This window comes from Peromyscus californicus, unplaced genomic scaffold (assembly GCF_007827085.1).
Source record: "Peromyscus californicus insignis strain IS unplaced genomic scaffold, ASM782708v3 Scaffold_19__1_contigs__length_69161282, whole genome shotgun sequence".
Classification (NCBI taxonomy): Eukaryota; Metazoa; Chordata; class Mammalia; order Rodentia; family Cricetidae; genus Peromyscus; species Peromyscus californicus.
Genome location: NW_026294491.1, coordinates 121,490 through 193,578, shown reverse-complemented (window position 1 = coordinate 193,578; position 72,089 = coordinate 121,490). Strand labels below are relative to the sequence as shown.

At 37.5% G+C, this 72,089-nt stretch overlaps 2 protein-coding genes across 2 annotated transcripts; one reads left to right on the top strand and one right to left on the bottom strand.

Moving 5' to 3' along the window:
• Positions 1–34,929: 34,929 nt before the first annotated feature.
• LOC128113967 (olfactory receptor 2H2-like) lies at positions 34,930–35,871 on the bottom strand. Its single transcript, XM_052743809.1, has one exon. It carries the CDS (start codon positions 35,869–35,871, stop codon positions 34,930–34,932), a length of 942 nt encoding a protein of 313 aa, XP_052599769.1.
• A 25,021-nt stretch (positions 35,872–60,892) lies between these two features.
• LOC128113966 (olfactory receptor 2B11-like) lies at positions 60,893–61,831 on the top strand. Its single transcript, XM_052743808.1, has one exon. It carries the CDS (start codon positions 60,893–60,895, stop codon positions 61,829–61,831), a length of 939 nt encoding a protein of 312 aa, XP_052599768.1.
• The last annotated feature ends 10,258 nt before the right edge of the window (positions 61,832–72,089 follow it).

Sequence of the window (72,089 nt, the reverse complement as noted above, 5' to 3'; positions counted from 1 at the left end):
TATCATATTCTTTTAAACACTATTTGGGTTATTTTCTTAATTTCTATTTTGAGTATTTTGTTATTAGTGTACATAAATTAAACTATATTTGTATGTTTATTTTGTAGTCTGTAATTTAACTGTATTCAATGATTAGAGTTAATAGTATTTTCATAGTATTTCCAGGTTTCTTAATAATAAGATCATGTCATTTGCAAACAGGAACAATTTTTTGGTTTTCTTCCCAATTTGGAACTTTTTATTTCTTCCTCTTACCTAATTATTCTGGATAAGACTTGTAGTTTTCCTCTTGCCCCTGCCACATGTGGTGGGCAAGAACTCCGACCTTCCACCTTACCAGCTGTAGCACTCAGGAAAGCACGTTCCTCTCCTGGGCAGCACAGTAGAGCTGACCCTGTTGGCAGAGGCAGCAGTGAGCTGGCTCTGAGGGTGTAAGAGTGAGATAGCTGGCCACAACCCCCATGTCTGCCATGTAGTAGTGAGGGTGAGGGAAAGATGCCTATCCTTCCAAGACCCTGCCACCTGTGAGGGCTGAGGGAACTGACCCTCCCCCATACAAGCTGCAGCACTCAGGAAAGTTGGCCCTGCACCTGTCTTGGGCACAGTAGAGCCAGCCCTGGTGGTCTAAGTGTGGAAGAGCCTACCCAGAGGACATGAAAGCAGGAGAACTGGCCCCACCCCTTGCTCATGGATGCAAGGGGTGAACTAGCCAGGGCAATAATTGAGAGCTCACCCTGGTGGTGAGGACAGGGGAGAGCTAGAGGGCTGACCAACCCTGCTACTACCCAGACCCAGAACTAGTGTGACAAGTTGGCCCACCCCAACATCCACCCCATCCAATATCTGCTGGAGCACATGAAGGGGCTGGTCCTGAAGACCCAAAGCTACAAAATTTCCATGACACAGGGCAACAACAGATAGCCAAGAGGAGTCCCAGTGAACGCACAGCATCAATAGTGTAGCAGAAACCAGAGGCCTTGAACTAGACCAGTGACTCTTTGCAATGAATATGTGCAAGTAAAGATAATTGGACAAAAGGATTTACTGCATGACTCACTGTGTCACATTATAGATTCCACAGTGAGATTTTTCCATTTTTTTTCTTTTCTTTTTTTCTCTTAAATTTTATTTTGTTTTGGGCTAGGGTTGCAAAGGCAGAGGGTGGATAAAATGGGATGGGAAAATGTATGGGATCAAGATGCATGATGTGAAAGACACAAAGATAAATAAAAAGAAAGTTAAAAAAGACTTTTAATTTTATATTGAGTATGTACAATGAAAGAAAACATCTTTCTGTTGGCCCACATTCTAAAAGAAAATAACTGAAAATTCTTTTCTTCAGTATGGTGTTAATTCTGGGTGTGCCATATGGTCTTTATGTCAGCACACACACACAAACACACACACAAACACACACACACACACACACACACACACACACACACACACACACACACACACACATATATATATATATATATTTGTTGGTAGTTTTTAGCATGAAGAATTTTATCAAGTAGTTTTTATTTACTATTATTTTGATAATACATTTTGTGTTTCACAGCCTGCTGACCTAATGAGACACAGGTATTGAGTCACACATGCTGAAATCAATAAAATAAAAACAAAGAGAACAATAAAAAGAATCAATGAAACAAAAAGTTGGTTCTTTGAGAAAATCAACAAGATAGGCAAGCCCTTATCCAAACTAACCAAAAGGCAGAGAGAGAAAATACAAATTAACAAAATCAGAAATGAAAAGGGAGAAATAACAACAGGCAATGGGGAAATCCAGAGAATCATCAGGTCATACTTCAAAAACCTGTACTCCACAAAACTGGAAAATCTAAAAGAAATGGACAATTTACCACATACCAAAATTAAATCAAGACCAGATAAACAATTTAAATAGACCAATAACCCCCAAGGAAATAGAAATAGTCATTAAAATTCTCACAACCAAAAAAAGCCCAGGACCAGATGGTTTCAGTACAGAATTCTACCAGAATTTCAAAGAGGAGCTAATACCAATACTCTTCAAATTGTTTCACAAATAGAAACAGAAGAAACGTTAGCAAACTCTTTTTCTGAGGCTATAGTTACCCTGATACCCAAACCACACCAAGATGCACCAAAGACAGAGAGTTACAGACTGATCTTCCTCATAAACATTAATGCAAAAATACTCAACAAAATATTGGCAAACAGAATCCAGGAACACATCAAAAAATTATCCACCATGACCAAATAGGCTTCATCCCAGAGATGCAAGGGTGGTTCAACATATGAAAATCTGTCAATGTAATACATCATATAAACAAACTGAAAGAAAAAACCAAGTGATCATCTCATTAGATGCTGAAAAAGCATTTGACAAAATTCAACACCCCTTCATGATAAAAGTCTTGGAGAGATCAGGAATACAAGGAACATACTTAAACATAATAAAGGCAATTTACAACAAGCCAACAGCCAACATCAAATTAAAAGGAGAGAAATTCAAAGTGATTCCACTAAAATCAGGAACAAGACAAGGCTGTCCACTCTCCCCATGTTTATTCAATATAGTACTTGAAGTTCTAGCTAGGGAAATAAGACAACAAAAGGAGATCAAGGGGATAAAATTGGAAAGGAGTAAATCAAACTTTCCCTATTTGCAGACAATATAGTATACGTAAGTGACCACAAAAACTCTACCAGGGAACTCCTACAGCTGATAAACACCTTCAGTAATGTGGCAGGATACAAGATTAACTCAAAAAAATCAGTAGCTCTCCTACATACAAACAATAAACAGGCTAAGAAAGAAATCAGAGAAACATCACCCTTTACAATAGCCACAAATAATATTAAATACCTTGAGGTAGTGCTAACTAAGCAAGTGAAAGACCTGTATGACAAGAACTTTAAGTCTCTGAAGAAAGAAAGTGAAAAAGATATCAGAAAATAGAAGGATCTCCCATGCTCATGGATAGTAAGGATTAACATAGTAAAGATGACAATCTTACCAAAAGCAATCTACAGATTCAATGCAATCCACGTCAAAATTCCAACACAATTCTTCACAGTCCTGGAAAGAACAATACTCAACTTCATATGTAAAAGCAAAACACCCAGGATAGCTAAAACAATTCTGTACAATAAAGCAACCTCTGGAGGCATCACCATCCTAGACCTCAAGCTTTACTATAGATCTATAGTAATAAAAACAGCTTGGTATTGGCATAAAAACCAACATGTGGACCAATGGAATTGAATTGAAGACTCTGACATTAATCCACACACTTATAAACACCTGATTTTTGACAAAGAAACCAACACTGTACAATGGAAAAAAGAAAGCAACTTCAACAAATGGTGCTGGCATAACTGGATGTCAACATGTAGAAGATTGCCAATAGATCTTTATCTATCTTCATGCACAAAACTCAAGTCCAAGTGGATCAAAGACCTCAACATAAATCCAGTTACACTGAACTTGATAGAAGAGAAAGTAGGAAGTAGTCTTGAACACATTTGTGCAGGAGACTGTTTCCTAAATATAACACCAATAGCACAGACAACTTCATATTATATATAACATATAATATAATATAATTTTATTTCTTCCAACTCTTTCTAATCATTCTCCCATCCCAATCAACAGCTCCCCTCCATCCTAAACAGGCTCTTTCCCACTAGACTCATGACTTTTCATTTTGTTTTGTGGCCCATTTAGTTCAATCAAGACAGTCTGTGTGACATTGGCATGTAAGTGGTTACTGGAGGCTGGTGGGATCATCAGTGACTACACAAACGAAGACAATGATTTTCCCACTTCCTGAATCTATTTTCCTTTTTATGCCTTGCTTCTAATATGAAAGAATTTCTATTATTTTACCATTTCTGTATAATAAATAAGATAGGTTTTATGTTGTCACATTTTTATTAGCTGTGCATTCCTCATGATCCTTATGTTCCAAATTTTTTTTCTCATGATCCTTATGTTCCAAATTCTTTTTCTTCTGAAAATTTTACTTATTCATTTCTCTTTTTATATATTTAAATTTTTTATTTTACATACCAACCACAGTCCCCTCTCCCTGCCTTTCTCCTACTTCCTCTCCATCTCCTCCCCTCCTCACCCTTCATCCATTCCTCATAGAGGGTAAGGCCTCCCTTGGGGAGTCAACACTGACTGGCATACCAAGTTGGGGCAGGACAAAGTAAGTCCCTTCTCTCTCTCTCTCTCTCTCTCTCTCTCTCTCTCTCTCTCTCTCTCTCGTTTCAAGACAGTTTCTCTGTGTAGTTTTGTGCCTTTGCTTTTCCTGGAACTCGCTTTAGAGACCAGGCTGGCCTCAAACTCACAGAGATCTGCTTCCCGAGTGCTGGGATTAAAGGTGTGTGCCACCACCGCCTGGCCCCTTTTTTCTCTTACAATAAATCCCAACTGCAGCCCACCTCCCTCCCCTTCACCCAGTACACCCAATCCCACATTCTCTTTTCCCAGACCCACTGTTCCTCTGTTTCCTTTCAGAAAAAAAGCATCCTCCAGGTAATATTAACTGAACATGACATAACAAGATGCAATAAGACTAGGCATATACCATCATATCAAAGCTGGACAAGGCAACCTAGTAAGAGGAAATAGGTCCCACAAGCAGGCAAAAGAGTCAGAGACACCCTCTTTCCTATTATTGTTAGGAGTTCAATAAAAACCCCAAGCTAAAGAACCATAGCATGTATGTAAGGACCTAGCATAGACCCATGAAGACTCTATGATTGCCACTTAAGTCTCTGTGAGCCCCTATGAGTCTTACTTAGTTGATTCTGTGGGTCTTGTTCTTCTGGTGTCCTTGACCCCTCTGGCTCCTACAATCCTTCCTCTGAGCTGTCTTTTGCAGAGTTCCTGGAGCTCTGCCTAATGTTTGGCTGTGTATCTGTGTATTTTCTCTAATCAAGTGCTGGAGGAAGCCTCTCTGATGATGATTGGGCTAGGTACCAATCCTATGAGTATAGCAGAATATCATTAGAAATAATTTCATTTATTTATTTTTATTTTTTGCCATTCATAATTGGTTCAAACTTAGGTCTCTGAGCAACCCAGCTTCCTGATCCTGGCCATCTAAGCAGTGTTGGGCATAGGCTCCTTCTCATGGTGTGGGTCTCAGGCTAGACCAGCCATTAGTTGGGCACTCTGACAAGCTCTGAGCCACAATTGCCCCAGCACATCTTGCAGGCAGAACAAATTGTGGGTCATAGATCTTGTGAATGGGTTGGTGTCCCAGTCTCACCACTGGGAGCCTATCCTGGTTACAGAAAATGACTGGTTCAAGCTCCATATTCTCTACTTCTAGGAGTCTTCTCTAGGGTCAACCTCATAGGTTCTGGAAGTTTCCACTGCATTAGGTTTCCATATCACCCCTTGAAATTATTGTTTTTCATAAGAAGTTTAACTTGTCCTGAACGTTTTTCTTTAACTGTTGAGAAGACCATGTGACTATTCTCCATTTTGCTTTACTATGTTGCAATTTATATTTATAGTTAAAATTATACAAACTTTGCCTTCATTTTGTAGGTTTGGCTTGATTCTGAATTATTTTATTTATGCATTTCTGGATTTGCCTATATTTTCACCTAAACTTATTAATAATGTTAGATTATAATTGTACATTCCAGAAATATCCTTTTCAGATTTTAGTATATAGATTATTTGGGGCTTATAAATTTAATGAATTTTACTCTCCATAATCTAAAAGAATTTAATATTGACAAAGCTATCTTTTCAATATCAGGCTTTCTGAGTCAGAAAAGTGCTATTTCCCTTCATTTTTGTTTGCATTTTAATGTTTGAATTTTCTCAAAGAAGTCCCTCTCTATATACAGTTACAAAGGTTTATATTCAGATATTTAATGCTTTCAACACTAGCATAAAAGATTTTTTTCCAATTTTTTTAGATTTAGTTTTTACTAATATGCAAACTATTTTGAATATTGCCATGATATCAAATGACCTTGCCAAATAAATTTATTAATTCTATTGATTTATCTGGAGATTATTTCTCATATTTACCTGCACACAGTGCTAGTTTATTTCTCCATCAAATACTTTCCAGTTAGCTTCATTTTCTTTTCTCACATCACTGGCTATGTTCACTAGGGAAAACTAGATAAAAATGAAAGTTATTATCCTTTTTTCACACACTCAGAAGGAAAAACATTATTTGCCTTTGAGTTTGATGATCTGTTGAAGATACGTAAAAGCAAACAAACAAACAAACAAAAAAGCAAAAATTGCCTTTTTATTCAAGTGCTTTTTTATAATTTTCTGGGTTTTAGCAAATGCTTCGTATTCCTTTGAGGAGAGCTCCCAGGATATGTTTATTCATCTGATGTAATGAACCATATTATATAAGTGTTAGGGCTCCTCTTGTTTTCCTGAAAAAAAAATAATACTTTAAGATGTATATTATCTTTTTACATACCATAGGATTCCTTTTCTATATAACTGATAATTTCACCTGATTACTAGTTCATCGAAATAGTTTAATTTCAAAATGTTTTTTTCCAGTTTATAGACACTTTTCTTTCAGTTTATATTTCATTGTTTGAATTAAATGTGCATGTGAATTGCAATTATACTTTCACTGAAAATCCTTCATAAACTCTAATAACAATATTTTTACATTTAGTACTTTATTTATATCATTTTTATTCAACATCTCAGTCCTGTATTTCTTTATTGTTTACTCAGCTGTGTTTGTTTTCCTTTATTTTAAAAATGTATCTCATTTGATTTATTTTCCTCATTGATTTCCACTCCTAAATTATAATACTTTAGCCTTAATTTTCTTCTTTTACCACATATTCTATGAATTTCATATTTTTGTGTTTTGAGTTCATAGAATTAGTGTCTTCCTTACTTTTTTTTTAATGCTTTGTGGTTCTCATCTCTTCCACAACATTTTAATTCAGAAGCAAATGTCACTTTTTTCTTTCTTATACCTTCATCCTTTCTTATTTAGTTATTATTATTACTAAATGCATAGAAATAATATATTCCTTAACATTATACTTAAATGAATTTATTTTTTCCAGATTATGGTTTTTCAAATACTTTTACTAGTGATAAACTAAATGTACGTTTTATAGCATAACTAAGTTTCTTGACACTGGGTGTATAGCACACCTATAATCCCTTGTAATCAGAAGGTTGGGGCAGAAGGATTGCAATATAGAAGCGAGCTTGGGTAAAACAGTGAGTTTAAATCTAGTCAAGACATCTTAGTGAGATTCTGTCTCAAAAATAAAAATATAAGCAATACTCTAGAAGTATCTCAGTGATAGAGTACTTACCTAGCCTGAATAATGCCCTGATGTTTCTTCAGAGTCTACATCATTTATACAAATAAGATCTTTTTGGCTTAGGTTCCTATGCAGTTAATTGAGATTTTGCAGGTAGGTCTATTCACAATGTAGTCTTACATCTTTGCAATAATCTAACTATAGACTAATTATTTCAAATATAGCACTTCTCTGTAGTTTCTTGTTTACTTAAAAATGAACAAACACAAAATCAAGTATAAGAACCTCTCTGTAAATATGATGCATCATTATTCCTAAAGAGAATCAGTTACTTTACTCCCAGGTTGTATTCAGGGAGCAAAGGCATGGGCTATTCCAGCTATTTGCAGCAATGAACTCCCCTGTGGTGTCCAACGTGGTGGCAAGAATTTCCACCTAAAACCTGAGAAAAGATTCTAAAACGGAGCTAAAAACAGCTTCCTAATTGTCTCTCTCAAATGAGTGGCAGCCTACCAGTTTGAGCTACTGATGGGTTCCTAGCGTGCACTCAACCTGCCGTATGGCGGGAATGAGGCCTCTGCAAGTAGCACATTAAGCTGCGTGGTGGATTTAGCCTTTGCTAGTACAAAACAAAAAAAAGAGTTTTTTGGGCTACACGCTCCTTGGATAAAAGCACAGAGACCCACGATAGCTCCCAGAGCTGGCAGTAAATGTAGCCATGTTGGGAAGCTGAGGTGGGCGGAGCCAGCAGCCACAGCTGCTGCAGTTTAAAGCAATAGATTCACAATAAGACAGATTCAGATGTAATAGTTTACAATGTGTGTAAAATATATGTAGGCTTGAAAGAGACAAAAAAGGTGATATATACAGTTATAGAAACAAATACATAGTTTTAAAAAATAAAGTCTTTAAAGAGACAGTAAAATTAATATAAAAAATAAGCCACGTGAAGATGAATATAACACAGAGAATCTGGATTGTGTTGTTTTGGGGATTTTAAACTGCAGAAAAACATTTGATTGTAAAAGATATTGAGTTAAAACAATATGTATATTTTAAAGATATCTTGACTTCAAAATTTGGATATAAGGATATGTTGCTTTGGAAAAGAGACTCTGCTTTTGTTCCCACAGAAAGCCAGAGGCTATGGATTTGTTCTAGATTAAGATACATCAGGTTTGACCAGTCAAGACCCCCTGAAAGGTCTCCGATGACACCATGGCCCAGATGATCCAACATCCAGAATGGTTTCAAGGCAACTGGCTCAGACAATATAGCCTCATGGACTATTCCATAATCCTAAAATTTTCTTTGTGTCCCCATAAGATACAGCGCCCCCCTCCAGTAGGAAGTAGTAAGAGAAGCTACGCCCAAATTCCCAAATTATCTGTAATTTTACTTTATTAAGGTTAAAACCTTCCTTTTTGAAAAAAAAAGAAAAGGGGAAGTGCTGTGGGATGGTCTGTATGTCAAGTGTGTTGCTGATTGGTCAATAAATAAAACATTGATTGGCCATTGGCTAGGCAGGAAGTATAGGTGGGACAAGGAGGAGAATAAAGCTGGGAAGTGGAAGGCTGAGTCAGAGAGACACTGCTAGCCACCACGATGAGAAACAGCATGTGAAGATGCTGGTAAGCCACGAGCCAAGTGGCAAGGTATAGATTAATGGAAATGAATTAATTTAAGCTGTAAGAACAGTTAGCAAAAAGCCTGCCACAGCCATACAGTTTGTAAGCAATATAAGTCTCTGTGTTTATTTGGTCGGGTCTGAGCGGCTGTGGGACTGGCGGATGACAGAGATTTGTCCTGACTGTGGGCCAGGCAGGAAAACTCTAGCTACACCCCTGCCTTACATTTCTTTTGGGGAAAGGTCTCACTGTGTAGTCCTGGCTTGTCTGGAACTTGCTCTGTAGACTAGGTTGCCCTCAAACCACAGAGATCCATTTGCTTTGTCTCCCAAGTGCTGGAATTAAAAGTATCCAGTATGACACACAAATTAATATCCATTTTGTCCAATATTCTATGTCTATTTGACTTTCATTAATTGGAACATTTTTTCCTGTATTAAGATCCATTTTAGAGATCAGCTTTCTAAGTGAATTTTGAATATGAATTTTATTATTCTTTGGGTGCTTTGATTTCTTACATAAAGAAGTCATTTTTTAGCATATTAATATTAAATTTGAACTCCTCTTTAGGGTCATTAACAATTACTAATAGAAGTAGTATGTATTTATGGAATGAAAATTTCTAGGAAGCATAGGATTGCATTCTTAATGAAAGTAATGTGATTAAGTTTAAGTAATATATTGTGGTATTTTTGATGTAAATATGCCAAATAATCACAATTCTCACTTTTCAAATCTGTGAGAAGTATCCTAATATCCTTCTATGGAGGATAGATACAAGAATCAGGAATTTGATGCTTAATGAGGTAGACTAAAAAGAAGCATAAGTTTATGTAATATTTGTAATGTCTTTCTATCTGAATCGGGACTTCCTCAAAATTATGACATTAAAACAAATGTAAAAGTAAAGTGAATACCAAAATCTATAACATTACATGCTATTAAACCATCCTTGAATTGAACATTGTTAAACTTATCAAAAAGTTTCACCCATGAGTTATGTAAGTAGCATTACATTCATAAAGAGCCTTGATATTGAACTTCTCAGAAGCTAGAATTCCCACACTTTATAAACTACTCTGTTTGTGCTTTGTCATAGCAGCCCAAATTGATTATGGTTAGTAGTTCATGCAGGAAAATTATGTCTCTAGAAAAAAATACTATTTGAACCAACATTGAGGAGATTCATGACTTCTAAACACATTTCCAGAATGAGCAGTTTACAGACCCAGATCCTTTCAACTGAGAAGGAAATGATGCCTTTGAAACAGGACTCTGTTATTTAGGAAAAACCCTGATTCTTCCCTAATCTTTCCCCAGAAGGACATTTTAGCTACTTCATTAGCAGGCCATACATGAAGAAATGGGTTATTAAATACTGGCTCTAAAAATATGCCAGCTCTTGGTGCCTGGAATCTTAAATACTGATCTATGACTCCCAGACAAATGGAAATAAAGATTTGTCTGGTGAGATGACTTATTCCTTTTAATTTTAAGAATGCAATTATTGTATTATATCTTGCCCACAAAGAAAAATAACGATTTTTCATAAAGCTAATATATTTTAAGTGTAGCATGTATTATTAGTACCTTCCAGTTTACCCTATAAAAATAATAACTATTGGTTCTCTTATGAAAGAATGTCTGATGGTATAAGGGGAGAAATTCAGTTTGTAAACCTCAAATCAATAAATAATCAAATGAGAATTACCAAAAAGAAAAGAAAAAAGTCTAAAAAATTTTACTGATGGAAAATTTCATGCTTGTATATAACATGATTTTTAATTTTAATTAAAATATAATTACATCATTTCTCCCCCCCCCCTTTCTTCCCTCCAGCCAATTCCATCCCAGGTAATTTCTCTCAGACCACTCTCATAGCCCCCATTTTCAAGTTGATAGCCTTTTTTATTATTATTGTTATGTACATATATATAGGTATTATATATGCATATGCATGTACAAATATATAAAAATATAACCTGCTGAGTCTTATTTTGTTGGTGACATGTATACGGTTTAAAGGCTGACAATTACTCATTGGACAACCTGTAAGGACACTAATTCTCCATGCTATCATTAGCTGACTGTAGTTCTTTGTTTAGGGGTGTAATCCTATGAAATTTTCTGACTTTCATGTTGACATATCTATTGATATTATTATTGTTTTGGTCTTGTTTATGCAGCCATTGCTAGGAGAGACTATTTCACAGAAGAATTCCTGGTATTCTGGCTCTTACAATCTTTCTGTTTCCTATGCCAATGCATTACTTGAGCCATAGATACAGGAGTTGTGATGTAGAGGAATCTGTTGGGACTGTTCATCATGTCAATTGTGGTTTTCTGTAATGGTCTCCATTTAAAGTCACTATTCTTTAATAAGGTGTGGTAGCTACACTTACCTGTGGTTATAAGGCTAAGATTTAAGATGTTGTCAGAAATTAATTATGCTGATCTAGCAAGAGGCCATAGTAGTTTCTTTTTAAAGCCGATCATCTCACTGCCCCAGGAAATTGGCTTGTTTTCCAGTAACCAGGCATGATTTTTCTCCTGTTAGTTGCGTCTTAATTCTAATTAGAGAACTGTTGGTTGTTACCAGCATGTGAATGTGACTTATTGTATCTTTTGTTTATCTTGCTATGTTATCATTCATAGGTGTTGCATCTGGGTAAAATAATTCAATTGCTTCCCTCCCTTGGCAGCTTCCCTAGTACTTTCTGGAACCATGGAAGCTTGACTTCAGGAAAGAGGTTTGCAGGTATGATTCAGCTTGAATCATTCCATTCCTGTGTTTTGATTCTAGTGTGTTCAGCAATAGGGGCCAATCCTCAATCCTTGATAGGCAACCAAGGACTACAACGATAACCTATATCGTTTTGGGAGTCAAATGGACTGCTCTGACAAGCCATTTTAGTAGATTCCTCATGCCTGGTACTGGGGTTTTTGTTAGTCTATGACTTTCATGGGGAGCATTGTCAGATTAAAATGGCTCCAAACTGGAATATAAGCAGTTCCAAGATCATTCCCCATGATCAAAATGGCTTTATCATGAAAATACAGGATTTTCAACATATGTAGGTTAATAAATCATATAGATAGATTTAAAGGCAAAAATCAAATGATCATTTCAATAGACACAGAAAATGCACTTGGTAAAATCAAACAACATGTTTTCATGATAAAAGTCCTAGTGAGATTAAGACTGGAGGGAACATAACTCAACATAATAAAGGCTATGTATGATGACCCAGAGACATTATCCAAAATGGAGAAATACTTGGAAGCAATGCCATTAAAATCAAGCTTGCCCTGGAGGAGATGGGAATGGGGGGTAGGCTGAGGGGAGGGCAGGGGAAGAGCTGGAGGAGGGAGGACAGGGGAATCTGTGGCTGATATGTAAAATTAAATTAAATTATAGAATAAATTTTTAAAAATTAAAAAAAAATTAAAAAATTTAAAAAAAAGAATGAGATAGAGTTGCTCACTGTCCCCACTCTTTTTCAATATAGTACTAGAAGCACTAGATGGAGAAATAAGCTAAAGGAAGGAAATTAAAAGAGGTGCAACCAGGAAAAGAAGAAGCCAAATTGTGTCTATTTGCAGATACTATTACATTATCCATAAGAGATTCCAAAAATTCTATGAGAAAATGTTTAGAAACAATTTCAGCTAAGTGGCAGGGCACAGAAATCAGTGGCATTTCAACATATCAGCAACAACCTCTGAGAAAGAGATCATGGCTGTACTAGCATTTACAATAGCATGAAAGGCATTAACATATTCAAAGAGGTGAAATACCTTTACATGAAAACTTCAAATTTCTGAATGAAGAGATTGAGAAAGACACTAGTAAATGAAAAAATACCTCATGGTCATGCATTGGTTGGTTGCATTAATATTTTGAAAATGGCAATCCTAAAAAGCAATTTACAAATTCAATGCAATCCTAATTAAAATACCAGCAATGTCCTTTAAAAAAACTACTGAGTCCACTTAGTGCAACTTCAATATGAATAGGGGTAGGATCATCTACTGGAATATAGACAGTGATTAATATAGAGATCCCCAACTGGTCAATGTGCAGGGAATAAAAAATGCCTTTTAAGGTATTTTTGCTCTATCCATTGGAAGTTTTTTTTTAAGCTACAAATAACACTGGAAAAATATAAAGCCCAAGTTGACAGAATCTTTTGGGATATGAAGTCATAAAAATCAGTAACTCCAGATTTATAATGAGTCCTCTTGGGTCATATGCTTCCCTTTTGCGAATAATAGCTTTAGTGAAAATCTCTCCTGGTATTTCCTTAACTTTAAACATCACATTCCTTGAGAATCCTTGAGTGTTTTCCCAGTTACACAGACTAACAGAAAAACAAACATAATTTATTGTTTCTAAGAAAGCAAGAATGAACCCAAAAGACAAACAGCAATAAACAGAAGCACATTCTGATGCATTAATATTCACAATGTGAATGTCTACTTTCCGTTTTGCATAACTTCAGAATATAAATGTCATCAAGCAAAGGAAACAAGCAATGGGATAAAAGTTACATCAAATGTGTCCTACTTTTAATTTTTTTGTGTTTTTTTTCATTATTTTTTAAAATTGAATTTATTCATTTATTTTGCATCCTGACCTCAGTTTCCCCTCCCTGCTCTCCTCTCATTTCCCCCCATACACCTCCTGTCCTGAAACTCCTTTGTAGGCCAAGCTGGTCTTGAACTCACAGAGATCCACCTGTTTCTGTCTCTTGAGTGCTGGGATTAAAGGCGTGCACCACCACTGCCTGGCTGGTTACTCTGTTTTTTAAAGCACATCTATTTTTAACTTATCAAGTTCTCTGAAATATTGTGAAAGAATAGTAAAATAGTCATTTAAATTTGGCAGTTGTGATATTGCATGATCAGAAACTTAGATATTGGTAGTTTTAGAATGCACAGATTCTTAGCCAAATGTAGAATCTATGACTTTCTACATATTACATGAAATATTTGAAGTTTTATTCAATGATATCTTTTTATATAAAACTTATTTCATGATCAAGACTAAGTAAGAGTAAAAATAAATTGTGTTTAATTATTTTCAAGTTTTAAATTATTTTGAGTAATACAAATTCTGCTACTTTTATATAAATGGTACATTTTTTATAATCATAAAAAAACCCAATATATACTATCCTAACATGAAGCATATCTCCCCAAAACACACCAATAATACACAGAGTTATTAAAAATGTGATGCTCTTAATATGACTTACCATACTATATATAGCATGTGTGTCTACATATGGTTCAAGTAATATTTTGTCTTTCCATTGCTTCTGTTTGAGTATGCTCATATTTGTGGGATTATGTTAAATATATGTCATATTTAATTAACTAATTTCTTCTTAGTTGCTATTTTTATTATATCTAATTTTTCACATTAAAATAATATTGTACAAAATTAGAAAGTCATATAAGTGTGTAATCTATGTATTCTTTTATATATAAGGTATAACTTACTTCAAAATGATAAAATTATCTGAAGAAACATCAATAAAGAAATACATATGGCTAATAAATGTAAAAAAAATATTTTTACCTCATCAGCCATCAAAGGAGCACAAATTGAACAAATACAATCTCTGATGATATCATTAAAGATGCTAATAAAGCTGAATAAGAAAATGTTGGTGAATATGTAGAAAAAAAACCCAGAACATACATAGTTGGTAGGAAAGTAAATTAATATATGTAACATAGTTGGAGTGTAGTATGCAAATTCTAAGAAAGACTAAAAACAACTTTTTCACATGATCCAGAAATCTCACTTCTAGATATATACCCCAAATAAATAAAATCAGCATATCAAAGACATGCTTGAGTGCTAGATTTTTGCTGTACTGCTCACCATATGATGTAGACTCTGCCCAGATGTCCAGGAACAGATGAATGGATAAACACAACATATGAAGACACAATATAACAAACCAGGTTCTGGGGCCAGTAGGCTGGCCAAATACAGATTAGAAAAAAGAAACAAGAAATGATAAAAGGCAAAGGAGCATTTGTGAGGGACAGCTGGGACCAGATATCTGAAACCAGAGGGAGAATGTAGCATAAGGTGATATTGACCAGGGATTTCCTTTACTACTATGATGATTTGCTCCTTTATGAACCAAAAATTCAAGCCTTATTGGGATACATTTTGGACTCCATGATTTGCAAAGATTTTCTCAACTGTTTTTACTGAGAAACCAGGGTAATCCCTTTCCTTACTGCCCCTACCAACCTACTTCACTACAAAATTCTTATATTTCATGGATGACATTTCACCACAGCTCCTCCCCTTGACAAATCCCATTATGTAGTTGAAAACTATAACAATGTTATTATTATCCTAAAAGATCTCATGTCCCTCCATAATCCAAACATATTAGAGACTTTCACAGTGACAATTCTGTTTTGTATCTTTGCTTTTATATACTAAAATTTTATTTATAACTAAAAATATGTTCATTTGTAAATGACTGGTTTGGGTTTGATATTTTATATGATTTAGGAGAGGTAGCTCACAGATTCATAATATAGAACCTGTAATCCAACACTGAAAAGCTACTATCCAGGGTCGATACATATATAGAAATTATTATTTAGAAAGATATTATTTATCAAATCAGAAGCCAGGAGTTGGTAGATAATGAGATAATGAGGGAAGAAGGAAGAGAAGGAGAGAGGGAAGAAAAGGAGAGAGGAAAGAAATGGGCAAAGAAAGGTGTGGCATGGAGACAGGGAGAGAGCAAGGCAGAAAGGAAGAAAGAAGCAAAGGAAAGGAGGAAAGGAAATGCTGTGGGATGTCTTTCTGTATGCTATGAATGTGTGTTGCTATGATTGGTTAATAAAGAAGCTGCTCTGGCCTATGGTGATTCAGGTTATAGCCAGGCAGGAAATCCAAGACAGAGATAGAAAGAAGAGAGGCAGAGGCAGAGGAGATGCCAGCCTGCCACCCAAGGAGCAACATGCCAGAAGACTGGTAATGCCACAGACATGAGGTAAAATATAAATTAATAGAAATGGGTTAAGATAAAAGAGCTAGCTAGCAAGAATTCTTAGTCATGGGCCATACAGTTTGTAATTAATATTAAGCCTCTGAGTGATTATTTTATAAGCAGCTGCAGGACTGCACGTAAGAGAGATTTGTCTGGACCACAGGCTGGATGAGACACAGGAAATCTTTCAACTACAAGGAAAGAAGGCAGGGAGGAAGGAAGGAAGAAAGAAAGGGAGAAAGGGAGGAAGAGAGAGAGAAGATGCTAAGGCAGAAAACAGGGAGAAACATTTTTTTAATGGAGTTTACTTGCTCTCAGTAATGGTCATATATTTCCCTGACATAAATGTTCCTTTTGATCCCAGAAGGTCTTACATTTCAAAAGTTTTTCCCCATGGAACATTTCTCTTTTTCTATTTAGTCATATTTCAAAGTGTATGGTAGCAGAGTAGAAGGTCTCATGCATATCACCTTCAATTTCTCACCTTAAATATCAAATTCAACAATTATTAAAGAATTGGAGGAAATCTCTTTGACTGTCAAGTGTTGCATGAATCTTAGAGAGTCTTATTAATAAAATCAAACCCGGGGTCAGTTGTTGGGGTGAAATTCTGGATGGTCAGAGAGACAGAACAAGCCACAGCTATCTCACCTTGCCAATTCCTCAGCTGGTCCTGTTTCCTCAGACTGGAAGCCTCTGAGTCCTCATCCAGAATGAATCTCAGCTGAACTGTGTTGCTCCAAAGCCTGAATGCTTAACCAGGCCAAATGCTTAACCAGCCAAATGCTTCTAGTTTCTGGTCCTCACGCCTTATAAACCTTTCTGCTTTCTACCACCACTCCCTGAGATTAAAGGCTCACTTTCTGGGATTAAAGGCATGTGTCACCATGCCTGGCCTTTCCAATGTGGCCTTGAACTCACAGAGATCCAGAAGGATTTCTGTCTCTGGAATGCTAGGATTAAAGGTGTGAGAGCCACCATTTTCTAGCCTTTGTATCTAGTGGCTGTCTGTTCTCTGACCCCAGATAAGTTTATTAAGGTACACAATATTTTGGGGAACACAATACCACCACAGTCAAGGATTTGTAATTAAGCAATAATGACTCCACAGTTAGTCACTCTATTTCATGCTTCCCAGTCTGAAAACAAATCATAAAGTTTGCTGCACACTGCAGTGAAGGATGGAGGCTAGAATTAGCTTCTTGGGTCACAGTGAGTTATGATACCAGTATTTTATGTCTCCTGCTGTCTTTACCTATGATATGTGTTGAGATTGTTACCACCCATTCTGTGTTGCTCTGGTGTGTTCTTGGTTGGGGAACTGATAGGAAAGTGACTATATGATTTTTATTCTGGACTAAACTCATTTTCTTGAGCCTAGATTTCGATCTTTAGCTTTAGTCACTCCCCAAAAGAAATACTGTCTGGAATAGGGACATTGCCAGAACTCTAGCCACTAAGAAGATAGTGAGCATGAGGGGATGTAAGACCAAGTAACACAGAGCCTAGGGTTAGGTTGTAGGAGTTACTTTATTCTTTAGTCATCAGTGTTTGAATACTTAATTCCTATTAATTCATAAATTCCAGGATTACTAACTAGCGTTTGTTATAAAAGTAACTAATGTAGGGGTGTTGTCTGCTTTTAAATAATACGAAATGGAAGCAAACATTTGAGTTGTTTCAGTACTCAAACTATTGAGCAATTAGATAATTAAATATGTTCTGGACACAAAACAGATGATTCTCCTAGGAGCAGCCTGCCTGGTAGACAAGATATAACTTCTCTAAAGCCCATTTTCCTAGAAAGCAACTGTCTTTTCCTTGCTACAAATGCTGTATTGAGCACTCCAGATGAATCAGCATATATATATATATATATATATATATATATATATATATATATATATATATATGTGTGTGTGTATCATGTGGAACTGGATTTAGGATAAGTATTCATGACATATTCATGTGAATGGCAATGCTGTGTTTGAAGGGACCTCATTTTTCATGGATACCACACACAATCTTCCTCCTGAAAACTAAGCAACATTATAAGAAAGAAACTTTATTGAATTTGCTGTCTCAGTTTTCCTCTAGGGATAGGTCTTATAGATACTAATAAAAGCATTATTTCAATAAAATTAGAATGAGAGAGGTAATGGAAAGAGCTAAGGGACTCTACAGGAAAACATAAATGTTTAAATAATTGAAATACTCTGAATAAATAAAGCTAAAATTGACAAAGTTGAAACAGGGTAATAAATGAGAGAGTAATTGTATTCATCTAATCCAGGTGAAAGTTTTTAGATGATTATTAACAAATTGCATGAATTAAATAGAGATTGATAGATAATGTCATGATTACTTCTTAAAAGCTGGAAAAGAGTATTTTAAGTGTTTCATCATAAAGAAATAGTGATGAATGCATTAACAGGTGTGTTTATCTTGATTTATAGAACCTAAAATAAATTTTAACATGTCAAGTTGTATAAACAGATACTGGTGCAACAAAAATAAATGAGCACTGTCAAAGGTTTATGGACAAAGGAACCTCCTCCATTACCCAACTGAAATGTTCCAGTAGAATTGCTTTTGCTTTGTGTTTCCAAGTTTTGGGAATTTGGGAGACCATAGTTATGAATTTAAATAATAATAGCATTAAGATGAAGTTTTGAAGGACCAGTTATGTAGGGATAGTGTTTGAGACTCTTTCAACTGATTCTGATATAGAGATAAGTATTGCATCTAACTGGGATATTTATCACCTATTTAATATTGTAAAAAAACACACATGTAAAATTTCCTTCAGGCAGTGTTAGATGGAATCCAGTTGTATTTTCTGAATCATAATCACATAGAGTAGAAGTCAAAGAGCTGGTATAGGTACGTTGTCTATATGGTGTTCCTACATAAGGCAAGGACAGGCATTTATGACAAATCACTGTGGAAGCCTCCTCACTCATGAATTCTAAGACTTTTTATTAAAAGATTTACTTCTGAAAGGAAATAACTAATATTGTTGTAGATTTATTGAAAGTGGTTATGACTGAAGGACAGAATTATCAAAAACATAAAATGCTCATGCTATTTTAACAGATTGTGGATCCTACGGAAGGCAATGCTTGGAGGAGTTCTATTGTAACGTGAAAAAATGGTTTCTATAGGAGTATGTTTTCAGAAGAGTGTAAAAATATCACTGTACCTATGAACAACAAGCTTCTTTTCCCTTAAGACTGATTTCAGTTTGGAGTGCTTCCAGAACCTATTTCCTCTTCCACAGTAGACTGGGAACCATTTACAATTGGCCAATAAGTTCCTGTTTGGTTGCTCCAAGCAAATAGGAAAACAGTAAAAAGACAGTGTCTTGTTTGTTAAGCTGTTACATTGAGACTAGAGTATGGAAAGACTTCCTCTTATTGAGGAAGACAAGAATAAATTTAATCAATGAAATTCTAACCTGGACCATCAGTGACAAGGTTCTAAGAGGGGTGACTAAGAGATAAAAAGACAAAGAAATGGGAAATCTGGTGTCAGGATGAGTTGCACAAAATAGACCTTATGCCTAGCAAGTTTATTCAGAAGTATAGCATCCTAAATGCTATATGCAGGGGTAGAGGTAGGACAGAATCAGCAGAAAGCTATCATACAATGAAACAAAATCATCAGGAAGCTAGTCAAGCAATGTTGCACAAAGGGAACATGGGATATCTGAAGAGCATCACAGATCAAGCACACTGTGGCCTTGAGACTGATATCAATAGACCCTTATGGTGGGAAGAGTTGGATTCTCAGGATCTGAAGCAGCAGCTCTCCCAAAGCCCTGGCCCCAGACCATTCCTGGCTTTCCAAGCATATTACTTGTTTTAGAGAAGGAATTATGTTTCTTCTGCATATATCAGGGCCTCAGAGAAAGCCTCAGTCTGATCTAGCACTCAGACAAATACATTTCATATTTTTCTAACAATGATGGACAAACTAAAAATGTTAATAAAAAACCTCCTATATTTGAGAAGATGGAAGAGAGTGCTCATTGAAGATATGATAGAAGTAGATATATCAATCAAAAAAATTAAATTCCTGACACAAAACATCCAGGAAATCTGAGAAATTATGAAAAACCAAAGACAAAGATGAAAACGAAGGAGGAGGAGGAGGAGGAGGAGGAGGAGGAGGAGGAGGAGGAGAACAAGAACAAGAACAAGAAGAACAAGAAGAACAAAAAGAACAAGAAGAACAAGAACAAGAACAAGAACAAGAAAAAGAAGAATCATCTCACCTCAAAGGCCCAGAGAATATTTTCAACAAAATCGTACAAGAAAATTTTCCTAATTTAAAGAAGGAGATGTCTATAAAGATACAAGAAGCATACAGAATACCAAATAGTTTGGACCAGAGAAGAAGATACCCTTGCCATTTAATAGTCAAAACATTAAACGTACAGAACAAAGAATATTAAAAGCTTCAAGGGAAAAAGACCAAGTGACATATAAAGGTGACCTATTAGAATTATCTCCAGCTTCTCAATGGAGACTCTAAAAGCCAGAAGGGCCTGAACAGATGTCCTGCAGACTCTCAGAGAGCACATACACCATACCAGACTATTATACCAAGCAAAACTTTCAATCACTATAAATAGATAAAACAAGAATTCCATGACAAAGTCCAATCTCAACAATATATATATATCTACAAATCCAGCTCTACAGGTGATACTAGAAAATAACTCCAATCCAGTAGGTTATCTATACCCATGAAAACACAGGAAATAATCTCACACCAGCAAAACTAAAAGAAGGGAAATGCACACACCACCACATCACCACCAACAACAACAATAAGAACAACAAAATAACAGGAATTAGCACTCATTGTTAATTGATATCTATCAATATCAATGGACTCATTCACCAATAAAAAAACACAAACTAAAATAATAGATTTGAAAACAGCATCCATACTTCTGCTGTATATAAGAAACTCAGAGTAAAGGGTTGGAAAAAGATATTCCAAACAAATGGACCTAAGAAGCAAGCTGGTGTAGCCATTCTAACATCTAAAACAAAATAGACTTCAAACCAAAATTAATCAAAAGAGATGGAGAAGGATACTTCAAGAAAAATCAACCAAGATGACATTGCAATTCTTAACATGTGACTGTTAGTGCCCTGAATGCAAGTGCATCCATGTTCATAAAAGAAATACTACTACAGTTTAAACCACACATTGACCCTCACACATTGATAGTGGGAGATTTTAATACCTCACTCTCAGCAATGGACAGGTCATCCAGACAAAGCTACACAGAGGAATACGGGAGTTCAGAGATATTATAAACCAGATATATAGCTTCTTCTCGGTACCTCATGGAACTTTCTCCAAAGCTGATCACATAGTCAGTCACAAAACAAGTCCCAACAGGTATAAGAAAACTGAAATAACCCCTTCATCCTATCAAACCATGATGGATTAAAGCTGGGTTTCAACAACAGAAATGGCAGAAAACTTACAAACTCATGGAAACTGAAAAACTCTCTACTTCTCTTAGTTAGGGTTTCTATTGCTGTGAAGAGAAACTATAACAATAATAACTCTTATAAAGGTAAAACATTTAGTTGAGGTGGATTACATTTTCAGAAGTTAGTCCATTATTATCATGGTGTGACATGGTGGCATGGAGGCAGACATTGTGCTGAAGAAGCTGAGAATCCTACCACTTGACCCACAGGCAACAGAAAATGGTCTGTCTCACTGGGTATAGCTTGAGCATAGAAGACCTCAAAGCCCACCCCCTCAGTGACACACCTCCTCCTATAAGACCACACCTATACCAACAAGGACACACCTCCTAATAGTGCCCCTTCCTTTGGGGGCCATTTTCTTTCAAACTGCCACATTCCACTCCCTGGTCCCCAAAGGCTTGTATCCATATTATAATGCAAAGATGCATTCAGTCTAACTTCAAAAGTCTCCATAATCTATAGCAGCCTCAAACTTATTTTTAAGTCTAAAGTTCCAAGTCTCTTCTGAGATTCATGCAATCTCTTAACTGTATCCCATGTAAAATCAAAATAGAAAAGCAAACCACATACTTTCAACATATAATGGCACAGGATATTCATTACCACTCTAAAACATAGGGAATGGAGCATAGTGAATATAGTGAAATACTACTGGACCAAAGCAAGACTGAAAACCAGCTGGACAAACTCAACTCTGCATATCTATGTCTGATGTCGAAATACTCTTGAGATCTCCAACTTTTTTCAGCTTTGTTGTCTGTAACACACATCTCTCCCTTGGGCTGGTTTCACTTCCTATTCTCAGTTCTCTGGCAGGTATTCCACAGCTCTGGCATTCCCAACATCTTGGCATCTCCAAGACAATCCAGGTTTCACTTTCACAGCTTCACACAATGGCCTCTGTAGGCCTCCATTCAGAGACACCTCTGACATATGCCTGGCATCAGTGGCTTCTTTAGTCACTCCTTGACTTGAAAATCAGAATCGTATGGCCAAAGCTGCCAAGTTCTCCTGCTTGTTAGGGCTGGAACATGACCTCTTTGTTCAATTACATCTTCACTAAAATTCTGATTTCAATGGTTTCATGTACTGCCTATGCCTAGTTGTTCTGGAACTTGCTCTGTAGACCAAGCTGGCCTCAAACTCAGAGATCCACCAGGCTCTGCCTCCTGAGTGTTAGGAATAAAGGCATGCACTACCATATCTGTCTCTAAGCTTTTCTTTAATTCCTTTTTATAAGTTGGAAACTTAGCTGGGTGTGGTTTTGCCCTGAGGTCACCACATCCTTTATTCTATTTCTTGACCTGCCTATCTCCTTGGACACAGGAATTAGTTCTATTCCACTTCCTTGTGCTCATTTTCTCCTCAAATTGTACATTTTATATTTTTTCTTTGTCATCTTTCTCCTTTTCATTATAAATCTTCATTATACTTGACACTAATAACCTCATGACAGAGTTGTTTTGAGATTTTCTCTGTCAATGGAATTAATCCAAATCTCTTCACTTTAGCCTCAGGTAGACTCTTTAGACAACAACAAAAAGCAGCCACATTCTTCACCAAAATATCATAAGAAAGATCTCTAAGCAACATACTAAAATTCTTCTCCTTTGAAACCTCTTGATTCAGGCCCCCACGGTTCAAATCTTCCATGGTCCTACCAGTGTGGCCCAAACACACAAAAACATGGTCAGGCTTATCACAACAATACCTGAGTCCCTGGTACCAACTTCAATCTTAGTTAGGGTTTCTATTCCTGTGACAAGACACCATAACCACAGAAACTTTTTATGAAGGAAAAACATTTCAGTGAATTGAAGTGCTTTACATTTTCAGAGGTTTAGTTCATTATCATCATAGTGCGACATGGTGGTGTACAGGCTGAGATGGCACTGAAGAAGAAACTGAGAATCCCACATCTTGACCTGTGGGCAAGAGGAAATGGTATGTCTCATTGGGTGGAGTTTGAGTATAGGTACCTCAAATCCCACCCCAACAGTGGTACATATACATCAACAAAACTACATCTCCTAATAGTGTTGCTCCCTTTGGGGGCCATTTTCTTTCAAACCACCACACTACTAAGTAAAATGGTCAAGATAGAAATAAATAAATTAATTAAAGACTTCCTAGAATTCAATGAAAATGAATGCACAATATACCCAAAATTGTGTGACACAGTGAAAGCAAAATGGTGCTAACAGAAAAGTTCATAGCATTAAGTGATTACATAAAAAAATGAGAATTCTAATACTAGCAACTTAACAGCACACCTGAAAGCTCTAGAACAAAAAGAATAAAGAATACCCAAGATGGCAAGAAATAATCAAATCAGAGGACTAAAATCAATAAAATCAAAAACAAAGAAAACAATACAAAGAATCAATGGAACAAAGAGTTGGTTCTTTGAGAAATCAACAAGATAGACAAGCCCTTATCCAAAATAAGAAAAAGACACAGAGAGAATATCTAAATCAACAAAATCAGAAATGAAAAGGGGGACATAACAGACACCAAAGAAATCCAGAAAATCATAAGAACATACTTTCAAGAACTGAACTTCACTAAATGGGAAAATCTAAAAGAAATCAATAATTTTTTCAATAGGTGCTATTGGCCAAAGTTAAGTGAAGATCAGATAAACAAATTAAATAGACCTATAACCCATAGTGAAATAGAAGCAGTAATTAAAATCTTCCCATCAAAAAAAACCTAAGGGCCAGATAATTTTAGCACAGAATTCTACCAGACATTCAAAGAAGAGCCAAAACCAATACTCCTCAAATTATTCCACAAAATAGAAACAGAAGGAACATTGCCAAATCCATTTTATGAGATCACAGTCACCCTGATACCCAAACCACACAAAGATTCCACCAAAAGAATTACACACCTATTTCCTTGATGAACATAGATGCAAAAACAGTCAACAAAATACTCACAATCCAAATCAAAGAACACATCAAAAAGATCATCCACCACAATCAACTAGGCTTCCTCCCAGAGATGCAAGGATGGTTCAACATATGAAAACTCAGTCAATGTTATCCATCATATAAACAAACTGAAAAAGTCCATATGTTCATCTCATTACATGCTGAAAACCCTTTGATAAAATCCAGCATCCCTTTGTGATAAAAGTCTTGGAGAGATTAAGGATACAAGGGACATACCAAAACATAATAAAAGCAATGTACATCAAACCAATAGCCAGCATCAAGTTAAATGGAGAAAAACTTTAAGCAATTCCACTAAAATCAGGTACTAGACAAGGCTGTTCACTCTCTCCATATCTGTTCAATATAGTACTTTAAGTTCTAGCTAGAGTAAAAAGAGAACTGAAGGAGATCAAGGAGAAACAAATAAAAAGGAAGTCAAAGTATCATTAGCTGCAGATGATATGATAGTATATGTAAGTGACCCCAAAAATTCTAACAGGGAACTCCTACAGTTGATAAACACCTACAGTGATGTGGCTGGTTAGAAGATTAGCTCAAAAAAATCAGTATCTTTTCTATACACAAATGACAAAAGAACTGAGAAGTAAATTAGGGAGACAACATTCTTCATAAAGGCCACAAGCAATATAGCATATCTTGGATGAACCCTCTCCAAGCAAGTGAAAGACTTGTACAACAAGAACTTCAAGTCTGTGAAATAATTGAAGAAGATGTCAAGAGAGGGAAAGATCTCCCATACTCATGATTGGCAGGACTAAAATAGTAAAAGTGGCCATCTTACCAGAAACAATCTGCAGATTTAATGTGATCCCAATCAAAATTCTAACACAATTCTTTACAGATCTTGAAATGACAATACTCAATTTTATATGGAAAAAAACTCAAGATAATTAAAACAATCCTGAACAATAAAAGAACTTCCAAAGATATTGGCATCTCTGATTTCAAGCTGTACTATAGAGCTATAGTAATAAAAACTTCATGTTACTAGCATAAAAACAGAAATGTTGGTCAAAGTATTGTAGAAGTAATCATCTTATTCAACAAGAAACACAGAACCAATGCAAAGAAGAAAGCCAAGAGGTCAGAGCTATTAGCAAGCCATAGCGACAGCTGGGCAGTGGTGGTGCATGCCTTTAATCCCAGTACTTGGTAGGCAGAGCTAGGTAGATCTCTGTGTGTTCAAGGATACATCCAGCATTGGAGACACACGCCTTTAATCTCAATACCAACCATAGAAGACCTGGAGTTCTGTACAAACAGGCAGTGATGAGGTGGTCATGTGGTTGGGTTTACAACCAATGAGAAGGCAGAACAGAAAGTCTTTATAAGGACAGACACACAGGAAATAGGTCTCTTTCAGAGAGGTAGGACCACTGCGAGAGGAAGGGTAAGGTTTTTAGCTCTTAGCTCTGACCTCTTGGCTTTCTTCTTGGTTACTTCTACAAATGGCGCCCAATGTGTTGGCAAGAGCTTCCACCTAAAACCTGAGAAAAAAGATTCTAAAATGGAGCTAAAAACAGTTCCTAGTTGTTTCTTTCAAGTTAGTGGCAGCCTGCGTGTTTGAGCTACTATGGCGGGTTCCTGGTGTGCGTCCTCCACCTGCAGTATGTCCGAAATGAGGCCTCTGCAAGTGGCACATTAAGCTGTGTGGTGGATTTAGCCTTTGCTAGTACAAAACAAAAAGAGGTTTCTGGGCTACACGCTGCTTTGATAGAAGCATAGACCCACTCTTTCTGAGACTTGATGGCTCCCAGAGCTGGCAGAAAATGTACCACCACCATGTTAGGAAGCTGAAGTGGGCAGAGCCAGCAGCCACAGCACTGTTTCAGTCTTAGAATGCTTCAGTTTAAAGCAATAGGTTCAAGGTAATATAAAAAAAATAAGCCACGTAAAAATGGCTATCACACAGAGAACAGTATTATGTTCTCTTTGATATTCATAACTGAAGAAAAACATTTGATTGAAAAAGCTGTTGAGTTATGCCAAAATGTATATTTTAAAGGTACCTTGACTTCAAAATTTGGATATAAGGATATGTTGCTTTGGAAAAGAGGCTCTGCTTTTGTTTCCACAGAAAGTCAGAGTCTATGGATTTGTTCCAGATTAAGATACATCAGGTTTGACCAGCCAAGACCCCCTGAAAGGTCTCTGATGACACCATGGCCCAGATGATCCAACATCCAGAACCATTTCAAGGCAACTGGCTCAGACGATACACCCTCACAGACTACTCCATGATCCTAAAATTTTCTTTGTGTCCGCATGAGATACAGCGCCCCCCTCCAACAAGAAGTAGTAAGAGAAGCTACACCCAAATTCCCAAATATACCAAGCTGGCTTTGGAGATGTGTAAAAGTTAAAACCTTCCTTTAAAAAAAAGAAAGAAAGAAGGAAAGAAAGAAAGAAAGAAAGAAAGAAAGAAAGAAAGAAAGAAAGAAAAGGGGATGTGCTGTGGGATGGTCTGTATGTCAAATCTGTTGCTCTGATTGGTCAATAAATAAAACACTGATTGGCCAGTGGCTAGGCAGGAAGTATAGGCGGGACTAACAGAGAGGAGAACTGAGAGAACAAGAAGGTTGAGGGAGACACTGCCAGACACCGCCATGACAAGCAGCATGTGAAGATGCTGGTAAGCCACGAGCCATGTGGCAAGGTATAGATTTATAGAAATGGATTAATTTAAGATGTAAGAAATAGATAGCTAGAAGCCTGAGCCATTAGGCCAAACAGTTTAAATAATATAAGCATCTGCATGTTTATTTTATAAGTGGGCTGTCAGACTGCTTGGACTCAGCAGGAGCTAGAGAGAAATTCTCCAGCCACAATGTATCAAACTGAAGACCCAGACATAAATCCATCTACCTACAAGCACCTATTTTTTTTAATAAAGAAGCCAGAAATATACAATGGAAAAAAGAAAGCATCTTCAACAAATGGTGCTGGTCTAACTGGATTTTGGTATGTAGAAGAATGTAAATAGATCCATATTTATCACTCTGCCCAAAACTCAAATCCAAGTGAATCAAAGACCTCAACATAAACCAGACACACTGAACCTGACAGAAGAGAAAGTAGGGAATAATCTTGAATGCATCTGCACAGGGGACAACTTCCTAAAAAGAATACCCATAGTGCAGGCATTAAGATCTTCAATTAATAAATGGGACCTCATGAAATGGAAAAACTTCTGTAAGGCAAAGGACCCTGTCAATAGGACAAAATGGCAGCCTACAGAGTGGGAAATTATTTTCACCACATCTAAATCTGATAGAGGACTAAATATCCAAAACAAGTAAAGAGCACAAGAAACTAGAAATTAACAAACCAAATAATCCAATTTAAAAAGGGGGGTTCAGATTTGAACAGAGAATTCTCAATAGAAGAATCTCAAATGGCTGAGAAACACTTAAGGAAAGAAATGTTCAACATTCTTAGACATCAAGAAAAGGCAAATCAAAACTACTTTGAGACTCTGTCTTATACCTGTCAGAATGGCTAAGATCAATAACACAAGTTATAGCTCATCATGGCAATGATATGAAGCAAGGTGAACACTTCTTTATTGCTAGTGGGAGTGCAAACTTATATAACACTATGGAAATCAATACGGCAATTCCTCAGAAAATTGGGAATCAATCTACCTCAAGACCCAGTTATATAAACTCTTGGGCATATACCCACAAGATGCTCCATCCTATCACAAGGACACTTGCCAAACTCTGTTTATAGAGACTTTGTTCATCATAGTTAGAAACTAGATACAACCTAAATGTCTCAGCTGAAGAATGGATAAAGAAAATGTGGTATATTTAAACAATGGAATATTACTCAGCTTTTAGAAAAAAATAACATCATGAAATTTACAGGCAAATAGATGGAATTAGAAAAAGAAAATCATCCTGAGCACAGCAACCTGGAAACAGAAAGACAAATATGGTATGTACTCACTTATATGTCGCTATTAGCTGTAAAGAAAAGAATAATCATGCTACATTCCACAGAGAGGCTAAGTACCAAGAAGGGCTCAAGAGAAACACATAGATCTCCCTGGAAAGGGAAAACAAAATAGATTTTGTGCATGGACTGGAGGCTAGTAGAGATGGGAGCAGGAGGGATCTGGCAGGGGAGGGAGGAACAGAGGGAGAGAGTATGAGAAGAGACACTGGAATGGCAGGCATTTGGAAGGTGATATGGAAACCTAGTACAGCAGAAACTTTCTGAAACCCATAAGGATGGCCTAGCAAGAACTAATAATGGAGGATTAGGAGCCTGAACTGGCCATCTTCTGTAACCAGGCAAGGCTCCCAGTAGTGGGACTGGAACACCAACCCAGCTACAAAACCTTTGATCCACAAGCAATGGTGGCTCAGAACTTTTGGGAGTGGCCAACATATGATGGTCTAATTTGAATCCCAAGCCATAAAAGGGAGTCCATACCCAACACTATCTGTTTTGTCCAAGAATCAGAAACTGGATGGTTCAGGGACCTAGGGTAGAACCAAACATGAATGACAAAAAAATTTTTTAAGGGCCGGGCGGTGGTGGCGCACGCCTTTAATCCCAGCACTTGGGAGGCAGAGGCAGGTGGATCTTTGTGAGTTCGAGGCCAGCCTGGTCTACAGAGCGAGATCCAGGAAAGGCGCAAAGCTACACAGAGAAACTCTGTCTTGAAAAAAAACAAAAAAAAAAAAAACAAAAAAAATTTTTAAAAGGGGTCAATGAAATGATTCCTAATATTCTGCTACACTCATAAATTGGTGCCTAGATCAATTTGGAGAGGCTTCTTTCAGCATCTGATGGGAGCAGATACAGAGACCCACAAGCAAATATTAGGCAGAGCTTGGGAACCCCACAGAAGAGAGGCGGGAAAGATTGTAGGAAGCAGAGGAATTAAGGACACCATGACAACACAGCCCACAGAATGAACTAAGCAGGACTCATAATGGCTCACAGAGAGTGAAGTGGCAATCATGCAGCCTGCATGGGTCTGAATTAGGTCTTCTATATACTCTATCTATATGCTTTATGGATTCTTTATCTTGGGGTTTTTGTGAGATTCCTAAAGGTGGGAGAAGGGATATCTCTGACTCTTTTGCCTGTTCTTGGGACCCTTTTCCTTCTATTGGTTTGCCCTATCCAACTTTGATATAAGGGTTTGGGCCTAGACATAATGCATCTTGTTATATCCTGTTAAGTTGATATCACTGGGAGGCCTGCTCTTTTCTGAAGGGAAGCTTGGGAGCAGTGGATTTGGGAGAGAAGGAAGGTGGGGGAGGGGGAGTCTGGGAAAGTGGAGGTTGTGGTCAGAATGTATTGTATGAGAGAAAAATGAATAAAAAGAAAAAAGAAAAAAGTATATTTCTAATGACCTATTTGCTCTTGCTATGCCCTTCATATTAGCCCATTTAACTATAAATTCAATGATGGATTAGTTAACTGATAAGACAAGTGCCCTTATAATCCAATTTCTTCTCAATGCTACCAGCTTGGGACCAACCTTTCAGCACAGGAGCCTTTGGGAACATTTTAAAAGAGAAACCATAATAGGAACAGGTAAACATGAAGGGCTAACTATATGCTATCACCAGCTCTCATAATGAAGGCTTAAGAAGGTATCCCCAATAGATAGATTCCTCTTTTTGAGGGGCTACAGAGAGAGCAAGAGGAGGAGGAGGATGCTCATATGGCTACAATTGTAATATTAAAGATGTGGAATATTAGCATAATGACTGTACTTTATTCCCTGTCTTTTTAAAATTTTATATTTCAGATTACAATATAATTACAATATAATTACAAAAATTTCCCCTCCTTTTCCCTCCTTCCAAGCCCTCCCATATATCCATCCTTGCTCTCCTTCAAATTCATGGCCTCTTCTTTCACTAATTGTTATTGAATGTACATATGCATATACATATAAAGCTCTAAAGAGCCTTCTAGCACTGTTACTGAGCAGTTACTTCCTGTCTAGATGGAGTGGACTCAGAAAACAATTGTGGGACTACAGCTGCTATCCTCAATCTGGACTGTGGTGATATTTTATATGTGTCCCCCAATAAAGTTTATCTGAGGATCAGAGGAAAAAGCCAGCCACTATAGTAAACATAGAAGTCAGGCAGTGGTAGTATATGCCTTTAATCCTATCACTTGGGAGGCAGGGATCTGTCTCGATCTCTGTGAGTTCAAGGCCACACTGGGAACAGAGCCAGGCATGGTGGCACACACCTTAAATCACAGCACTAACCACAAAGGTCTGGAGGTCTGTACAGACAGACAGGAAGTGACAAAGTTGGGTTGGAAGAGGAAGTGATGTAGCTGGGCAGAGATGAAATGAATTGGCAGAACAGAAATGCATATAGGCATGGGTACACAGGAAGTAGCTCTCTTTGGAAGCTGTGGAGTTGGTGAGGTGAGGTTAGCTGTGGCTTTTCCTATTCCTCTGATCTCTCGGCTTTAACCCCAAATTCTGGCTCCATGTTTCTTATTTTACAAGACCTTTTAAGATTTGTGTTATACTGGACCAGCCTTTCTGAGCCTGACATTTCTTCTTAAGATGGGAAAGTTTGGTTATAAATAATAAAAAAGGAATGAGAGTAGAGGAATGAGCAAAGGGGTTCTGTAACAAGAGATATCAAAACTATATCAATGTCTATGAACAGTGTTAAAAGAGATGATATTGACTCAAGTTCACTGAGGCTGCTATTGCTTTGGTAAACCTGGTCAAATGGATGCCTGTCATTATAAACAGTCTCATCTTGGAAGATTACAACATACAGTTTGATGTTAGACTGGTTATGACACAATGGGACTCTTGTAAAGTACTACTGTCTTGTAACTGCTAGATACTTTCATTCTAAGTGATTCATGGTCAAAGGCTAGATGATAACCTATGGCATAAGAAACATATTTAATCTTTGCACCCAGTTCTTGGCAGAGAGCTCATAAAACTTTAGGGATATCCCTAGTAATAGGAGTATTATCTTCTGTAATTAACAAGGCAATCCTTTTGCTCACATCTGGAATTATGGCAATGGGATGAGCTCAGGGGAGTTCCTCTACATAGCTTCAGTGTAAGAATATTCAGTAGAAACACATGATAAAATGTTTGGAATTTTCATTGGAATTGGAAAGTAGACTGGGTATGTCTGTCAAAATTCTAAACAATTAATTTCATTAATTTCTTGTTTTATATACATGTCAGAATTCTGGGAGAATGATGTGTCAGAGAGGCACAAAAATGCATACTACCCACTCTCTAAAGCCTGGCTTTATTTGTGTCTTTCATTTGGCTATTCCCAAGTGGCATCTTTGATAATAAACCAGTAAATATAAAAAAGTAATGATATACTTGGACTTTACTATAATTTAAAACTTTTCACCAAAACTCAACAAGAGACTTAAAAATGAAAGACACAAAATGGATTAAAAAATCTCTATCTCTGCCCAAAGTATAACCAAATATGAAAATAACTTTGGCAGATTCCCTTGTTCCCTTTCCACCCTTTCACTCTTTCCCCCTTTATTTCATATGTGCTCCACTACTCTCTCCCACTTCCTCAAAATCTTTTCTTTCCATGATTACTGTATACTTCAAAATTGAAGATGACTTGGTTGTGAGTTACTGTTGTGTGTTTCCTCCATCAGCTTAAATCTGAACTAATGGCATAGAATTACAAATTCAAAATGCACTGAACTGCAATGGATTTTAGGGAAGTCATAAAACTATTATTTTAGTAATTGATTAAATATTTGCCAAAGTAAAAAAATAATCAAAATATCTTCTCATAATGATTGCATTCCTCTTGCGGCCAGCTTAGTTTTAGCTTCAAATAATAATCCAAGCTCCAGATATTTAATATAAAATATTTACATCTGAAATTGGTGCAGATCATTTAGAAAATCATGGGGTCAGTGGCTACTTTAGCTCCATCTGCACATACCTCATCACCAGTGCATTTGAGGGCAGGAAAAGTGGTTAAAAACCCTGGACACTAGTGGTAAAAATCCTGGACATGTGAGTATTCAATTTAGTCATGAGTTTAGTTAAACTGAACTAGCAGATATGAACAGTAACAAAAGAGAAACATATAGATCTTTGCTGGAGGATGACAAATAAAAGTCAAGATTCATGTAGTATTAGTAAACACCAAAAAAGCTTACCACCAAAAAAGGATATTAAATAAAATGATTATTTGTTTAATGTCTTTCATTGCCTTTTGAAGATGACAAGCTCTGTAACATTGATGGTTTTGTATTTTATCTGTCATTGTCACTAAGTATGCAGCTCATAAATATCTGTAACATGGAAAATAAGAATTGGATAATACACCCATTTCATTAAAATATGGACTTTACAAGGGAGGAAAAATATAACTCTAGTTCTATAACTAGCGTCACAAAATATCAAAAGCTCCTCAGATGTCTGCCCTAGGGAACTTTCTCCCAGAGTCTGGGGAAGGTGCTTACAAGTAGCGGGAATTCTAATCTTAAGGAAATGAACTCCACACACTGTGCTCTTTCAGTCCATCACTTTATTGTTCTAAGCAAGCTTCAACTCTGCCTTTGATCTCCCTGCTGTTCTTTCTTTTTTCTACTGCTTCTCTAAATCTACAGCTTGTTTGGCTCTCATTCTTGGCTCCTCTCTTACCTGACTCCTTATATTTCTAACCAAAGACTCCATGCAATCCTGAGAAAAGTTTCAAAGCCCTCAAGGCCATAGCACATTCCTAGAATAGATGATAAGGAGCAGAGCCATTGTCATAGTAATGAAAGGTTCCAAGGTCTCAGGACCAGAGGGAGGGGGCACAGTGCCCAGTGCAACAAATTCTGAGACATAGCTTTTTATCAGAAGACTTGGCAAGTGAAGAATTGGCAGGCCTTTCTTGGGGTGTTTTGTGTCAGTAGCCTTGGTGAGACACCTGCAACTCTGACCTTGTGCATAACTGTAAACTTTAAACTTATGATCTATATACAAAGGCCTTTAGTCTAGTTTGAACTTGCTCGGAGGTAAAAATGAGCTTATGTGTGCAGTTCGTGTTAGATTGAGGAGACATTATTTTCTGTGTTAGTGTGAGCAAAATAAACAAAGCAGGCTTTAAGTGTCTACAATCTCATGGGACAATGAATCTGGCTTTGAAGCATATCCTAGTATATTTTCTATATATCAAAATTATACAGCTAAATGAAAAGCCATCTTCCTGACCACCCATGGATATATGTGCCCATAAGATTGAGATGTATTCATGAGATTACATATATACGTTTTATGAAAATGTATGGTAATGGGGATATATCAAAACTGTTATTGTACAAGAAGTTTACAAAAGGAAACAGCCAATTCATTCCAAAGGCTGTAATTCCAAAACACCTTGCATGATGGTTTCCTCCACCAGAATCCTTGGTTCTGATAGGTTGACCTTTTGAACACTTATTGTCACCTACTGTATACTTCCATGGCCTTTTCCAGCAGCTCTCAAAAACAAAAGACCAAAACTCAAACTGAGAAATGTGGACATAGTGTCTTAGAGTAACATCACAAGAAATTCATGTTGGGCATAGTTAGCCTTGGCCAACACTTCTGGGCTGGGTAGTGACAGGTGCACATTATGTCAACAGTGGTAATGAGGCAGAAGTAACTCAGAACATAGACCATTAATTCAAAGGACAAAAGTACATACACATATCTTTTAAAGTCTTTATCAAAAACATAGAAACCTGTAGGGATTGGAGTGGTTGAAAGGATTAGTTTAATGTAAGAAAATTAGAATAAAAAAGTTGATTGTCCAAATAGCACAGACATTTGACCTCTATCTGCTTGGGAGGCCGGTTGGTGTAGGACAGCAAATTTAAGGCCTGTCTGGGCAATTTAATGAGATATCTTAAAATAAAAAGGAGCTAAAGAGATGGCCCAGTGGTTAAGAGTGCTTACTGTTCTTCCAAGGACCTGAGTTCAGTTTCTAGTAACCATGGGACCCTGTAATTAAAGCCTCAGACAATCCAACATTCTCTTCTGGTGTCTGTAGACACCTATGCACACATGACATACACTCACAGAGATTCATTAACACAAATAAAAATAAATATTTAATGTTTTTAAAGTAAATAAAAAGAGGCCTGTGATGTAGTTCAAAGAAAGTGTTTGCTTAACTTGCAGAATGCACTGGTTTCAACTCCAGGTACAATATGAAGTAAATAGGAAGGTTGGAAAGGTATGAACTATATTACTTGGTGTTTTATTTTGTAAGTATTGTGGTTCTTTCTCACAAATCAACTGTATTTATTTCTCAAGAAAATGACTATTAAAATATTTTATCTGTCATATTGTACCTGAATCAGAAACTTGAAGAAATTGAGGGTCTAATCAATAACGGATAAAGCTAACATCACACTCCAAATAAACTGAAGCTATTCTTGACTTGGTAAGGGAGTTACCTCAATGATTTTAGCTATGATTGTTCTGTCTTTTCAAGTCAAGAAACAGAAAAGCATATGCTAGCTTCCTCAGTTATCTGTGGGAACTCCAAGTCCTCCACCCCAGTCTTATCACTGCTCCTTTTACCTCCTTGTTCCTCAGTGTGTAGATGAGGGGGTTAAGAGTTGGAGTTATTACAGTGTATAAAAGGGTGAGAAACTTGCCCTGTTCATGAGCATAGTGAGTCTTAGGTTGAAGATAAATACCTGTGACAGTACCATAGAAGAGGGAGACAACAAGAATGTGAGAAGTACAGGTGCCAAATGCTTTTTTCTGCCCTTCAGTTGACTTTATCTTCAGCACAGAGTTTACAATAGCACCATAGGAGGAAAGTATGATGACCAAGGGTAACACTAGGAGAATAACACTGGCTATGGACATCTGGACTTCATTGTAGGTAGTATCTGCACTGGAGAGTTGAATCAGGGCTGGAACTTCACACACAATGTCATCTACCACCCGCTGGGAGCAAAAGGGCAATCTGAGAGTAGCAGAAGACTGGATCAGAGACTGAATCAGGCCAGCACCCCAAGCAAGGAGAGCCAGTTGCAGACAGACTTTGGGATGCATGACAGTTGTGTATCTCAGAGGATGACACACTGCTACATAGCGGTCCACAGCCATGACAACAAGAAGAACACATTCGGTGGCGCCAAGCCACAGAAAGATGTAGAGCTGAGTGGCACAGCCATGATAGGTGATGATCTTATTTGGACTTCCCAAATTAACCAACATCTGTGGAACACAGCTGCTGGTGAAACAAATATCTAATAAGGAAAGATTGCAAAGGAAGAAATACATAGGGACTTGGAGTTTTGGGTCCTTCAAGGATACAACAATTATGATTGTATTTCCAGCAAGAGTCAAACAGTAAAAGATAAAAACGACCCCAAAAAGTACCTTCTCTAAATGTGGCCTGTCAGAGAAGCCAAGGAGGATGAAATCACCATGGCTGTCATTGCAAACTGTGGTCATGTTTTTCTGGGACAATCGCCTCTTCAAGCGATGACACAAAAGTGGTTGCTCAAAAGTCTGTGAAGATCCTAGCAAGCAGGAAGCAGTGTAAATTGCTTGCTTCCTTTTTACATAAGAATATGAAGTTAGCCTGTAATGCTTAGGGAAGAAATAGTAGATTGAGTGAGTAGTTTAATATTTGATATTTGCCATTCATTTTTTTATCATTGATGCTTTATATCTATAGCTCTTCAAGGTAAACTGTGTAAAATATACTTACTTTCTAATAAAACCACTTTGCTAAATATTAAACATGCTGTGTTTTTGTTTTTGAAGACTCAGCATTTACTGAATAGACAAACTGTGCAATGTGTATTTTTTTTTTACTTCCTATTGACTTTTTTGTGCATCTCAATTTATCTGACTATTTTCTCTTGGTTCGTATCTCTGTTCTGTATTTTTCATTTCCTTCTTATTGACTTCTTCTCTTCACATCTCTTTTATCTTTTTCATTCCTCCTTTTCACTTTATCTTTTAATTTCTAAGCTTTAGTCATCACTTAGTAATTTTTAATGCTGTGTGATCTTGTGAGTGAATTTAAACTTCTGCTTCATATTTTCAATATCTCCTTAGGGGGAAAAAACAAGAAATGAACTCAACCCTCCAATAACTTCTGAGTGTTTGTAATATATTCAGACATATCTGTATTTAATGTCCTTTTCATCCAGTGAATGTTAGCACTAGTTCATTCATCTAAGTATTCCTCATTCTCCATTTGGGGGCAAATTTGACACTGGAATAGTAATTCCTAAATTTTATAGAGTAGGACATTCATATATTTTAAGGGGTGATGATGAAGAATGATAATGGAAATGAACTGAATAAACCAAAAACTTGGAATTAGTATTAAAACATTTTAAATCAGTAAAAACTAAATCAGCACAAGTAATTTAATGACATATATGTAATTGGGCCTTGATTCTTGGAAAGACTGTTGTGTGGTTTAATATTTAAAGTATGTTACATTCATATTTTTAACTTTATTCACATACTAGAGTTAGATTCAGCCAAATGTTTCACAGTCAGTATTTATCATAATTAAAAATATTAAAGTGCAGGCTGCCCCCAGGACAAGCTTTTTTCAGAGCACTTAGGTGCACAATTCAAACTTTACCATATTTTGTTTACTTTATGCATAGTTATTACTGTCCCATGCATTCTAGAAAGTTTATATATGGCCTTTGTGACTGGCATCTTCTCAGTGTCATTTATCCTTTATATTACCTAGAATTTTTTAACTGTGGTGATGTATTAGCACCTTCCTTGTGAGTAAAACATAGTCACAGAAGGTTAATTGTTATTTTGAGGAATTTTGTTTCCTGTGTTCACATCTACAATCTCATTCTATTCTTTGAATTCTATCTTTTTTGTATAGTAACTGACTACTAGTCTCTGTTTATCCAAATTCTGTCTTTGTTTCCTCTGTTTATTAGCAGTGTCTCTATTTCTGCATTTCTTTGACTCTATATATCAGTTTATCTACCTTCTGTCTCCCATTTCCTAATTAATTATTAATCATTTCAGGAGATATATTTTTCCAAGTTCAACTTATATTGTTTTCATTAGGAGACAGTCTTAGCCTAACTGGTTTTCATTAAGCAAAATTCAAGAATTCTCTTTATCTGTTTCTGTTCAGATTGTCATTTTCCAGAAACTATCAATTATCTCTTGACTGTTTTTTCAACTCACCTTTTTTACTTTTCTGAGCACTATCCAGGGAGTTCATATAGACACATGGTGCCCCTCTGATCCTTATGGTCACAAATGTAAAAGACAGCATTGATACATTTCTTTTAAAGTTGATGTCTCTGGTTCAGATATAGCTCTTTGCTTGAGCCCTGGTTTTATTTCAGCAGAACTACTGAGTCCTCTGTGAACTCACATTTATTGCAGACAAACTGACATTGGTCTGCTTTAAGGACCCAGTATATACTCCTCTCTCTGTCTTGAGGTCTCAAACCATGAGAGACCATTTTGCATATGAACAAGAGTTTCCCAGAAGCACTGATACTTAATGACCCAAGGGAAATCCTCAACTAAAGATGGTAGCAAGTGGCTAAATGTTTTAGCCAGTCTTCCCTCAGGTACAAATGTCCTTTTTCTGGATAGCCCTGAGAAAATATACCCATTCCATAAAACCTGGCTATCAAAACTCTATATTGTGTTTTCTACTTACTTATATCATTCTCCTTTTCCCTTTTACACTTAAATTGGTATCACTGCTAAAGTTATTTAACTTTACCTACCTCTTTAGCTAAATTCCTGCTTTTAGAAGAACCTAAATAAAAAGTGATTGCTATAAGCTGACTTATAAGTAAGTACCTTAGAAGAATATTTGGGAAATAAATTATGCATGGGTCAGATTATCAAGGACCCTGAACTACTGAATAATCATGGTAACTTCTGCCATGCATCAACATCATCATCACACATTATCTGTCTTACTTATGACTTTAGATGAGGAAGTTGAAGGAGCCCTAACAGGCCTGAGCATGGCAAATAGAGGCCCAAGCATGGCAAATATTGAAGACAGGTTTTGCCCTTTTACCCTTTTTCTTCTCTTTGGCTAAAAGCATTAAATTCCTAAAACTAGCCCCAAGTTCTATTCCCATATTTGGCCGCTGACTCATTACTCAGACAAACACCAAGGTCCAACAATCAAAATTCATTATTTGGCAAATATGTCTAATCAGGATTTATCAACCCACCCTAGCACATACTCCCCCATTTTTCTCCTTAAAAACTCAGTCCTGCAGAAACACTTTCTCTTGCTTCTCTTGCTTTTGAACTCTTGCTCTCTTGTTTTATATATTTATTTATTTATTGGATTGCTGCTGCTGCTTTGCCCACCTCACCACCTCTACCAGTACCTTTCCCCTCCACAGCAATAAATCTCCTTTGTGCTGAGAATTTGGTATCTGGGTATGTCTGTTACTGATTCCAGTGGACCAACCTCCCTTTAGTAGGATCATGATTTGGAGGATGTACACAGGACCCCCAAACCAGGTCTTGCACTTTCTGGACAGCCAGTGCCCTTTCACTAAATCCAACAGTAGCCAATTGGTATGTTTTCCCTTACTACCCATCCTGAATATTCTGTAATACATTGGGTGATGACTGATGAATCTCTGGCATCCCTGCTCTGTCTTGCGGCCTTCAGTAGCCAAGGTGGACTCCCTTGGATGTCCATTAGACAGATTTTGTTCAGCTTGTCTTGGTTGGCAGTTTTTCTTTCATTTTTATTGACTGTTGTGCTGGAATCCGGTATCCATTCAAACAGCCAAAAATACTATTGGCAGGTCTCAGATTTCTCCTCTGATCCATTGTGTCCCCTCTTGGTGATGGAGTTTGGGTGATGACCCCTCCCTCACAGAGGTCTCTGTGATCCACTTGAAGCCAGGGAATGTCCTCAGCTCTCAACCTTGTCTCAAGGCCACCACTGGCAAAGTGAATCTGGTCTCTCATTACAACTGAAAACTGCAACACACACCCAAAATTATTGATGCATCCTAACACTCAAAAATAGTCCTTATACTCTTCACCCCCCAAATGACAATCTTTACAGTTTTTTAGGTGGGTATAGACTGAAGGAAGTATATATACTGCTCCATTCTCCAAGTCATTCCATATCTCCATCTGTCCCTGCCTTCCCTATTTGAGACATCTTTTGCCTCTACCTGTCCCTCCCTGCTTCTCTCAGACCTGAGTCTTAAAGTCAAAGGCTCACTGCTATGTATGACAACCAAAGACCTACCACCATTGCCTAGCCATCAAGACTACAAGAGCCTAGGACTACTGTCTAGGTAATGAAAAAGTCTCTGTCATTTTAATTAATGCATAGAGAGTTTAAGATAATACTTCCTACTATAATTTATCCTTCTCAGATCTCTGATGATATTGACTGAACATCCCAAACCCACCCCAAATACTCCCCAGGAGCCTAGGTTCTCACTACTTTTAATATCATATTGCCTCATCATGTTCCTCACTCACCCCACTTACCCTTCTTCTTTACCCAGAGTCACCCATAGTCAGAGAATACAGCCAATCCTCCAACCCCTCCAAATTCTACCCTTAACTTGCGTCTTTCAAACTTTTTCCTTTTCCCACTCCTTTATCACTCCCTCGTGTTCTATTCCCTTACTAGGAAAGGAAGTTCTCTTCAAAATTGGCAAAAAAAGTTTGCCCTGTGCACTGACAACAGCCCCCAAAACACCTCTATGTCCTTTCTCTTTCTTTCCTCAGCCTCCATGTACACATTATCTCACTCTCCAAAATCCTCAAATCTCTCCTGCCCTCTGCCCATTTCTCTAGTCAACCTCATTGTACTCTATACTACTATCCTTCCTTTGCTGCTGCATACCATATTCAAAGATATTTCTGCCTACATCTCCAAACCAAATACCTCCTACCCTTAACCAGACTCTGCCTAGGCCTGAAACCCATTATTCCTATGCCCAACCTCCTCACCCTACAATGCTCCCATATTAACAATAACAACAACAACAACAACCAACAAAACTTAACAAAACCTTCCTCCTGGTCCAGGACCTTTATTTCATAAACAATGCCATTATCTCTCTCCATCCTATGGTTCCCTTCCATATGATCCTGTTGTGAGATGTTCTGTATGGCAAATGTGTTGCTCTGATTGGTCAATAAATAAAACACTGATTGGCCAGTACCTAGGCAGGAAGTATAGGCGGGACTAACAGAGAGGAGAAAGGAAAGAACAGGAGGGAGAGAGAAACTGCCAGCCGCCATGATGACAAACAGCATGTGAAGATGCCGGTAAGCCACGAGCCACGTGACAAGGTATAGATTTATAGAAATGGATTATTTAAGCTGTAAGAACAGTTAGCAAGAAGCTTGCCACGGCCATACAGTTTGTAAGCAATGTAAGTCTCTGTGTTTACTTGGTTGGGTCTGAGGAGCTGTGGGACTGGCAGGTGAGAGAGATTTGTCCTGACTGTGGGCCAGGCAGGAAAACTCTAGCTACATGATCCCCTTTCAGTCCCTATAGACCTGGCCTGCCCTTCTTTTTTTCCCTCCTGCCTCTCAGTATGTATGTATATAACCTCCTCCTTCTCAGTCCTTCCCTCTCTGATAGCAAATCTGACACCACCTCACACCTCAATTTCCGCAGCTCCAGAAGTTACCAGATCTCACATTCCAAAACTCAGCTCTCCTCTCCCCAAGTCATCTATATAGGATTCTCTTTCACCCAGACCCATAAACACCTCATTTTAGACCACCTTGCCCATCTCCAGTCTTTATCATTGCCCTCATGGCCAGTTTTCTCCACTCATGAATCTCTAAATACTCACTTTGCATACATTACATATTCAAAGCCATTTCATGACCTCCTCATGACCACCTTCCTTCTATCCATAAATAATTACTTAAATTTCAAACATTATTCTTTCTACCCCTGCCCTTTGTCTCCCAAATCTATGCAAACCTTACCATATTTACATTTCTAAAATACATAAACACTTTCTAGGACTGACCTTTACCCCTGTCACCTACCTTTTCAAAACTCTAAAAAACACTGTCCCCAGTTAGCATCCTTGTCTACAAACTCTTGCTACAGTCTCTCTGCTCACCTCTAAACTAACAAATTAACTCTGGGATTCCCCCTCACAATATCAATCTATTCCCACCATCTCCCTTAACTCCTAACTTAATTAGGACCCCAGTACCTTCCACTGTCTCAGTTTCTATCCCTCCCAACTTCTATCAAATACATATCACTTGTATTCCTTGCCTGTCTTCCCTTCAATCCATCCAAGATTATCCTTTTGCCTCAACAAATCCAGATCCTCTATCCTCCTGTCCAAAAACTCTCAAATACCTTCTCTTCATCCCTTTCACACACAGAGCATCCTCTAGCTACTTCAGCCTATTCTTTTTATAGGGATGGCAGCTCCTTCCTGTCATAAGGCCACATCAGACTGATCCCTCTATTATTAGTAAAGACAATAATTGTGCAAACATAACAGCCTGTCAAGCTGCCTTTCATTCCTGATGACTCACCCCACTTCACTCCAGGCTACCCTACTACTTAGATATCAGATAACAACATACCTAACCCTCCTTCAACACAGGACATCATTTGCTACTTACATCAAAAATATCACTCTAATACTAAATCCCTTCTATTCTTTCTCCAAATCTATCTGATTCTCACCCCAGAAGATAAGACTTTTTTACAAAACCAAATCCAGACCTAAAATATATGTCAGCTAACTAACTCCTCTTCTATAATAAAACCTGTTACCTTTCTCACTCTCCAAATTATATAGGTCTGAAGTTATGACAGTCTAAGAAAATGTTTTAAGGTATGTAAACACAAGTTATGAAGGTCTGAGGATATAAAAACTTAATTGTAAATGTCTGTAAAAATTTTTTAAGGTCTGAGGATATGAAAGCTTGTAGCTAGAGTTTTCCTGCCTGGCCCACAGTCAGGACAAATCTTTGTCACCCGCCAGTCCCACAGCCGCTCAGACCCAATCAAGTAAACACAGAGACTTATATTGGTTACAAACTGTATGGCCGTGGCAGGCTTCTTGCTAACTGTTCTTATATCTTAAATTAACCCATTTCTATAAATCTATACCTTGCCACATGGCTCGTGGCTTACCGGCATCTTCACAAGCTGTTTCTCATTGTGGTGGCTGGCAGGGTCTCTCTGACTCAGCCTTCCACTTCCCAACTTTATTCTCCTCCTTGTCCCGCCTACACTTCCTGCCTAGCCAATGGCCAATCAGTGTTTTATTTATTGACTAATCAGCAACACATTTGCCATACAGAACATCCCACAACACTTCCCTTTTTTTTTCAAAAAGGAAGGTTTTAACCTTAACAAAGTAAAATTTCATATAATTTGGGAATTTGGGCATAGCTTCTCTTACTACTTCCTGCTGGAGGGGGAGCTGTATCTTATGGGGACACAAAGAAAATTTTAGGATCATGGAGTAGTCCATGAGGCTGTATTGTCTGAGCCAGTTGCCTTGAAACCATTCTGGATGTTGAATCATCTGGACCGTGGTGTCATCGGAGACCTTTCAGGGGGTCTTGGCTGGTCAAACCTGATGTATCTTAATCTGGAACAAAGCCATAGCCTTTGGCTTTCTGTGGGAACAAAAGCAGAGTCTCCTTTCCAAAGCAACATATCCTTATATCCAAATTTTGAAGTCAAGGTATCTTTAAAATATATATATTGGTTTAACTCAACAGCTTTTACAATCAAATGTTTTTCTGCAGTTAAAAATCCCAAAGACCAGAGAAAAACAATGACATCATGAGGTTTGCAGACAAATGGATGGATCTAGAAAAAATCATCCTGAGTGAGGTAACCCAGACTCAGAAAGACAAACATGGTATGTACTCACTCATAGCAGGATACTAGATGTGGAACAAGGATGACTTGTCTGCTACTCACATCACCAGGGAGGTTACCTGGAAAACAGGACCCCAAGAAAGACACGGGGATCGCCCAATGACAGAGAAATGGAATGAGATCTACATGAACAGCCTGGACATGAGTGGGGGTAGTGAAAGGCGAGGGTCAAGGGAAAGAGAGCTTGGGGGAGTGGGAGATCCCAGCTGGATCAACAACAGAGAGGGAGAACAAGGGATAGGAGACCATGGTAAATGAAGACCACATGAGAATAGGAAGAAGCAAAGTGCTAGAGAGGCCCACAGAAATCCACAAAGATACCCACACGACAGACTGCTGGCAATGGTCGAGAGACAGGCCGAACTGACCTACTCTGGTGATGGGATGGCCAAACACCCTAATTGTCGTGCTAGAAACCTCATCCAACTACTGAGGGATCTGGATGCAGAGATCCATGACTAGGCCCCAGGTGGATCTTTGGGAGTTCAATTAGTGAGAATGAGGAGGGCTTATATGAGTGAGAATTGTTGAGACCAAGGTTGGATAAAGCACAGGGACAAATAGCCAAATGAATGGAAACACATGAACTATGAACCAATGGCTGAGGGGTCCCCACTGGATCAGGCCCTCTGAATGGGTGAGACAGTTGATTGGCTTGATCTGTTTGGGAGGCATCCAGGCAGTGGGACCGGGTCCTGTGCTCATTGCATGAGTTGGCTGTTTGAAACCTGGGGCCTATGCAGGATTGCTTGGCTTGGCCTGGGAGGAGGGGACTGGACCTACCTGGACTGAGTCTACCAGGTTGATCTCAGTCTGTGGGGAAGGCTTTGCCCTGGAGGAGATAGGAATGGGGTGGGGGGGCTGAGGGGAAGGTGAGGGGGACGGGAGGGGGGAGAACAAGGGACTCCGTGGCTGATATGTAGAACTGAATTGTATTGCAAAAAAAAAAAAATCCCAAAGACAACACAATCCAGATTCTCTGTGTAATATTCATCTTTATGTGGCTTATTTTTTATACTAATTTTACTGTCTCTTTAAAGACTTTATTTTTTAAAACTATGTATTTGTTTATATAACTGTATATATCATCTTTTGTCTCTTTCAAGCCTATGTATATTTTACACACATTTAAACTATTACATCTGAATCTGTCTTATTGTGAATCTATTGCTTTAAACTGCAGCATTTTTTAAGACTGAAACGGTGCTATGGCTGCTGGCTCCGCCCACGGGTCTATGCTTTTATCCAAGCAGTGTGTAGCCCAGAAACCTCTTTGGTTTGTACCAGCAAAGGCCAAATCCACCACTCAGCTCAATGTGCCACTTGCAGAGGCCTCTTCCCGCCAAACTGCAGGTCGAGCGCGCACACCAGAAACCCACAAGTAGCTCAAACCATCAGCTGCTGCTCATTTGAGAGAGACAATTAGGAAGCTGTTTTTTTAGCTCTGTTTTAGAATCTTTTCTCAGGTTTTAGGTGGAAACTCTTGCCACCACGTTGGACGCCATTTGTAGCTAGAGTTTTCCTGCCTGGCCCACAGTCAGGACAAATCTTTGTCACCTGCCAGTCCCACAGCCGCTCAGACCCAATCAAGTAAACACAGAGACTTATATTGGTTACAAACTGTATGGCCGTGGCAGGCTTCTTGCTAACTGTTCTTATATCTTAAATTAACCCATTTCTATAAATCTATACCTTGCCTCATGGCTCATGGCTTACCAGCATCTTCACATGCTGTTTCTCATTGTGGTGGCTGGCAGTGTCTCTCTGACTCAGCCTTCCACTTCCCAGCTTTATTCTCCTCCTTGTCCCGCCTACACTTCCTGCCTAGCCAATGGCCAGTCAGTGTTTTATTTATTGACTAATCAGCAACACATTTGCCATACAGAACATCCCACAGCAAAAGCTTAAGGAAGTTTTAAGGGTTTGAGAAAGTGATTTATGAGTCTTAAAAAATAATTTAAGGTCTCTGAAAAGTTATTTCATATTCCTTTCTTTCTCTCTATGTTATTGTTTCAATCACAAACTTTTACTATGACTCAAAAACATATGCCTACTGGGAGTGAAGGCACTCTAGTAGGCCCAAGTTTGGCAAACACAGGCCCAAGCATGGCAAATATTGCAGACTTTTGCCTTTTCCTTTTGCTAAAAACTATTACATTCCTAAAACCAGCCCCCAAGGTTTATTCCCTTAAATTCCACAGAAGTTTAATATAAATTATAAATGCTTGGCCAATTGCTCAGGCTTATTACTAATGAGCTCTTAACATTTTAAGTTAGCCCATGTTCTTTATTCATGCTCTGCCACATGGCAGTATGGTGGTACCTTTATTAGCATGTCATGTTCATCTCCTGTTCCCTTTTCATTAGGCTAGTGACTCTTGATTCTGCAGTTCTCCTTCCCATCATCCTTAGTTTGGTCACCCGACCTATACTTCCTGCCTGGAAACTGGACAATAAGCATTTTCCCAAACTAATTAGAGTTACAAATTTTTACAGTGTATGACAGGATTATTCTACAACATTCTGATACATATTCATAACCAACACAATACTGTTTTTTGTGCTAATCTAGCCCAACATTAGATATTGTACATAAAAAAGTATTGTTATAAATATCAGAATAATAAATTTTCTAAGCAAGGTGAGTGAGGGATGCTCTGAGTATTTGGACATGTCTAAGCATAATGTTAGCTTGGTAGCCAATTGGATTCAGATTTTCTGATTTCATATGTTAAAACTGTACCAATGTTTTCAAATTATTTCTTATTCTTTATAGTAAGAAATAGACTTTGCATGATAATTTGATTTATAAAAACATATATATGCCCAACCATTTAGAGGAAAAATAAATTAATAAAATAACATGAACAATTAAATGTAGACTAGATTACAACTCACAGTCTAAATGTACTAACCAGACTGTGTAGATAAGTATTAATGCCTTTTATCTCTAGCCTTTGCAATAAATTACTGTTTGTCTTGTTTCTCAAGTTTTAGTATATTTTAAGAGATAATTTTTACTCAGTTGCACAATTCTTTTTATAATAAATTTTAATTTAGTGCTAGGGAGATGGCTCAGTGGGTAGGAGCACTTGCTGGACAAGCATAACAACAAGCCTAAGTTGAATATGTAGCATCCTTGTAAAATCTGGGTGTGGTTGAGGGAGTCTGAAATTTCAGTGCTAGGGTGCAGTTGGCAATAGAAGGATAGGGGGATTGTTGGACTTACAAGCTTTGTGTATGTAGGTGTGTGGAGTAGTGTTTGATTGTGAACTCCAGGTTCACAGAAAGGCCCTGTCTTAAGGAAATAAGACAGAGAACAAGACACCAATAATTTTCACAAGCACGTTTACAAGCTCAGGCTCATATCTGCACACATATGTGCACACACATGCAGCACACAGATGCACACACACAACAGAGAGAGGGGGGGAGGAGAGGGGGGAGAGAGGAGAGAGGGAGGAGACTAATAGGGTACAAGAAAGTCTCAGACTTTAAAGTAAGAGCAAAGAAGGTGCAGTATGAATTGTTTCTGTGCAAATCAGACTGATCCACATGGAACTGTGAAGTTCTGAATTCAAATGAAACAAGCCATAACAAACCAGAGCCTGGAAACGGCTAGCAGTTCATGGATGGAAGAAATGTACATATGTGGTAAGTCATTGTGAATGGTTCCTGAGCATTCTTTATAATCATTCATTTACCATGTTTCCTAATGTAAGATTGATTGACTTTCTATTTACCTCATGATTATTCCACAAACATTCACTCTACTAAATTTTGAAAAGGTGATTTGAATTTATTTCTCAAATTAGTGTACATTTGAAGTATTAAAAGCTTATAGGACACATTGAAATATTCCAAAAAGCACAGACTTTATAATGTTTCTGCAAGGAAGAGTGAATACAGTTATTAGAGTTAGATACATTGATTGTGAATAAATTCATGGAGGTACAAATCTAAAATTGCTGCATGACCCCTGTGAGATAATTGTAACAAGTGGATATAAGAATACATAGTAGTTCTCATATATGACCTAAAAAAAAATAAATGAATGAATAAAAATAAATAAATAAAAGAATACATAGTAGGTATTATTCACTAAGTAGTAGACAGATAACTTTCTCATTATCACCTTTTTATTATGATTAAATACTAAATATTTAAAAGTTTTTTTTCAGTATTTCTAGATTATTCATAGCGGATATTGTATTTTCACTACATATTATTTCTGCTATTCTCATGGCTTTTATTTCCCCTTATTGTTATAATAGAGATAAATTAAATCTCAAAGTTTTGTATGATATCCTTAAATAAGGTGACATAAAAAAATTCTCATTTAAATTATTGAGAATAACTGATTCAAACCAGCCCATCTTTAATTGTATACATTTTAGCTGCTGTTCAGTGTATTGGGAAACGGAATTAGATTATTTCAAAATGCACCCCACTGCAGCAGAGATTGGCACCCAGCCTTAGCACAGCAGGTAACTAATTGTGTGTGTGAAGCATGTCCTCAGAGAGCTCTTTCCCAAGGAACCGTCTCTATCTAGTCACTCAGGAAAAGGGTAAATGAGTTGCCTCTGGAAACAATTCCCAAGGGTCTCAGGAATAGAAAAGAATCATGGTAACTTATAAGCCTTCTTGGTGTTTTCTATTATTGTCTTCCTAATTTGAGATTTCCCTCCACTTTGGCACCTTTGTATGAACTGAAAACCCAAGAGTTCTGAAGCAAATCTTAAACTCTAATGTTCATATCAGAGTCTCTCTGTCTTCTGAAAAGGACAATTTAAGTACCTTCCTTTATAATTACTTTTTACCAAGTAAAGGAGGTTCATCAAATAAGGTAAGTAAAGAGACACCTGTATTGACAGACATGCATGCCAAGGAAAGGTGGAAATTGTGGGTTGCAGTGTCTAATTAGTACACAGAAAACACAGCTTCATTTCAAAAAGCTATTCATAGGCTTTGGCTATATCTTTTCAGTGGCTCTAGAAAAAACTAGACTTTAATTTGTAATTCATTTCTTTCTCGTTCTATCACTGAAACCAACCTTAGAAGCCCTTAAGTTTCCATAAACACTGTATTCCTCAGATGTTGATTACCTGAGAGAATTATTAATGCTTTAATCAGTCATTTGATCTTTTAAAACCATGTTTAAAATGTGATTAATTTTGTTCATATGTTTAATCCAATGTTTTGGTCTCTGATTTTAAAAGTCTTCTTTAATGAAGGGTGTTTTCAAAATAATCATGGCTTCTTGCAACCTCCAAAGCCAAAAAGTACTGCAAATATAAATGAAATGCTGTTTGTTATCAAAAGGAACATGAATGTGTTATGCTAGTATGAAAATGCAAGCAGAAGTGTGGACAGCATGCCACCAGGAAGTCACCTATAGTTTAACAGTGATGTTAAACACTGCTAGATGAATATATCCCTGTGAGTTGAAATAGTGATAAATCACTGGATAAAAAAATACAAATCTCTCACTGTCACCATCTCCATCTGCCTCCAGTTCACCCACAAAATCTATTTACTCCTCCTAGGGAGATCCTCCTGCCTCTCCTAGACCCCTCCTCTTTATCTAACTCCTCTGGGTCTGTGGATTATATTATGGTTATTCTTTACTTAACAGTTAACATCTACTTACAAGTGAGTACATATAATGTTTTTCTTTGTGCATCTGGGTTGACTTTCTCAATATGATTTGTTTTAGTTCCATCCATTATTTTGTTGGGCTCCTAATAGTGGGAGTGGGAGTGTCTCTGACCCTCTTGTCAGCTACTGAGACCATTTTCCTCCTACTGGGGTGCCTCATTCAGCCTTGATACAAGGGTTTATGCCTGGTCTTATTGCATCCTATTATATCACATTCAGTTGATATCACTGGGAGGCCTGCTCTTTTTCTTAAGAGAAATGGGAGAGCAGTGGATCTGGGGGAGAAGGCAGGTGTGTGTGGTGAGCTAGGAGTTGAGGAGGGGAGAAGGCTGTGGTCATGTGATGTATTTTATGAGAGAAGAATTAAGAAAAAGATAGTCAAAAGTCATTGAATTCAAGAGCTGTACCATAATATTTCATAACAATAAATAGAAAATCCAGAAAATTTAAAGATGGAAGACTAAAGATAAATATACTGGGAGGTAAGTCACATTCATCTTAGGAGAAATGGGAATAGTAAGGTAGAATACATATTAATATGAGAGTTAGATAAATTTAATTATGGAAGAATTTGTAGAGACTAAATCTAAAATTGCTCTTTGAAAAACTAATGCTTCACCCATGTTTGGAAACTATGATTACAGCAATGTTAAGTACACAGCATCCAGTAAGGTAGGTACGTTACATTTTTTGAAATATTTATTTTATAATCGTAATAATTGATATAATGCTCTCATTTTATATTTCTTCTAAAACACAGAGATTCACATGTAATGAGTTTAGCCCAAGATAATATCAAATATTAGAGGTGCTTATCTTAATATAGTCAGCTCAGAAGCTATATAGCATCCATGTTTATCATACCCTTAGTGTCAGGTACTCTCTGTGGAGTCCAGAAGTGCTGACTTATAATCTGATGCTTTGTAACTATATTTTAGGCACTGATAAATTCTTGATATCTACATTATCAGTAGTTCTTAGAAAGCTAACAGAACAAACACTTAAAAGTATCATAAAATATAGAAATAAGATGCTCTGTTCCATTACTGGAACACACAATCAACATTGGGAACAGGTCCTAAAGGATTTTAAGAGTGGGAAAAGCTTATTAGAGTGCATATCACAAAGGACTCATTAAGAAGTTCTTGGAGAGACTGTATAGATGGCTCAGCAGGTAAAAATATTGACTGCTCTTCTAGAGGAGCTAGGTTCTATTTCCAGCATTCACATGGAGGCTCACAATCATCATTAATTCCAGTTCCAGGAATCCTTTGCCCTCTTCTGGCCTCTGTGGGCACCAGACACACATGCAACACACAGACGTATGTGCAGGCCAAACTCCCATACCCATAAAATAATTTTTAAAATTTGTGTTAAAAAATAGAAGTTGTTGGAATGATTATTTTACTAACACAGGTTCTTTTGCTTTCTGTTTTTAATGTATGCATATGACCTATGATAATGTATAGTCAAACAACATGATTCATATCTTAATCTGAGTGGCTCCTTATAGAACCTCACGAGGTGCCTGTGAGCCTTCAGTGAAATGAAGACTGTGAAATCTGCTTCTAACTATAAGAAAATAGTCTGCTATAAAGCTGCTGATTGACTAGAATAACTAACACTTGGTCAATGGAATGTTAACATCATATTTGAATATTCACTTTGCAGAGATGACTTTTTATAAAAAAAATAAAATGTGTATTTTTCAAAACAATGTTATACTCTGCTTCTTGAATTTGTTGTATGAGCATTCATTTTAGCTACAAAGTAAGGGAACAAATAAATCCAGGAGATACAAAATTACTGGGATTGGAATGTCACTTTGTTTGAATTAAGTTACTTGCTTAAAAAGATTCTTAGAGTTGAAAAATATATTCCCAATATCAGTGTGACTAACAAAAAACAATGTATCCCTGATAGTTGACCAAATTTTTATACTAAAAGAAAGCATTGTGCTCAATTTCCAAAGTAATACAAGATGGATAAGTTAACTAAAATTGATCATGAACTATTGAATGCTGAAACATGGATGAAACAGTTACACAATAAAGCTCATAGATGCCAAAAATAGCAACTAATTCATTTAGGTTATAAAATAGGAGACTGTTAATCACAGTACAAATACAAAGAATAGTGTTAACAAGGTTTATACTATTTTGGTCAATCTCAATTACACAGAGGAGGTTTGTTTAGATCTCAAATGTTCTCATTTCTCATATAGGAGATTTGATGATTCAGCTCAGGAAATAGAACTGAACATGTCAACCTTTCATACTTGGAGCTCAGAGCTCTTCTTACGATCTTCTCTGATTGATTTCTGAACATGTTTATATGATTCTATAATGCCTTCAGCACTGCTGTTAAAATTGGTTCCTCTGCGTCATTCCACATGTACTTTCAGATAATTGGAAATTTCATTTAAAATTTAACATCATAAATAGAAATTAAATCACCAGTTTCCAGATTATATATGTTATTTGTGTGCATGTAGAAGTATGTATGTGTATAAGTGGGTGTGCATGAATGTTTGTGTGCTGTGGGTGTGTTATGCATATAAAATCCAGAGTCCATGTCAAGTTTTTTCTACATTTGATTCCTACTTTATGTTTTGAGACTGTGTCTCCAACTGTAGCTGGAGATCTCTCCAGGCCTGCTGGGGTCCACAGCCACTCAGACCCAAGTAAACACACAGAGATTTACATTACTTATAAACTGTATGGCCATGAGAGGCTTCTTGCTATCTAGTTCTTATATCTTAAATTAACCCATTTCTATTAATCTACAAGTTGTCACATGTCTTGTAGCTTATTGGTACTTTACATCTTACTTCTCATGGTGGTAGTGGCAGCTGGTAGCATACTCCTGACTCAGCCTTCCACTTCCCAGCATTCTCCTCTCTGCTTATCCTGCCTATACTATACTTCCTGCCTGGCTACTGACCAATCAGCATTTTATTTATCATTCAATTAGAGCAACACATTCACAGCATACAGAAAGACATCCCCAGCCCCAACTAAAACTGGAGGTCATCAATTCAGCTACACTAGCTGGCCAGCAAGCCCCCCAAAATAACCAATCTTTTCTTAACTAGAGCTGGAATTATAGAAATGTGTTTCTCTTGCCAACATTTTCACCTGAGTACTGGAGATGAAACTCAGGTCCTCTTGCTTTGTATTGGTGAAATTATTAAGGCCACTCCACGTAGTTAAAAGGAGATTTATTTAATGGTGTAACTTACAAATTAAGGAATAGGTAGGTCACGGAGTCTGGGGAAGGTGTATCGCAGTCCAGCGGTGTTCTCTGGAGCTCTGCTCGGTCCACCTCTCCAGTCCAGGGTCCCGCAACAGAGCGAGCGCCCGCCGATCTAGCTCTCGGGTCCCCAGGCGCCTCCCTTGGCCCCGCCTTGTAGGCGTGACATTGCCGAAGTCTCAATGGGGGTTGGAACTTCCAGATCAAAGCTGGAATGGCTACCCACTACATCTCCCCCTTTTTGTCTAAATAAGAAAGTTCTGACCTAATACAAGACTATATACAAAGGAATGGTTATCAAATATTGTCCAGGAATAATGAGGGATAATGACCTAGATAAGATGGAACTACAACCAATGCAAACAATATCAAGCAAGAAACACATACTAAAATCCAGAGAAGTGTAGAGCATAGGTAAATGGCATGTTACAAAGATCATTCCAAAAGGTGTCCTATCTTAAAGAACCTGAATCTAATACTTAATATATTCTATCTACTAAGTTGTAACTATAACTGCTAGTCTTCAATCCCATCAAAGACCTGAGAAGGAATATAATGGTACCTGAGAAATGGTAGATGGATGCAAGCAACTTTCGGGAATCTTGCGAGAGTAGACGGAGACAGCTGGCAGCCTGGACAGTCACCTAATGTTTCTCAGCATTGTTGGTGCATTCAAATTGGCTACAGGCCTAAAGTATCTGACAGACCATTTTCAGAAGCAGGAATTCTGAAAGACCATCTTACCCTGTCTTGGCAGAGTACAGTGGTCGCTTTCCTTGTGTCCCACTTGTCCAGAAAGGATAGCATTGCATTAGTACTGTCAGCCGTCGAGGCAAGGGCAGTTCTTTGCCCAGTAGGCCATTTTGTGCCAAGAAGACAAACTTCCAAATGGAAATGTCTTAGAAGCCCAACATTCTCTCGGGATCAAATTGGTGCAGCCAGGAGCAATTATGTCTCACATCAACAGAATTCTAAGTTATTTAAATGCCATATTCTCTAGGTCTATGAAGTGTTTGAAGATTACCTGTCCATCTGACCTATGTATCTGTAAATCTGGATAACCTAACTAACGTAACTATAGAGATGACAAGCATAGGTGACTATTAATCTATAAGTCTTATCTACCAAAATAACCTAAGGACTAAGGCTTCACGTAAACAAGGTAAACAGTCTATAAGCAAGTGTATGGTAAAGAACGATGACTTCAAAATTGTGACAATACACAAGATGTTATAACAGAGGTAGGAGTATATAGTGCGATTGCAATATGACAATAATCTTAAATATATATCGATATTTATAACAGAGGTAGGAGTATGTAGTGTGATATGCAATATGACAATAATCTTAAATATATATCAATATACCGAATATCCTAAACAGAAGTAGAACCTACATAAAGTATGACAGATATAAATTTACATTTGTATCAATATACAAGTATTTCAAATAAGAGTAGAAATATATATACATTATAACAAATATAGTTCTGTATTTGTATCAATATACAAATTATCTTAAACAGGAATATAAAAATAGTTTACATTTGTATCAACATATAAGAACCCATACCAGTGCAAATTACAGTGCAAATTATTTAAGGCTACTATTTTACTAAATTTGTTTACTAGTATACATAATAATCTAACATAATATCTTATACCTATCCATTCCATTTCTTCTTTTCTTTTTTTTTTTTTTTTTTTTTTTTTTTTTTTTTTTTTTTTTGGAATACTGAGTTTAATATTTCCTTCCACCCCCAACCCTATAACCATCATCCATAACCCTGAGAATTATGAAACCTAAGGGAGAAGGGGCGTCGTTTTCTTAGAATTGCTTCCTGCTGTTTAGGGGGTGATGTTATCTCTGTTGGGTACTGTGAGAAAGCTCAGATAGTTAAATCTCAGTTAGACTAACTGTAGGTTCTGCAGTAAGTCTTAGAGTAGTGGGTAAGATTGTCTGAAATTCCGGTAAGAAGTGTAGTATGATGATGATTACCATCGCATCATTCTGGATTGGGTAGAGTTGTTGTTGGGGCCCCATCTTCCTTCTGGAGACTTCTGAGATTGCTATTAGAAAAACTTATTTGTTATCAAAATGGAAGATTTGGATTTAAAGAGGACATAGCATGTAAGAAAGGATTCTGAGAAATCAAGAGTAAGCATGGAGAGAATTAGAATCTAGAAGACAATGGTCCCTTTTATTGGTTTCCTTCTGTCCCACACCAGAGGGCTCTTCTGATATGGAACTGAAGAATCTTTCAAACTTTTCTTTTAGCAATGTGCTTGGGTTTAGAGAAGGAGTGAGCCAATTCCATCTCCAAAGCCAGCTTGGCTTATAATTGAATTGGAACCACAACTTTTCTAGATTGATAGAGAGATAGATGTTAGACAGTGAGATTTTACCGTGTGTAGATTGGTACCAATAGATTCTTTCTTTCTGCTGTAAACATCCGGATATCCAAGGCCTTATGATTTTTGGAAGATGGGTATTTCCATTATCCTGGAAAGACAAAAATAGAACCCTACCCCAACCTTGATTGTTAAATTTTTCTTACAACTTGTAGAGATGTCACATTGGTGGATGATCTTTTACTTCACCTCATCAAGGGGTTTTTCCTGTTCAAATCGAATTTTTATTAATTTTGTTGGTATCCATAGCTTCTCTTCTCCTGCAGAAACAAAGGCAAAACCCCTTCCCCAACGTAGAACATATCCAGGTTTCCATTCTGAGGTCAGCACATCCTTGAAATAAACTGGTTGGTTTAGCTCAGGAGTTTTGTCTGTCGTCCAATGTCTCTCCGCAGCTGTTGTTCCTTTCTCATCAGCATTAAGAAAATTCAAGGTTAATAAAGCACTATGCAATCTATTTCTAGGAGTCATTGTTACCTGTCGCTGTTTATTTAGCATATCCTTTAAAGTTCGATTGGATCTTTCTATGACTGCTTGGCCTGTGGGATTGTGTGGTATACCCGTAACATGCTTTATATTGTAATAAGCAAAGAATTGTCTCATTTTATTGGAGACATATGCTGGGGCATTGTCTGTCTTAATTTGTACAGGTATTCCCATGATGGCCATAACTTCTAATAGGTGTGTAATCACAGAATCAGCCTTTTCAGAACTCATAGGAGTTGCCCATTGAAATCCTGAATAGGTGTCAATGGTATGATGTACATACTTTAATCTTCCAAATTCTGCAAAATGAAACACATCCATCTGCCAAATTTCATTTCTTTGTATACCTTTTGGATTGCTCCCTGCAGGTAATGGAAGTTGGTTATAGATGGAACAAGTAGGACATTTTTTCACAATATCCTTAGCCTGTTGCCAAGTGATGGAGAAATCCTTCTTCAAACCTTTGCTATTTACATGGCATTTCTTATGAAATTCTGAAGCTTCTAGCACATTACCTATTAGTAACTGATCAATCTCATCATTACCTTGTGCTAGAGGTCCTGGCAGACCTGTATGGGATCTGATATGTGTTATATATATAGGATGCTCCCTTTTTCTGATGATTTCCTGCAATTGTATGAATAATGAAGTTAATTCTGTATTATCAGGAATAAATTCAGCAGTTTCAATATGTAAAACAACTCTCTCTGCATATTGAGAGTCAGTGACTATATTGAGGGGTTCTGTGAAGTCCTTCAGTACCATAAGAATGGCATACAGTTCTGCCTTTTGTACAGAGCTGTATGGACTTTGTACCACTTTACTTAGGTCTCCTGATTTATATCCTGCTTTCCCTGATTTATTTGCATCAGTATAGAATGTGAGGACTCCAGAAATTGGCTTTTGTCGAACAATGTGAGGAAGGACCCATTCGGTCTTCTTTATGAATTCTATTCTCTTGCTTTTGGGATAGTGGTTGTTAATCTCTCCCAAAAAGTTACTGCAGGCTCTCTGCCAGTATTCATTATCTTTCCATAGTGATGAAATTTCTTCATTAGTTAAAGGTACTACAATTTCTGCTGGGTCCATTCCTGTCAACTGGCGAAGTCTTAGTTTACCTTTTTGAATCAAATCAGAGATCTTTTCTATATAAGTCTTTAATTTCTTATTTGGTTTACGTGGTAGGAATATCCATTCCAATATAATATCTTCCCTCTGCATCAAAATACCTGTTGGGGAATGTCTGGAGGGGAATATGACAAGAATGCATTTAAGTTCTGGATCCACACGATCCACATGTGCTTCTCGAATTGTCTTTTCTACTAGAGCCAATTCCTTCTCAGCTTCGGCTGATAATTCTCTTGGACTATTTAATTCTTTGTCCCCTTCTAGAGTATTAGCCAAATTTTGTAGTCCCTCTTTGGGTATTCCCATGATACCCAGTAAGTTGGAAATGCTTCCTAATAACTTTTGAAAATCATTAAGAGTCTTCAATCGATCTCTCCTTAGCTGTACCTTTTGGGGTCTAATTTTTTGTAGCTCTATCTTATATCCTAAGTAGTTAATAGAATCTCCTCTTTGTATTTTTTCAGGAGCAATTTGCAGTCCCCAGCGAGGTAAAACTTTCTTTACTTCTTCAAACATGCTTTCTAATGTATCTAACTTTGGATCAGCTAATAGGATATCATCCATATAGTGATAAATTATGGATTGTGGAAACTTTACACGAATTATCTCCAATGGTTTCTGCACAAAGTATTGGCACAAAGTAGGGCTGTTTAACATTCCCTGTGGGAGAACCTTCCATTGATATCTCTTGACTGGCTGAGAATTGTTATAATTAGGTACTGTGAAGGCAAATTTTTCTCTATCATTTTCTTGTAAGGGTATGGTAAAGAAACAGTCTTTTAAGTCAATAACTATTATAGGCCATTCTTTAGGTAGCATAGAGGGCAAGGGCATCCCAGTCTGTAGGGAGCCCATTGGCTGAATTACTTTATTAATAGCTCTCAGATCTGTCAGCATTCTCCAATTGCCAGACTTTTTTTTAATAACAAATACAGGAGAATTCCAAGGGCTGGTAGATTCTTCAATGTGTTGAGCATTTAACTGCTCTTGAACCAGCTGTTCTAAAGCTTGTAGCTTGTCTTTTGTCAAAGGCCATTGTCCAACCCAGACAGGTTTATTAGTTAGCCATTTTAAAGGTAAGGCAGTTGGTACTTCTGAGAGTTCAACAGCAGTTGTGCTCTGTTTGTGAACAGCCTGAATGGTTGGTGCCTGATTTTTATAGCATGTGATGATATTATTCCTAGAAACATGCATTGGTCTGTATTCTTTTTCTGAAAGTGTAGGAATTTTAATCTGGGTATTCCACTGTTGTAACAGATCTCGGCCCCAAAGATTTACTGCTACATTTGCTACATATGGCTTCAGCCTTCCTCTCTGTCCTTCTGGCCCTATGCATTCAACCCATCTCGAACTCTGTTTTATCTGAGATAAGGTGCCAATCCCTAAAAGTTGGACATCTACCTCTTGAAGAGGCCAATTTGGATGCCATGATTTTGGTTTAATTATAGTCACATCTGCACCTGTATCTACCAGTCCCTCCATAACCAGGCCATTAATTCGGATTCTAAGCTTTGGTCTTTGATCATTTATGGAAGTCTGCCAAAATATTTGTTTTATAGTGTTCTTTGTAAACTGTGATCCATCCATCAGAGCTGTTTTATCATCCATTGCAGTATCGGTTTTTACATTAGGCATTGGTTTATTCAGTTGTCTTGGAGAGGAATTTCTTCCACAGTGGCTGGGAATGTTCGTACTACATTTGATTTGGGGGCCTGCAAGAGGCCCCCTGAGGCGTTTCCCGCCAGTAAAGGGTTACCTCGTATATCTATTTTTGATCTGCACTCACTGGTCCAATGTCGGCCTTTGCCACACCTTCTACATAATCCGGGAGGTGGTTGGGGTCTCCTGTTTAGGCTATTCCTAAAAGGAGTATTACTCCTAGGAGTACCCCACGTACAGTTTTTTACTTATATGACCTGGTGTACCACATTTAAAACATTTGGTAACACGGGGCCTTCTTTCACCTCTGGGATTTGTCTCTCCTATCCAAGCCTCATTACTGTAGTTACGAGACTCAACACCATTAGTATACTGAATCCATTCTTCCAAAGGAGCTGATCTGATCTTTAATGGTGTAAGTATTCTTCTGCATTCTGCATTAGCATTGTCGAACGCCAAGGACTCAGTTAATACTTTTCTTAATTCTTTATCTGATACAGCTCTTGTTATAGCTGTGTTCAGTCTTTGTAAAAAATCAGTGAAGGATTCGTGTGGTCCCTGAAATATCTTTGTGTATACCTCAGTTGGTTTTCCAGGTTCTGGAATTTTTTCCCAAGCATTTAGAGCTGCTGTACGGCATAGGGATATTGTATGTTCATCATAAGTGGCTTGTACATTCCTGTCAGCGAAACATCCCTCACCAAGTATTTGATCTTGGGAGATCACAAAACCTCTGATTTTACCTTGTTGTTCTAAATTTTTTGCCTCTTCTCTCAACCAGCTTTTCCACTGTAGCTGCTGACTATATTCTAGAACAGCTGAAATTAACTGATGCCAGTCATCTGGGATGATTCTATGTGAGGTAGACCACGAATTTAACAATTGTTTTACATATGTGGAGTGTATCCCATACGTAACTACTGCTTCCTTTATATTTTTAAAGTCCCTTGTTGAAATTGGTTGTACTGTATATGTAGTATATGGCTCGGGGTGTGTGTCATCCGCTGGCTTCTCATGGATGATAACAGGATAAGCCATTGTGTGAGAGCCATTTGGAGATGTTACAACCTCTATGGTCTTGCCCTTCTGCTTATTAGGTCCCTTGTCATGTTTACTGAGAGTTTCTTCTAAGGCTTGCAAACGAGCACCTAGAGTCTGTTCTATGGAGTGAAACCTCCCTCTCTGGCAAGGGACTCCAGATTTCTCATGGAATCATAGAAGTTTTTTATGTTCCTCAGAAACACATGATTCCATGGACCTTATCTTATCAATTAATGATAATCTTTCTTCCTTATATAGTGTCTGGAGAGTTAGTGTTCTGTCCATTAAATATTCACATTTATTATCAATAAGATCAATTTTTGGTACAAGCCTGTTTTGTAAATCCTGATCAGCAGATTCCAGAGAAAGAATCTTTTTCTCTAAGGTCTCATTGCTATCCGTTAAAGCAGATTCCAGAGATAGAATCTTTTTCTGTAAGCCTTCATTGTTAGTTTTGAAAGCCTGTAAATCCTGGTTAGCAGATTCCAGAGAAAGAATCTTTTTCTCTAAGGTCTCATTGCTATCCGTTAAAGCAGATTCCAGAGATAGAATCTTTTCCTGTAAGCCCTCATTGTTAGTTTTGAAAGCCTGTAAATCCTGGTTAGCAGATTCCAGAGAAAGAATCTTTTTCTCTAAGGTCTCATTGCTATCTGTTAAAGCAGATTCCAGAGAGAGAATCTTTTTCTGTAAGCCTTCATTGCTCTCGCTTAAAGCCTGTATCAGTCCCAATAATGACTCATCTTTGTTCTTGCTATTAAACCAGTGTTTGAACACTGTGTGGATTATTACAATGAATGCCAAAATGGTACAGGCCAGATATGCCTTAGGAAGGTCGTATATTTCCAGGAAGATGTCATTCATCATACAGGCAAAAAGGTTTTCAAATTCTTGTGAGGTAATGTTGTCAGCCATATTACAAGAATTACTCAAAATTTGTTAGTCAGTTTTAAGGTGTAAAATTATCAAGTACTTCTACTTGAAATAAAACGCTGGTTTGCCTATCTTACCTTTCGGTGGTGGGGGGGTGTAGTGGCGCTTTTCAGCCAGCAGGAGGCGCTGGTACAGCTCCAAAGCAGGGCCTGCTGGCAACCTTGGCAGGCGGCAGCTGGAGGCAGGAGCCGGGATGGCAGGGAGCCGGATGGCGGGAGCCGGGATGGTGGGAGCCGGATGGCGGGGAGCCGGATGGCGGGAGCCGGGATGGCGGGGAGCCGGATGGCGGGGAGCCGGGATGGCGGGAGCCGGGGCCCGCACTCGGGGAGGAGGGGGATCGCCTCACTCACAGCGGTTTTTCGCTGGTCTGGGGGCTAAGGTAGGGAGCTGAGACCGGACTAGCTGCTCCCTTTTTCGGGAATGGAACCGTGTAGGTGTTCCCTGGTTATAGGGAACTCTGCAGGCGGGTTTAGGTACCCGCCAGCCGGGGAGGAGGCTGAGGGCGGGAGCCACCCAGGCCTTTGGAACTTGCCCCACGTGAGCGCCAGATATTGGTGAAATTATTAAGGCCACTCCACGTAGTTAAAAGGAGATTTATTTAATGGTGTAACTTACAAATTAAGGAATAGGTAGGTCACGGAGTCTGGGGAAGGTGTATCGCAGTCCAGCGGTGTTCTCTGGAGCTCTGCTCGGTCCACCTCTCCAGTCCAGGGTCCCGCAACAGAGCGAGCGCCCGCCGATCTAGCTCTCGGGTCCCCAGGCGCCTCCCTTGGCCCCGCCTTGTAGGCGTGACATTGCCGAAGTCTCAATGGGGGTTGGAACTTCCAGATCAAAGCTGGAATGGCTACCCACTACACTTTGGCTGGGTTAAATCCTAAGCACCCCCCTTGTTATTTCAACCACAGAATGACAACTGTCTTCTACAGTTACAACCAATGAATCATGAATCTTTGCTAGTCCTATCATACTAACATTCTTGATACTTTTTTACAATAGGTGAATCAGATTGCAGAGAATGGCAGTAATCAATAAAAGTCACCCAGAAGAGTTCATTCTACTCGGCTTTTCAGACCATCCTTGGCTGGAACTCCCTCTCTTCATTATTCTTCTGGTAACATATCCACTGGCCATGACGGGAAACATTGCCATCATTCTGGTGTCTATATTAGACCCCCATCTCCACAGCCCCATGTATTTCTTCCTCACCAACCTCTCCTTTCTAGACATGTGCTACACCACAAGCATTGTGCCTCAGATGCTAACTAACCTAGGGGGCTCCACAAAGACCATCAGCTACATGAGGTGTGTAGTTCAGCTTTATTTCTACCACACAATGGGGGGCACAGAGTGTGTCCTCCTGGCTCTTATGTCCTTTGACCGCTATGTTGCCATCTGCAGACCTCTGCACTATAGCCTTATCATGAATCAGCGTACTTGCCTCCTGTTAGTGTCCACTGTGTGGCTGATAGGAATTTCCTATGCTGTCTCAGAGGCCACTGTGACACTGCAACTGCCACTATGTGGCCACAATGAACTAGATCACTTGGTGTGTGAGATTCCTGTTCTGATAAAAACTGCCTGTGGTGAAAAAGAGACTAATGAGCTTGCTCTGTCTGTGGTATGCATTTTTATTTTAGCTGTTCCTCTATGTTTAATTCTTGCCTCCTATGCTAGTATTGGACATGCTGTACTTAAAATCAAATCTTCAGAGGGAAGGAAAAAGGCCTTTGGAACATGTTCCTCTCATCTTGTAGTTGTTCTCTTATTCTATGGCCCAGCCATTAGCATGTATCTTCAGCCCCCCTCCTCTATTACAAAAGACCAACCCAAGTTTATGGCTCTCTTCTATGGAGTAGTGACTCCTACTCTGAACCCCTTTATCTATACCCTAAGGAATAAGGATGTAAAGGGGGCATTAGGTAACCTATCCAGGAACATTTTTAGTTCAAAGTGAAAGTTTATAGACATCATACAAAATAGTTAACTAATTAATGGTTTTTCCTAGAACTTGTTCACTATGCAAAGCTCATCTTTATATTTTGTATGAGTTCTTGTATAAACATGTCTTGTTACTTGTATTCTTTATAATCATGCTAGGCAATGGTTAATCTTGGATAGTATCAACCAATGTGGATGGATGCTCTGGTTAGAAAATATATTAAAATTCTTGTACTGAGGTTAGTAAATTCAGAAATACTTTATTCAGTGCTAAAACAATTGTTTAATTTATAATACAATTACATTGTTTCAAGCCAGTTGTCGTGAAACCCACATAGTAATTGTTCATCAACAACTTCTTAATTTGTCATTTGTGAAATAAATTTTTACTCTCTTAAAGCTTTCTCAGTTTCTTTTGGGAAATCTTGCTATACAGAGTGATTCAGAAACTGCTTTTAATAAACTATCTTTTAAGTTCATAGACTTCATTTATGTGGATGCTCATGAAAATTCATTGTTAATTTTTCTTAAATATAAATGTGCATATATTCTATATGAGGAATTGAGGAATTTATCATTAAATACCGAAAAGAGTAAGATAAAAGATGAAAACACATTTTTTAACATTTATTTTGAATATTTGGATCAGTTAAATAACAAGAAAGTAGTAGGTAATGACAGCCTGAAGGATTTCTGTGCATATGCTTGTAGCAAGATGGAATGTCTTTTAAAACCATGAAAGAGTCAGGATTTGTCTTTTGCATATTTGATTGAAATAGAACTTGCTTATTTTTTCCACAATAAGAATTTTCATAGATATGTAATTTTCACATAAGGGTGTTTAAAATCTACATCACTAACAGTTTAAATAGCTAAAACAATTCTAGGACTAATGCTTAGAATCTAAATTTTATCAAGAAATTAGTTAAACTTCATTATACAAATTGACAGATTAAATAGTTGGGTGTATTGAATTAGTTTATGGATAATTAAACACAGTGTAAAATAAAGAGCTAAAGACTAGAGGAAAATGCAAGAAGTGTTAGATTCTTTGGACCTGGTGGAACCAACTGTTGTGAACATAAAGAAATGGGTGCTGGGAACTGAATGTGGGTTCTCTGGAAGAGCAGCAAGTGATTTTTAACTGCTAATTCCTCTCTTTAACCCTCTTTTCCTGTGAATTTTATATTAGATAGCTACACTGCTGTGAGCAAAGGATGGTCAGAAGGAAAAGCAGGCTCAGAGTTGGGAACTTATGAGGAACTGGAGACATTTTAGTAAAACACTGCAAAACTTCAGTCAAATGGAAAAGTAAGCTTGAGAGACCTACTGTACACCATGCTTACTATAATTAGTACTCTTACACTCTGTACTTGAACACATCTAAGAGAGTAGACCTTAAATTTTTTCATTGCAATAATTTATGTTATAATGGACATAATTACTGTCTGGAATAAATTTTCTTATGACATACACATATATAAATTGTCATCCAAAATTCATATTATTGTGTTGACTATATTTTACCATAAGTGTGCAAAAATTTAAATGAGGAGAGATGGTACTATATTTCATGTCTCAAATCATAGATTCCACAGTACATGGTGGTGCAAAGATATTATTTAGGTAGTTTTAAATTTAATGTTCTTGCTATATTTAGCTTAAAATACTGATAATAGATCAACAATAAGGAAAGCTGTTTTGGAACCTACTATATAACTCTGATCAAATTCTACAAAAAGAGTCAACTACAAACAGGACAAGGTAGTTTAACAAAAAGTTTTAGTATAAATTGTATTGATCAGTCATGTTTGGATATACCTTAGGTCTCTAGGCTATCTAGTCTCTGGTACTTGACTACCCAAACAGTGTCAGGTATAGGTTCCTTCTTATGGTGTTGGCCTTAAATCAGACATTGGTTGGCTACTTGCACAAGTTCTGTGCCACCATTACACTAGCATATTTTGCAGGCAGGCCAGACTTTAGGTAAAAGGTTTTGTGGTTGGGTTGGTGTCTATGTTTCTCTTTTGGTAGCCTGCAGAGTACTTATGTACTAAAGAGACTAGAATATAGGTGTGAAACCTCCATGTAGTCACCAGCTTGACCTATCTACTTTCAATGAGTTGTGTGGATATTGTCCTTGGCAATGGGGCCCCACTGTCAGTTTACAAAGTGCAACCTTTTGTCTTAGCATCAGCCTGGGTTATTTGGGAATTTCCATGGGACCCCTTGACCAAAAACTCAATTGTATACAACCCAGACCCTCCACTGAAAGCTTTGCCTGGCTGCAAGAGTTGGTCAGTTGAAGAGAGGGAGAACAAGGAATAGGAGACCATGGTAAATGAAGACCACATGAGAATAGGAAGAAGCAAAGTGCTAGAGAGGCCCACAGAAATCCACAAAGATACCCACACAACAGACTGCCGGCAATGGTCGAGAGACAGCCCGAACTGACCTACTCTGGTGATGGGATGGCCAAACACCCTAATTGTTGTGCTAGAAACCTCATCCAACTACTGAGGGATCTGGATGCAGAGATCCATGACTAGGCCCTGGGTGGATCTCTGGGAGTCCAATTAACGAGAATGAGGAGGGTTTATATGAGCGAGAATTGTTGAGACCAAGGTTGGATAAAGCACAGGGACAAATAGCCAAATGAATGGAAACACATGAACTATGAACCAATGGCTGAGGGGTCCCCACTGGATCAGGCCCTCTGAATGGGTGAGACAGTTGATTGGCTTGATCTGTTTGGGAGGCATCCAGGCAGTGGGACCAGATCTTGTGCTCATTGCATGAGTTGGCTGTTTGAAACCTGGGGCCTATGCAGGATTGTTTGGCTCGGCCTGGGAGGAGGGGACTAGACCTACCTGGACTGAGTCTACCAGGTTGACCTCAGTCTGTGGGGAAGGCTTTGCCCTGGAGGAGATGGGAATGGGGGGGGGGCGTTGGGGGGAAGGTGAGGGGGACGGGAGGGGGGGAGAACAAGGGAATCCGTGGCTGATATGTAGAACTGAATTGTATTGCAAAATAAATTAAAATAAATTAAAAAAAAAAAAAGAGTTGGTCAGTTGAGACTCCATATTATCCATTACTAGGAGTCCTCATTAGGGTTACCTTTAGTGACTCTAGAAACTTTCCATTGTACTAGGTTTCTACACCATCCTCCAAATGTCCCCCTAATTCCAACCTGTCTCCTTGCACTCTCTCTTTCACTCCCTCAACCTGATCTCTCTTGTTTCTGTCCCCATCTGCTCCCAATACACTTGTAACATCTATTCTATTTCCCCAAAGCTCTCCTCTTTACCTAACCTTTCTGAGCCTGTAGATTGTAGCTTAATTATCATTTACTTAACAGTTAATATCCCCTTCTAAGTGAATACATATCATGTTTGTCTTTCTGGGTCTGGGTTACATCACTCAGGCTGATTTTTTTCTAGTTGTAATTTTTAACAGCTGAGTAACATTCATTGAATAAATGTACCACATTTTTTAAATCCATTCTTCAGTTGAGGAACACCTAGACTGATTCCAATTTCTAGCTATTTAGAATAAAGCTAAAATGAACATAGTTGAGCAAGTGTCCTTGTGGTAGGATGGAGAGTCCTTTGGGTATATGCACAAGAGTGGTATAGCTGAGTATTGGTAAATCAATTCCCAGTTTTCTGAAGAACTGCCATATTGATTCCATATTAGCTGTACAAGTTTTCACCACCACCACCAGGAATAGACAAGTGTTCCCCTTGATCCACATCTTCTCCGGCATGAGCTGTCACTTGTGTTATTGCATTCAGCCATTCTCACAAGAGTAAAATGGAATCTCAGAGTTTACATTTGCACTTGCCTGATGGCTAAGGATGTTGAACATTTCTTTAAGTGTTTCTTAGCCATTTGAGTTTCCTCTATTGAAAATTCTCTGTTTAGATCTGGACTACATTTTTAATTGGATTATTTGGTTTTTTGATATCTAGTTTTTGAGGTCTTTATATAGTTTAGATATTAGTCCTCTATCAAATTGGAGTTAGTAAAAATCTTTTCCCATTCTGTAGGTTGCCATGTTGAATGACAGTGTCCTTTGACTTACAGAAGCTTTTCAGTTTTATGAGGTTCCATTTATTAATTGTTGATCTTACTGCCTGCACTATCAGTGTTCTGTTCAGAAAGTCATCTTCTGTACCAATGCATTTAAGATAGTTCTCCACTTTCTCTTCTATCAGGTTCAGTGCATCTGGTTTTATGTTGAGGACTTGAGTTTTGTGCTGGGTGATAAATATGGATCTATTTTCATTCTTCTACATGCAGACATCCAGTTTGACCAGCACCATTTGTTGAAGATGCTATCTTTCTTCCATTGTGTATTTCTCACTTCTTCATCAAAAATCAGGTGTTTATATGTATTTGAATTTATGTCTGGGTCTTCAATTTGAGTCTATTAATAAACATGTCTGTTTTTATGCCAGTACCATGTAGTTTTTACTACTATACACTGTAATACAACTTGAAATCAGGGATAGCTCAAGCTGTTATTTTACTTGTCAGAATAGTTTTAGCCATATTGTTTTTTTGTTTTGTTTTGTTTTCCTGTATGAAATTGAGCATTATCCTTTCAAGGTTTGTAAAGAATTGCATTGGAATTTTGGTGGGGATTGCATTGAATCTGTAGATTGCTTTTGATAGGATAGCCATTTTTATTACGTTAATTTTACCAACCCATGAGCATGGGAGATCTTCCTGTCTTCTGTTATCTTCTTCCATTTCTTTTTTCAAAGACTTTAAGTTTTTACCATACAAATCTTTTACTTGCTTTGTTAGTTACCTCAAGATATTTTATATTTTTGAGGCAATTGTGAAAGGCATTGTTACTCTGATTTCATTCTCAGTCTATTTGGCATTTGTTTATAGGAGGGATACTGATTTATTTTCAGTTAATCATGTATCCAGTCACTTTGCTGAAAGTGTTTATCAGTTGTAGGAGTTCCCTGATATAATTTTGAGTCACTATGTATACTGTCATATCATCTGCAAATAACAATACTTTGATTTTTTTCCTTTCCAACTTGTATACCCTTGATCTCCTTCAGTTGTCTTATTTATAATGCCAAAACTTCAGGTGCTATATTGAATATGGAGAGAGTGGACAACATTGTCTTGTTCCTGATTTTAGTGGAATTTCTTTGCATTTTTCTCCATTTAGTTTGATATTGGCTATAGGTTTGCTATAAATTGCCTTTATTATGTTTAGGTATAATGCAAATTAGTATAGATGGCAAATTAGACACAATCCTTTGGATTCGCAAAGATAAGATAGATAATGGAGTATTTTCTCTGAATTTGTCAAATGCAAATGGACTGGACATTGTTGATTACATTGTGTATACATCGTTGTATACATTGTGTATAGTTATTGTATTTATTGTATAATAAGTTTTTCTTATATTAATTATAATCTTTTATTAATTTAGACAAAAAAAAGAGGAAATGTGGTGATATATTATGTACCCCAATAAAGTTTGCCTGGGGATCAGAGGACAGAGCCACCCACTAAATTAAATAGAGGTCAGGCAGTGGTGGCACACACCTTTAATCTTATCACTTGGAAGGCAGAGATCCTCTGGATCTCTGTGAGTTCAAGGTCACACTGGGCTACATGAGAGAAACAGAACCAGGTAGTGGTGACACACACCTTTAATCCCAGGATGTAACGTGACAGGACACAGAAAGGTATATAAGGCATGAGGAAACAGGAACTTCTCTCTTGAGTCTGAGGAATTTGTAGAGGTGAGCTAGTGGCTGGCTGTTCTGCTTCTCTGATCTTTCAGCTTTCACCCCAATGTCTGGCTCTAGGTTTTTTATTTTAATGAATAAATAAATTAATTAATTGGTTTTTCGAGACAAGGTTTTTCTCGAAAACTGTGGTGCCTTTCCTGGAACTCACTCTGTAGCCCAGGCTGGCCTCAAACTCACAGAGATCTGATTGACTCTGCCTCCTGAGTGCTGGGATTAAAGGTATGCTCCACCATTGCCTGGCCTGGGTTTTTTATTCTAATACTTTTAAGATTCATGTTACAAAACACAGTTTTAATATTTATGAATTTATGTATTTTTTAAAAATTTTTATTATTAATTTTTTAAGATTTCAAACATGGTATTTTGAACATTTTATCCATCCCCAATCCTATACCCATCCAGCTTTGTGTCCTCATTTTTATAAACTAATTGAATCCCATTAATGACACTTTTATATTCTTAGGTGTGTGGCTATCTATTGGAATGTGTTAGTCCTACGGGGGACCACACCCTTAATTAAATCTCTGTTTCTGGAAGCTGTTAACTCCTCAGCTAGGGGTGGAATTTCATGCCCATCTCTCTTCTCTATGTTGTGATTTTTGTCTGGCTTGAGCTTGAGCAAATCTGTGAATGCTGTCACAATAGCTGTGAGTTGATATGTACAGCTCCCTGTTGTGTCTGGTAAACACTATTTTCTTGCAGTTATTCATGACCTCTGATTATTATAGTCTTTCTTCCTCCCTCTTCCACAACAGTCCTTGAGCCTTGAGAGGAGGAGGACATGATATAGATGTCCAATGTAGGACTGAGTATTTCACAGACTCTTGTTCTATGCACCTTGAATAGTTGTAGGTCTTTCTGTTAATTGCCATCCATAGCAGGATGAAGACTCTCTGATGAGGTTGAGAAATGAACTGATCTATGAGTATGAAATGAAGTCATTAAGAGTCAGTTGTCACATTAGCAGAATAATAGTAGTAGCCAATGTCTATCTATTATGAGAAGTAAACATTATATTTTATTTTCATGTTGCTATCAAGACAGTGTATTTTGACCAATTGTTCAAAATTTTCTGAGCAAAATATTGTGAACAGTGCACAAGAATGCATAATGAAACTTTAATGTGTAGTAAGATTTTGATAATTATTTAATAATTTATTTTATATAAAACTAAAGTCTAAACATCTCAATCATATTAATACTTAAATAATAAATGTTTTTCACACTTTCTAAGATGTACCAACTTTTACTTATTGATCTTAAGCTCTCAATATCTCATATATACTAACAATTATTTTACAACTCAGTTTGAAGAACTATTTCACAGAAAGGAAAATTTACTTCTCATGTGAAATAGTTCCTAAATCTATTTTCTGTTGCACTTTCTTCTACACTCAGCACATTTTGCCTAAAACTAGCATTTCCTTTCATACAAATCACAGTATGTAACACAGCACTCCTGTTGTTATACTATTGTTTATTATGCACTTTCTTTTTGTGTGCATTTATTTCTGTGTGTAGCAATATCTCTTCTCCTTATCTATCTGTCAAATATTTTTTTCTTTAACATGAAAAGAAATGGCAGCCTGTAATAAAGTCTGGGAATCACATTCAAGAATATTCTTCTGGAACAAAAAATGACTCAAATTCCACAATATTGTTTTATGTTTCAAATATTGTGAATGTTTAAAATGTGCTATTACACTCTATATAGTACTAATTATTATTAAAATTCTTTCATATGCAGTCTTTGGCTCCTTGCTTCCTGTGCTATATATAAAATTCTGAATAGTGAAAAATAAGTAAGTGCAAGAAAGGCAGTAGGTGACCTGTACTCTCTTGGTATTTCTCTGTAGATGGTCTAATGTATAGTATATCATGTGAGAGACCCTTAAAATAACCAATTGTCATTGTAGATATAAGAATCCGACCTGATTTTTTAAAATGGATCATTGGGAGTCTAAATCCCAAAGAGCCAACTAATGCCTGTAGGAACTTGTGCTAGTTAGATCACTTTCCAGGCATGGCCTAGCCTTGACACCACACCACTATAGAACTAAGATGAAAATGAAACTCAGGCCAAACCTCTACTGAGAAAATACACTTTGAGTTGTGTTTACAGGAAAGATGATGGATTATCATGAGTTTGCTGAAATCTTCTGTGAATCCTCAAATTGTTAAGAGCTAAATTTGTCAAAAATAAAATGAATATCTCTAATTAACATAAATTTCAGATCCAAGTGGAATTCAAAATAACTAACATTGAAATTGAATATTCTAAAACTTTATTCTAATTTTCATACAAAACTTAAAACAACATAAAATAAATAATTTATAAAGCATAACTTCATAAGTATTTTTGCTTAATATATTCAAAATTCAGAATAACTATGAGTAGTTAAAAAGTAAATACATGTGAGAAAAATGAGAATTGACCTTTACCTTCCTAGTATCTCTCCATGTGTAGGTATAGTCTAACTTAAGCAAATATTAGAAGGAAATTTCATGTTATCACAAAAAATTAAATTGTAATTCAAATTTACCCATGAAAACATCATCTCTCATTGTCTTAGTTCTTAAACCCATTGGATACTGTTACAGTCTATAAAAAAAACAGAAACAAAAAAATATTTAAAAATTTGAATGGAGGTAGAAAGTATAGGTGGATAATACTGTCTCAGAAGTCATAAGTTATAAAATGAAAATCCCAGTGCCTGGAGCTATTATCCATGAAGTTTTTAGAGGACCCCAAAACTATGCAAAACTATACCATTGCTATTGGTTGCTCACCAAAAGTGGATGTTCATACTTGGTTGCTGAAGACACCATATTCCTTCATTGCAGAGTTAAGGGAAAGTATTCTGGAACTGAAGTGGAAGCTATCTTTCTGCTATCTATCCTTAACAGTGCTGGGAGTTACTTTTCAGGCATCTAGAGTAGGAAAGTCAACAACTGTCTACCGCAGCTTTAGACTTGAATGCTACAATACTCTGGTGATTTGAAATAAAATGACCTCCAAAGGGAATAACACTATTAGAAGGTGAGGCCTTGTTGGAGTAAGTGTGGCTTTGTTGGGGGAAGTGTGTCACTGTGGAGAGAAGCTTTGAGATCTCCTATATGTTCAAGCCATTCCCAGTATCTGAGACTACTTCCTATTGCCTGAGTATCAAGATGTAAAACTCTCAACTCCTTCTCTAACACCATGTCTTCCTGCATGCCACCATGTCCCATCATGATGATAATGGACCGACTCTCTCAATTGTAAGCCACTCAATTAAATGTTTTCCTTTATAAGAGTTGCTGTGGTCATAGTGTTTTTTCATAGCAATGGAAACCCTAAGACAGAAGTTGGTACCAGAGACTACAGTATTGCTGTGATGGGCCTGACCATGATTTTGTTTGAAGGAAGATGAATCTTGTGACTGTTGATTAGAAATGCAATTGAACACTTTAAGTGCTGCTTAATTTACCATCCTAGTATGGAAGATAGTAGTGGTGCTGAGGGTGATTTGAACTGTGGGTGCCTGGATCAAGAGATTTCAGTAGAGAAGAATATCGGTATGTAACCTAGAGTCCCATCTTGTGATATTTTGTTGAAGAATGTGGCTGCCTTTTACCCTTGTCTAAAGAATCTGTCTGAGGCTTAAGTGAAAAGGTTCGGATTATTTCTGTTGGCAGAGGAAATCTCAAAACAGCCTAGTATAGACTCTGTTAATGTGGTTATTAGTGTTAACTCTAATGAAGATGTACAATGAAAAGGAACAAACTAAGCAGGGCAAATTATAAAATGTAAAATTTGAGGAGAAAAGGAATATCAGGAAGTGGGATGGAGCTAAGTCCTGTATTCAAGGATATAAACAGATTAAGAGATAGAACAAAGGGAGTGGTGATCTCAGGGCAAGATCCCACCCAGCTAAATTTCCAACTTGTAAAAAGGAATTAAAGAAAAGTTTAGAGCAGGGTGTGGTGGTACACAGCTTTAATCCCAACACTCCAGAGGCAGAGGCTGGTGGATCTCTGAGTTTGAGCACAGGCTGGTCTACAGATCAAGTTCCAGGACTGCCAAGTTTAGGCAGTGAAGGAATCTAATGAAAACCAGAAGTTAGTGAAGATGTTATTGAATGAAGGGGTATATTCTGGCCCTATAAGCAGCAGAAATTGGCAGCTTCAACCATGAGCTCTGGAGTCAGGGATAGAAGAAAGGCATTATAAAACCTTCCTCCATGACTAAGAAAAGCCACTTCTCAGTCAGGGTTGTCCCGGAATTGAGGCCCTGAGATGCCATGTGTGAAGCTGTGAAAGAGAAGCCTGGCTTGCCTTGCAGACCCCAAGACATTAGGGATACCAGCCAGAGTTGTGGGATATCTGCCAAGGAAAGCTGTAACAAGGAGTGGAATCAGCTCAAGAGAAAGAAGTATGCTGCAGTAACAAAGCTGAAAGGAGTTGGAGAGCTGAAGAGTGTTTTGACATCAGACATGGAGACTCAG

Coding starts and splice junctions, on each gene's coding strand:
- LOC128113967 (XM_052743809.1), bottom strand. CDS start 35,871: ATGACCACAGTTTGCAATGACAGCCATGGTGATTTCATCCTCCTTGGC.
- LOC128113966 (XM_052743808.1), top strand. CDS start 60,893: ATGGCAGTAATCAATAAAAGTCACCCAGAAGAGTTCATTCTACTCGGC.